This window comes from Arachis hypogaea, chromosome 19 (assembly GCF_003086295.3).
Source record: "Arachis hypogaea cultivar Tifrunner chromosome 19, arahy.Tifrunner.gnm2.J5K5, whole genome shotgun sequence".
In the NCBI taxonomy this organism is placed as follows: domain Eukaryota; kingdom Viridiplantae; phylum Streptophyta; class Magnoliopsida; order Fabales; family Fabaceae; genus Arachis; species Arachis hypogaea.
Genome location: NC_092054.1, coordinates 59,840,410 through 59,912,498, shown reverse-complemented (window position 1 = coordinate 59,912,498; position 72,089 = coordinate 59,840,410). Strand labels below are relative to the sequence as shown.

Here is a 72,089-nt window from a genome sequence, read left to right as displayed (position 1 = left end):
CAGGATCAAGGGGTTGAAGAAGGAGCTTGAGGCGAAGGTGGCGAAGCTGGAAAGAAAGTTGGAGGGTGAGAAGATTTGAGCTACTGCTGCGGTGGCTTCTGCGAAGTTGGCTGAGGATATGGCGCTGAAGCATAAGGAGAGCTATGTCTTGATTTATGGTGAGATGATAGAGCTTAAGGAGAGTTTAGAATCTACCCGAGCTGACTATGCCGAGTTTCAGGGCCATCTCGTGGGCAGTGTGACTGCTGCTTATGAGAACTTGAAGGATCAGGTCCGAGTTCTTACTCCCGAGCTCGACCTTTCTCTCTTCAGCTTAGATAATATTGTGGAAAATGGAAAGATTGTCCCTGCCCCGGATGAAGATGATGATGATGTCGATCCACCCCATGTGCCATCCATCAAGACTTCTATTGTCCCGACTTCTTCCAAGCCTACAGCTGAGATCGAACACCTTGATTCGGATCCTGAGGTTCAGATCCTAAATCGGGCGGATGGGACTGGCGACGCTGTCCCCCTCCAGACTCGTCCTCCTTCACCCCGAGATGCTGCCACTGGAGAGTCTTTGAATCCTTTATAATTTTCTTTTATGTATTGTGGACAGCCCGGTCTGTGGGCTTTTAAACTCTTATTTCTGTAGTTGGTGGTCTATTTTGACTTCGGATATTTTAGTTGTTTTCTTTTAGCAACAAAGTAGTTTTTTAAGCTTCTTGGGGTTGACTTCAGGCGGCCTCTTGAGTCTGCTATTATAGCAACTTTCTTTCTTTTGTGATATGCTTGTCTGCATCTTTTTTATACTTTTCTGGAATCTTGAGAGTGTTGGAATCTTGCTGTCCGACCTCTTTTGATTGCCTTTGTGCTTTATTTCCTGCTTTAGTAGAAGCTAGCTTTGTTCAACTAGTCTTCTTCACATTCTTTGATATAATACTTGTAGATTGATTTTATTGAGGTCATGGCTTTCTAGGTTCGACTTGAATCTCTTATAGCGCATGCCTTCTGTCGGTCGATTTCTTCATCTCGGTCTATTCGAGGTTATTTCTAGTAATCTATTTTTTTGGGACCTTTGACAGGTATCTTTTATGGATTACTTTATAACTTTTTGTAGTTTGTCGGGCCGACTTCATCATGTCGGTCCCTTCTGAGTTATTTCTAGTAATCCATTTTATTTGGACCTTTGTCAGGTCTCTTTTATGGATTACTTTTTATAACTTTTGTAGTTTTGTCGGGCCGACTTTATCATGTCGGTCCCTTCTAAGTTATTTCTAGTAATCCTCTTTTTTAGGGCTGGCCAGGCCTCTTTCTAGGGATTACTTTTTATAACTTTTGTTGTAGTCGACTGGTCCGACTTCTTTATGTCGGTCCATCTTTAAGTTATTTCTAGCAATCTATTTTTTATTGAGGCCTCGTCAGGTCTCTTCCTATGGATTACTTTTTGATAACTTCTTGCATTATTCTGTTTTTGCCGCTTTTCATCTTGCCAATTATGTAGAAATTGAGTTTGATCCTCTCTTGGTCGACCTTTGATGAATTCGGTTTTCATCTTTGTTGATCTTTATCGTGATCGAGCAGTGTTCCGAGGGTTACCTGAAACTGTAGGTCGATCTCGGATGAGATCTTCTGTGATGATCGGAGATGATGTATCCGGCTGGGAGTGGAGGCCGTTGCTGTCGTATCCGACTTGTTGAACTTGGCTGCACTGCTGATCCTTCACCACCGAAGGGTGGGGGGTACCGCCCTTATCTCTATAGGCTTGGGCCGCCTTTGGATTTGGGTCGTGTTCCTCTATTCGGGCCCTTTATTAGGCTTTCTAGTCAATTTGGCCGAGCTCTTCAGGAAGAGGTCGGATAGTCTGACCTGAAGAGGTCGGTCGCTTTGTCGCTAAACATTCCGGGTCGGTCAACTCGACCCAGGGTATGAACAGTGCCCCTGCTCGAGCTCGGTCTTTCTGTTGAGGTCGATTCTTAGTTTTAGGACTTCGATCCTTCTCTAGTGAAGCCGAACTCGAGCATTTTGTCGACTTCTTCTTTGTAGAGTTCTCCTTTGAATGTGGAACGTTTTCTTTTGAATTTTATTCTTTTGAAAATGCGCGCCTCCTTGATTTGGGAATGCGCGAGGGTTTAATAACCTCATTAATTCATGTAATGCTCCGTTTCTTCGTTCATTTTGAACTTTTCACAAAAACGGTTTCTCTTCTCTGTGTTTTTGCTATAACTTCCCCCTTTCTTTCTCACTTTCTGGTTTCGTCTGAAATTTGCCTTTTCGCGTTTCTCCTTGTGACGTCGCTTGGTGATTGTTGTTGCTTTCTTTGTTCTGAAAGGCGATTCCGGATTCTATCTTTCCGTCCTCGATCTGCTTCGAAGCTTTCTCCTTTTTCCAGGTTGATTCTTCTTTCTGCTTTTTTATTTCTTTTGCTTTGCCTTCGGTTCTTGGTAAAGTTTTGGTTTTGCTTGAATGCATGTTTTGGAAAGCTTTAATCTTTTTGCGTCGTCGTGCTCGCTTGTCACTGTGCTGCATGTTTTTTTGGTTTTTATGAACCTGTTTACTTTACCCAAAAGGTTGCTCCTTTTGATGATTTTCGCTATGTTGATGATTTTACTGAAGAACCTTTGTAGAAAGTAACGATTTCTTCTAGTGGCTCGTTTTGATTTTCTTCGTAAACTTTGTTTGTTTGGGGTGTTTATTTTCTGAAAAAGGTGGCGTCTTTGGTGGCTTCTTCTTGATACTTTTGTTGCTTGGTAGTCCCGTCTGCGACTGTAAATTTTGGGAGGTAGTTATTTTGATGACTTTATTTGATTTGTAGCTCGTGGCTTTCTTCTCAGAGTGTTATCTTCCTGTTAGGACGTGTAGAGATGTAGACTTGTAGCTTTCCCTGAGTCCTTGTTCCATAACTTGCCTCCAAAAGGTGCCCCTGGATCTTTAGTGTAGGTCCTGGGGTTTCCTTTTGTTGCTTGTATTGCTCTGTGTCATGCTTGTCCAAGCTGTTCTGATATGGTTTGTTTTTGACTTTATCCGAGATGTTTGGGTTAGTAATCTATTTTCTTCTTTTCTTGCTGTAGGACTAGTTGACCTCATGTCTTCTCACAAGAACATTGTTGAGACATCTTCCCAAGTCCTTGAGGGCATGGCTGATTGGGTGGATTCAATAGTTCTTTTGTGTGTTTCTTTGGTTGATTCCGAATTTTGTCAGCAGCTTAGGCAATTTCATAAAGTCTGTAGCAGTGGTAGAGAGGAAAAGAATTATGAGCTTGTACCCCCCACTCCTGAAGAGAGAGTTTGTTTTTCTACTCGAGTTGCTGGAGACCGTCCTTTTTTCTATGCATACGATTTCTTTTTTGGCCAGATGAATATCACCATTCCTTTTACTCCTTTTGAGACCAACCTATTGTGGTCTTGCAATGTAGCTCCATCCCAACTTCACCCCAATTCTTGGGGTTTTATAAAGACCTTTCAATTGCTGTGTCGTGAATTTGACGTCCCTGCTTTACAATCCCTTTTCTTTTATTTGTTTGTCTTGACAAAACCTAGGGTAGTGAAGAAAAAGGCTGCCTGGGTTTCTTTCCGAGCTTCACAAGGGAAGAAAGTTTTTTCTATGTATGACGAGTCGTTTCGTGATTTTAAGAACTATTTCTTCAAGGTCCGAGCTGTTGAAGGAGCTCGTCCCTTTTTTCTGGATGAGAATGATGAGCCCACTTTTCTTTTAAAGTGGCAAAAGAACGTTGTTGTGTCGAAGTATTCCTGGGAGATGTTGGATGAGGTCGAGCAGGCCTTTGTGACTGTGTTGGAGGAGAATTGGGGGAAGCCTCCCTATCTTGATACCAAGAAATTCTTAGGGGACCCCTCACTCCTCCGAGATGAGCTGGGTAGTGTTCAATTTTCGCTTTCCTTGTTTTGTCGAGTTTACTTCTTTACGAGCTCTTTTTTATTTGTAACTTGGTTTCCTGCTGTGATGTTTTGTTTGGCAGAGATGATTAAGAATAATGAATCTATGAAGGCTTTCAAAAGGGCAAGAAAAGCTACTGCAGCCCAAAATGTCTCGGCCAAGGCGGCCGGGGAGGAATCGTCCCAGGTTCAGTCGAAGTCGGCCTTACCGAGCTCACCGGGGGCGAGAAAGGTAATCCCTACTCCCCGGGCTCATTTGGCTGATCCTCCTCAAGCTTCTATTGCTACTTCTGGTGCTCCTCCAAACAAAAAACAAAAAACAATTGAGCCTTTCAACCTTGATGTCCCTGACTTTGACGCGATTGAGTTTGTAGATCAGTAGATTGGTCCTTATGGTACCATCCCTACCGACGATGTCTCTCTCCTTCGCCACCTGGATTTTATTACTCGGAGTAGCGTTAGGATGGCACATATAGGAGCTGCCCTGTACCGCATGGCCCAAGACCTCCCTCTTCATGCTACCAAAGCTTTTATGGAGGAGGCTAAGCGGGAGTTTGACAGGATGAAAGGTTTAAAAGAGGAGCTTCAAGTGAAGGTGACCAAGCTAGAGAAGGAGCTAGAGGGCGAAAAGGCTAGTTCTATTGCCTTGGCGACTTCAGTGAGATTGGCTAAGGATACAGCATTGAGGCATAAGGAGAGCTATGTCACATCCTATCGTGAGGTAATGCGTCTTAGGGAGGAACTGGAATCGGCCCGGGCTGATTATGCCGAGCTCCAGGGTTACCTTGTAGGCAGCGTTAATGCTGCTTATGAGAACTTGAAGGAGCAGGTTCGAGTTCTTGCACCCGAGGTCGACCTTACTTCCTTCAGTCTGGACAATGTTGTAAAGGATGGCAAGATTGTCCCTGACGACCCTGATGACGATGATGTTGAACCTCCCTCTGTGCCTGCTCCCAAAGCCTCTGTGGTGTCGACTTATGCAGTTCCTTCAGCTGAGGTCGGTCATCCCGTGTCAGATCCTGACTGTCAAATCTTGAATCGGGATGATGGGACCGTGGATGTTGTGTCCATTCAGACTTGCCCTCCTTCACCTCGTGCTGATGCTACCGAGAAGCCTTCTGATGTTAACTGAATTTTCTAACTGCTTGTGTAGATTGCCCGACTTGTGGGCTTTTTTAAACTTTTTTATTTTGTAAGTGATGTTGCTGACTGTTGACACTTTTTCAGTTGCTTGTTTAGCAACTACGTTTTGAAAAACAAAAAATAGCTTCCAAGTTCTTGGGGCTGATTTGGGTAGCCTCTTTGAAAAAATAGTTTTTATTATAACTTCATGTTTTTAACATCATATCGGTCTTTATCTTTCTTGGTACCTTTTTTGGGTTTTTGATAGTGCTGGAGCCTTGTTGCTCGACCTCTTTGGATTGCATTTGTACTTGTGGCTTTGATTCATTTGAGGCTTCTGAAGATATTTCTAGTAATCCTGTTTTGTTTGGACCTTTTATGAGGTCTCTGCCAGATGTTACTTTTTTTTTATAACTTTAGCATTTTATGTGGACCGACTTCATCATGTCGGGTCCTTCTAGGTTATTTTGTAATCCTCTTTCTTGGACTTTGTTCAGGTCTCTTTCAGGGAATACTTATAACTTTACGTTTTGGGCCGACTTTGTCATGTCGGGCCTTTCTAAGTTATTTTCGTAATCCTCTTTCTTGGACCTTGTGCAAGTCTCTTTCAGGGATTACTTCTATAACTTTATGTTTGGGGCCGACTTCGTCATGTCGGGCCCTTCTAAGTTATTTTTTGTAATCCTCTTTCTTGGACCTTGTGCAGGTCTCTTTTAGGGATTACTTCTATAACTTTACGTTCTGGGCCGACTTCGTCATGTCGGGCCCTTCTAAGTTATTTTTGTAATCCTCTTTCTTGAACTTTGTTCAGGTCTCTTTCAGGGAATACTTATAACTTTATGTTTTGGGCTGACTTCGTCATGTCGGGCCTTTCTAAGTTATTTTCGTAATCCTCTTTCTTGGACCTTGTGCAGGTCTCTTTCAGGGATTACTTCTATAACTTTATGTTTTCGGCCGACTTCATCATGTCGGGCCCTTCTAAGTTATTTTTTGTAATCCTCTTTCTTGGACCTTGTGCAGGTCTCTTTCAGGAATTACTTCTATAACTTTACGTTCTGGGCCGACTTCATCATGTCGTGCCCTTCTAAGTTATTTTTGTAATCCTCTTTCTTGAACTTTGTTCAGGCCTCTTTCAGGGAATACTTATAACTTTATGTTTTGGGCCGACTTCGTCATGTCGGGCCTTTCTAAGTTATTTTCGTAATCCTCTTTCTTGAACTTTGTGCAGGTCTCTTTCAGGGATTACTTCTATAACTTTATATTTTTGGGCCGACTTCGTCATGTCGGGCCCTTATAAGTTATTTTTTGTAATCCTCTTTCTTGGACCTTGTGCAGGTCTCTTTCAGGGATTACTTCTATAACTTTACGTTCTGGGCCGACTTCGTCATGTCGGGCCCTTCTAAGTTATTTTTGTAATCCTCTTTCTTGAACCTTATGCAGGTCTCTTTCAGGGATTACTTCTATAACTTTATGTTTTGGGCCGACTTCGTCATGTCGGGCCCTTCGAAGTTATTTTTGTAATCCTCTTTCTTGGACCTTGTGCAGGTCTCTTTCAGGGATTACTTATATAACTTTATGTTTTGGGCCGACTTCGTCGTGTCATGCCCTTCTAAGTTATAGTAATCCTCTTTTATATGGTTGGCCAGACCTCTTTCCAGGGTTTACTTATAACTTTGGTCGACTGGTCCGACTTCTTAATGTCGGCCAGTCTTTAAGTTATTATTTAGCAATCCATCTTATCAAGACCTCGTTAGGTCCTTTCTCCGGATCACTTTCGATAACTTCTTGCATTATTCTGTTTTCATCTTTGCCGATTTGTAGAAGTTGGGTTCAATCCTTGTTTAGTCGACATTTAAATGAATTTGGTTTTCATTTTTGTTAGTCATTATCGTGATCGTGCAGTGAATTTATTTTTCACTTTCTGCCGATCTGTTGCTTTATAATCGGACGATGAATATTTTAGATTAATGCATCTTGAAAACTTGTAGAACATCTAATATATTTTATTTAAAAGAAAATGTAAATATGTACATGCGGAGTTTTATCCTTTTAATTCGGATAATTTGTGGATCTCAGCTTGGTGCCTCATTAAAAAATCTTTTCAGGAAAAAGAGCGCATGTTATGCTGAGGTCCTTTACCATCCCTAGCTATAGTACCTTCTTAGGTTGCAGGTGTGCCACGACCTAGGAAGCTCTCGTCTATCGAGTTCGGACAGTCTGTAATAGCCCTTCCCAAGTACTTCTATGACTCGGTAGGGTCCTTTCCAATTTGCTGTCAGCTTTTCTTCTCCAGGTCGAGTTGTTCCGCAATTGGTTCGCGAAACCGACGCGCACACGCCATGCACGCGTGTGCGCGCATGGGCAAAATTAGTAACGACGCGGACGCGCACGGTGCGCGCATGCGTGAAGTAGCAAAATGTGAGGGTGCACGCGAGCTCCAGGTGCGCATGCGCGTGCATATGTGTTGTGCCCTCAGCACAGGTTGGGCACAACTCTCGCCCAACTCTCGGGAAAAAGTACCAGAAAGTAAAATTTGTTGAGCAATGCGGACGCGCACGGTGCGCTGACGTGTCGATTGGCATTATGGCGAGGTATGCGTGCGCGCCAGGTGTGCCTACGCGTGAGTTGATCTGGGCCAGTAGCATGAAATTGGCCCAACCAGGGCACAACTTTTTGGACGATGGCCCAGGGTTGCAAAATGCAGTAGTGATGCGTACGCGGCTAGTGCGCGCACGCGTGTTTTTGCGTGAATTGACATGGACGCGTACGCGTCTCGTGCGCGCATGCGTGATATTGGTTATGCCCAGGGCCCAAAGCTGGCCCAGAATTTGCACCCCCCCTTTTTTGAATGAATAGAAAAAATGCCTAATTATCATGTATTTACTGGCCAAACAAGCCAAGAAAGTCAAAAACACCTAAAATCAATGCAAAATCTAAAGAGAAGTGTGCTTCTACCACACAATCAAGTCATTCATGGAAAAAATCAATGCAAGTCTTTATGAAAAAGTTATCCGAGGTAGGCAGAAGCAATGCTAATCAAGCAAAAGTATAGCTAAACAATTACAAAACAATGAAGAATTCAAAAAAAAGAAAAAAATGGTACACAAAGGAGGGAAAAGATAGATCTCACCATGGTGGGGTGTCTCCCACCTAGCACTTTTGTTTAATGTCCTTAAGTTGGACTTTCACTTGTTCATTGCTCTTTTCCAAGAGGTGCGTCTTCCAAAATGAATACCTCAACCTCTTTGTTGCTCTTCATTTGCTTACCATGATACAACTTGAGACGGTGTTCATTGACCTTGAAGATATCCGACCTTGAGGGATGGCACAAATGGTAAACCCATAGGGTTTCGCCTTCACTACTTGATATGGGCCTTCCCATTTTGACCTTAGTTTACCGGGCAACAATCTTAATCTAGAATTGTAAAGAAAGACTAGATCACCGGCTTTAAATTCTTTGCCTCTTATGTTCCTATCATGCACGGCTTTCATCTTTTCCTAGTAAAGTCTAGAGTTCTCATAAGCTTCAAGCCTCAAACATTCTAACTCCGCTAATTGTATCTTCCTCTCCATTCCGGCTCCACCTAAACTTGGATTACCCTCTTTGATGGCCCAATACGCCTTGTGCTCTATTTCCATCGGTAAATGGCAAGCTTTGCCATACACCAACCGAAAGGGGCTCATGCCAATTGGCATTTTGTATGCCGTACGGTAGGCCCATAATACATCGGTGAGCTTGGCACTCCAATCTTTCCTATTGGGTTTCACAATCCTTTCCAAGATGCGTTTAATCTCCCGATTGGAAACCTCGGCTTGGCCGTTTGTTTGTGGGTGGTAGGTCATGGCTACTTTATGCATGATGCTGTACTTCTTCATGAGTCCTTCCATTCTTCTGTTGCAAAAGTGTGAACCTTGGTCGCTCACGATTGCTCGTGGCAACCTAAATCTACAAATGATATTATTTCTCACAAAAGAAAGGACTACGTTAGCATCATCTGTCCGGGTGGGTATCGCTTCCACCCATTTGGACACATAATCAACGGCGAGTAGAATGTAGAGAAAACCATTAGAATTTAGGAATGGTCCATGAAGTCAATTCCCCACACGTCGAAAATCTCACAAAATAGCATGGTTTGTTGAGGAATTTCATCCTTCTTAGAGATATTACCAAATCTAATGCATTGAGAACAAGATTTACAAAAATGAGAAGTGTCCTTGAAAAGAGTTGGCCACCAAAAGCCACAATCTAGGATTTTCCTTGCCGTTCTTTGAGGTCCAAAATGGCCTTCTCCTTTGGAGGAGTGGCAAGTTTCCAAGATTGAGTGGAATTTGGTTTGTAGAATGCACCTTCGAATTACTTGATCTGCCCCACATCTCCAAAGGTATGGGTCATCCCACACATAGTATTTGGATTTACTTTTTAGCTTATCCCTTTGGTGCTTGGAGAGATTAGGAGGGAAGGAGCGAGATACTAAGTAATTGGCGATGGATGCATACCAAGGAATGGCTTCCGAGATTGCATACAAGCCCTCAAAGGGAAAAGAATCATTGATAGGAGTAGTATCGCCTTTTGTGTGTTCAAGGCGACTTAGATGGTCCGCCACTAGGTTTTGCGTACCACTCCTATCCTTGATTTCCATGTCAAACTCTTGCAACAATAAAACCCATCTAATCAATCTCGGTTTGGATTCCTTCTTAGCCAATAAATACTTTAATGCCGCATGATCCGAGTACACTACCACCCTTGAACCGAGAAGATATGCTCGGAACTTGTCCAAGGCAAAAACAATGGCTAAAAGTTCTTTTTCGGTAGTAGTATAGTTGGATTGGGCTCCATCTAATGTTTTTGATGCATAGGCTATGACATATGGATTCTTACCCTCGCGTTGTGCTAACGCGGCTCCCACGGCAAAATTTGAAGCATCACACATTATTTCAAATGGCCTACTCCAATCCGGCCCTCGCACAATGGGAGCTTGGGTCAATGCTACCTTGAGCTTGTCGAAAGCCTTCATGCATTCCTTGCTTAAATCAAACTCAATATCCTTTTGTAACAACCTTGAGAGAGGCAATGCTACCTTGCTAAAATTCTTGATGAATCTCCGATAAAATCCTGCATGTCCAAGAAAAGAGCGGACCTCCCTCTCGGAAGAGGGGTAAGGCAAACTAGATATAACATTAATTTTAGCCGGATCTATGGAGATACCATCTTTGGAAACAATATGTCCTAAAACAATGCCTTGTTTGACCATGAAATGACATTTCTCAAAATTTAAGACAAGGTTGGTTTTAGTACATCTTTCCAAAACTTTTTCAAGACTATCTAAGCAATGATCAAAAGAATCACCATATACCGTGAAGTCATCCATGAATACCTGCATGCATTACTCTAGAAAATCCGCAAAGATGCTCATCATGCACCTTTCGAAAGTTGCCGGTGCATTGCATAAGCCGAATGGCATACGTTTGTAGGCATAAGTTCCAAAAGGGCAAGTAAATGTTGTTTTTTCTTGGTTCTCTAGAGCAATGTGTATTTAGAAGTATCCCGAATAGCCATCTAGGAAGCAATAATGAGACTTACCGGATAATCAATCGAGCATTTGATCGATAAACGGAAGTGGAAAGTGATCTTTTCTAGTGGCCGCATTCAACCTTCGATAGTCTATGCATACTCACCAAGAGTTTTGCACCCGTGTTGCTATGAGCTCCCCGCTTTCATTCTTAATTGTGGTTACCCCGAACTTCTTAGGTACAACTTGAACGGGACTTATCCATTCACTATCCGAAATAGGTAGATGATGTCCGCCTCAAGTAACCTTGTTACCTCTTTCTTGACAACCTCCAAAATAGTTGGATTTAATCGCCTTTGAGGTTGTCTCACAGGTCTAGCTCCCTCTTCCAAAAAGATACGGTGCTCACACACTTGGGGACTTATCCCCACTAGATCCGCCAAACTCCACCCTATTGCCCTTTTGTTCTTCCTCAAAACGCATAGCAACTTCTCTTCTTGTTGAGGATTGAGTTCCCTTGCTATAATCACCGAAAACTTGTGAGCTTCATCAAGGTATGAATACTTTAAGTGGGGTGGTAATGGCTTCAATTCTAGCTTTTGCTCTTGGCTTGCCGCTTGAATTTCTTCACTTTGATCTTCACTATTTTCTTCAACATATTTTTCTCTTCTAGCTTTGCACAATGCACTTCCGCCACAATGTTGTTAATTAAATCACATCGGAATACGGAATGGTTCTCCGGTGGGTGCCTCATTGCTTCTTCTAAACTAAAACTTACAACTCTCCCATCTATCTCGAATGAGTAAGTTCCCGAATGGGCATCCAACTTGAATCTAGAGATCCTCAAAAATGGCCTCCCAAGTAGGATAGATGATGTCCTCTCGGATTCGCTTGGTGGCATCTCAATGATATGGAAATCAATTGGGAATATCAAACCCTTTATGTCGACCAACACATCTTCCACAATACCCGACACGGTTATTATGGTCTTGTCCGCCAAGACAAACCTAGCCGCCGACCGCTTCAACGGTGGGAGCTTCAATAGATGATAAATGGAAAGAGGCATAATACTAATGCATGCACCAAGGTCGCACATACAATCAATGAATTGGATTCCATCAATGACACAAGAAACTAGGCAAGGACCCGGATCAACACACTTTTCCGGAATGGATCCCATTAAAGCCGAAATGGAACTACCTAATAGAATGGTTTCCAACTCATGAATTCTATCTTTGTTCATACACAAGTCCTTAAGAAATTTTTGCATATTTAGGCACTTGGTGTATAGCATCAAAGAGGGGGATAGTTACCTCCACTTTTTGAACATCTTTACCATTGTTGGGTCAAGCTCCACACGTTTCTTAGCCTTTCTTGCCAATGTAGGAAATGGGATTGGTTGAGCCACTTCCTCTAAAATTTGCTCCTTTCTATGGACTTCACTCCTTGGTTGTGGTTCTTCATCTTCAACTATTACATGTGACTCCTCCTCCTCTTCAATTTTCTCTATCTCAATTCCATCTTCTTCTTGAGAAACTTTTATTGGGTTAGGTGCCGTTGAATTTCTTTCCTTCAATTACGTTCCGGACCTCAAGGTTACAGTGTTAATGCCACCTTTGGGGTTGGGCAAAGGTTTAGAGGGTATGGCACTAGAGGTTGAGGCCTGAAGAGTGGGAATAGAAGGTGGCTCCATGCGAGCAATGAGAGCTTGGAGAGTAGAAGTGAGGCCATTAAGACTTGAGTTAAGGGTGTTTTGGAGTTCCTTTTATCCTTAGAGTATGGATCGGAGTGTGTCATCTTGATTTGGAAATGTAGAAGGGTAGGTAATTTGTGGTGCTTGGGGTTGATTGGGTGGAAGTGGTTGTCTATGAGGTGGTATGTAGGTTTGATAGTTCCTTCCTTGATTTGGTCATTGGTTTGGAGGGTTTTGTGAATAATGGTTTTGTGAAGTGTTGTTGTTCCATCTTTGGTTGCCTCCGTTGTCCCTTCCTCCTTGTCGATAATTGTCCCTTCAACTTTGATTGGAGCTATCCCTCCATCCTTGATTGGAATTGCTACTCCCTTGGCTATAGTTGCCTCCTTGTTAGGGGTACCCTTGGTTATAATTGCTCCCTTAGTTATGGTATCCTTGATTGGAACGTTCATAGTAGGGGCGATCATAAAAGTTGTGGGTAGCCGCTAGAGTGTTATCTTCTTGGAGACTTGGACATTCGTCCGTGTAGTAGGAGTAGCATGAGCAAATGCTACACACTCTTTGAAGGACCAATTATTGACATTGTTAGTTTTGAGGAGGAGGTTGTTGTTGAGATGGAGGTGGTTGTTGATTCACTTGGAGTTGCTTTAGAAGGCTTGTCATTTCACACAAAATCTTGGTAAGGGTAGCGGTCTCACCACTAGAGGAAACTTCATTTACGGCCTTTGGACGGTTGACTCTTCGTCTAGCATGTTGAGTGGACTCGGCCAAGTCGGTAATGAGTAGCCATGCCTCCTCCGCCGTCCGATACTTTGACAAAGAACCGTTGCTTGAAGCATCCAATAAATTCTTATCTTGCTCCCTCATGCCTTGGCACACATAGCTAAGCAAGACTTGAGTGTCAATCATATGGTTGGGACATGAATCAAGAAGTTTGCGAAACCATTTCCAATATTCATACAAAGTTTTCATCTCGCCTTGTACAATACATGAGATCTCCTTCCTTAACTTGTCCGTCATTTCCACGGGCATGAACTTATCAAGGAATTCTCTCCTAAGCAAATCCCAATCGGACACAACATCACTAGGCTAGGTATAGAACCACTCCTTGGCTCTTCCCTCAAGAGAGAAGGGAAAGGCAAACAACCATATAGCCACTTCATCGGATCCTTCCCGCCTAGTAGTCGAGCATACACCATGAAAGTCCTTGAGGTGTCTAATTGGATCTTGTGCAGAAAGTCCATGGAATTGTGGTAAGAGATTGATGAGAGCGGTCTTGAGTTCAAAGTTTGCATTCAAGTTGAGATGAAGCACATGTAGAGGTTGGAGAACAAAATCCGGTGCACCCGCTTCCTTGAGAGTAACTCTTCTTGGAGTGGTCATGTTGTCAAAACCTAGATCAAAAGAAAAACTATTAGTAGTATCAATAGAAGAGTAATTGGTACCTTCGTTGGATGACGATATATGGTTGGTGAATTGGTGAGAACCTTTTCACCTTCCTCAAAGACCAACCGCCTCCGAGCTTGCCTAATATGAAGCAAGGTTCTTTCAATTTCCGAATCAAATGGTGTTAAGCTTGGATTTGGTAGTGAACGGTCATACAATGAAGGAGATAAGAAATTCATGACATCAATTGGCATATAAACAAAGAATAATCCTAACTAATAATCAAACAAGCAAACAATCAATTAAGAGAGAAATGCAAGTATTCACATATCAACATATTCACACTAACCAATAGAATGGCACACATAAGCAATTCCCCGGCAACGGTGCCATTTTGATGAACGTAAATATTCTTATGCCGATTAGAAACTAGTGATAAATCCGATCGTGAGTATAGTCAAACCAACATACGAATACCGCATCAAACAATTCTAAAATCTATGACCAAGAGTATTGATCCCGAGTCGTTCTCCCTAGGAATTGCTTTAGAATGTGCATCATTGATTAGAAAAGCTTTTATGATTTTGAGAGTTGGTGCAAGAATTCAAACTAGCAAGCAATCAACAATTAATGGAAATAAAAGCCTTGGCCAAGGGTAAGCATTGGAAGTTCCATCATTATAGTTTCCTTCAATTATGATAAGAGTTGATTATTGCTTCACTTAGTTAACCCCCTAACAATGGAGGAAAATCAAGTGAGAGTAACTAACTTGTGTCACAAGTCCTAGTCTCACCCTAGGGGAGTCTAGCTTTAGTGCACTCCAAGCTAATTAGCAATTCTCAATTCATAATCTACAATTGATATCCACTATTCAAGTGTCTCCAATAACTCAACCCCTAAGCCAAGTGAGAGAAATCTACTCCATAGCTAAGGTTGTCATTATCACAAACAATTGGTAGGCAATTATGAAAAACATGAGGTAATTGAGAGAAGAGAATCGAATTAAAGCTATCTATTCCAAACAATCATCAACAATCACACAATTGAATAAAACCTCAATTCATTAATCCACATTCAAAGTAACAAAGTGAACCAAATCTAGATCTAAGAAATTGAACCAAAAGAACATCAATTAAGAGTAGAAGAAGAGTAGATCTACACTTGTAGCAAAACAAAAAGTCAATTAGCAATAGATCTCACCAAGAATTCAAAGGAAACTTGCAATGGAGGATGCAAACCTAGAGAGAAGTTGGAGTTTCTCTCTCTAAAAACAAAATGTAACTAACTTCCTAAAAATATCTAGAATTATTATTCCCCCTCCTAACACCCCTAAGCTTTGGTCTTCTTAAGCTTTTCCCTCCAAAATCTACTCTAAAATAGGGCCTGAAAACCCCTTGAAATCGCTGGGCACGTGTTTCATTTAAAAAATCATGTGAGCATATCGACGCGTACGCGTACTGCACGCGTACGCGTACTGCACGCGTACGCGTCCTTGGGCTCTTTTGCGATCTGCGCGCAGGTGTACGGTGCGCGCGAGCGTCATAAGAGATATGGCCTAGCCATATAAGCGCGCCGGCTCCTCGTTCGGCTCCACTGCGCTGGCTCTGGATGAGCGCATCCACACGTACGCGCACGGTGCGCGTGCGCGCGCATGTCCAAACTTCAATTCTTTGATTTGTTTCATGCTCCTTCCATTCATGCATGCTTCCTCCATTCCCCTTGGCAATTTTTGCCCTATAACTTCTGAAATCACTTAACAAACGGATCAAGGCATCTAATGGTAATAGAGGAGGATTACAATATGTCAATTTTGATGCAAATGAAGCATATTCTCATCTATGAGGTAAAATGGGAAAGAGACACGAAATCATGCAGTTTTATATGAATAAGTGTGGAAGATCATTGATAAAACCCTTAGATTCTATGCATGATAAACCCTAAAAACGGGGTTTATCATGTGCCATGCCACGAACTTAAGTGGCACGCCCCAATGCTTCGCTCTGAATGACACTGGCGTGCCATGCCTGGTTTCTCAAGTAGCACGCCTAAATGAAGAATGATGAATGGCGTGCCACGCCTTCGATATCAAGTGGCACGCCCCATGTAATTGACCTCCTTCATCCTCTCTAGAAACTTATACCAGCGTGTCACGCCTAAAGGCTGGCGTGCCATGCCCATGATCTTGTCTTGGTTCCAGTAGTTAGCGTGCTACGCCTCGGTCTTCAAGTGGCACGCCATAGTGAAATGCTAAGGTTGGTGTGTCACACCTTCGATACCAAGTGACACGCCCAGTCCTTGCTTTTGGTCCTTTGTGCATTGGCGTGCCATGCCTAGTTGCTCAAGTGGCACGCCCAGTCTTCAATTGCCTTCAGCCCCTTCTCTGGATTGTTGTACCAACGTGCCATGCCATGCTGCTCAAGTGGCACGCTCATGGATTTGTGAACTCTTCAAGCTTGGCGTGCCACACCTGGGTTCTCAAGTGGCACTCCCAAGTGACTTCTTGGGGCTGGCGTGCCACGCCTTCGACACCAAGTGGCACGCCATAGTGAAGGTTCTTCTTGGAATGGTGAGTTGGCGTGCCACGCCCCTTTGCTCAAGTGGCACGCCCATAGTAATTGATGGGCCAGGCGTGCCACATCCAGCTTGGCGTGCCACGCCCCTTTTTTGTCCTCCATTGTAGCTCTCTGGAATTTTGTACTAGCGTGCCACACCCAGTCTCTGGCATGCCACGCCCACATGCATGCTTGGACTTCTTCTCTGGACTTTAGTACTGGCGTGCCACGCCCAGCTTCTTGTTTGTCTTCTACCCAATTTTTTATGTTTTTCTCACCTGAAATTTGGCACAACTCATCTCAAAGTAGTGTACCATAATATTCATCAAATAATGCATGAATTGTACTGATCAAATGAGATTTATGCTCTTTTATGGTCTTCTTTATGCAAGAAATAAGGGTAGATGATGCAAGTCATCACAACACCAAACTTAAGTTTTGCTTGTCCCAAGCAAATCAATGTGAGTAAACCTTTATAACTTGAGGCCTTGGCTTTGAGTGATTGCAATACAACTAAGAGTAAGACTAAGTGTTCATCACATGTATGAATGTTTTAATGTCATGGGAAGCTCTTGGATCCTTGAGGGTTCTTTCAGGTATAGGCCTTAGGGGTCCTTTCTATTGATTGTCACCTTGAAGTAGTAAGGGTTGTTTTGCTTTCTTGACCACGACTCTAAGTGTTTTGTCTTAAGACAACCCTTTATTTAAGCTTTCAATTAGCACTCCCAAACTAGTTGGTTTTAGGGTACTAGGTGTTGAGACACCCTAAGAATTTACTTGCCCAGGTCTCTTCTTGACACATCTTCACCACAAGCATCTACTAAGATCTTTAATTCTTTTTGAGCTTTTTAATGTTTCTTTTTCTATCCCAGTAGTTAATGCTCAGAGCCTTGGATCTTTATTGCTTACTACCTCTTGGTTCTATGGATATTCAAGGAACACCCTTTGGCCTTCCCTGGTTATACCTTCTAGGACTAGTTGCTCTTCCATGACTCATTTTCTTTTTAGTTCATCCAAGGTTCTACACTTACTTTCTTATTTCTTAGTTTGTTTGATAATCCATCTTGGCCTTGGTCTCTCTCATTGTTTTTGAACAACTCACAGTGACTCTTATGAGGATAAACTCTACTTTTATTTATGTTGAAATGAAGACTTGAAATACATGGCATTTTCTTTCTTGAAAAAAAACTTATAAAGATTTCAAACAGGAATTAAAACTAAGCATAAAGCATAAACTATCCTAGCATGACTATTTATTCAAAAAGTAAATAAAGCAAAAACTTAAACAAGATTTCAGAAGTTGGAAAGTGTCAACCATGGGACTCAACAGCCTTGAGCAGCTTCATCTTTAGTTCATTGGCCCCTTCCCTTTGTCCTTCTTCTTGGAGGGGGAAGAGCCACCTTCATCTGGCTTGGAGGAACCTTCTTGTACTTTGGCATCCTTGGGCTTCCAAAATCCTGCTCTCCTCATATAATTCCTTTCATCCTCCTTATGTTTGGCTAGGATTTCCTCTTGTCTTGCACTTAGCTCTTCCATTCCTTGCATGAAGGTTGGGCATCCTGGGTTTAGAGCGGCTATGGCATTACACAAGTGATTCAGCTTCACTTGTGTGTTGATGTCATACTGCCTCCTGGATATGGTTCGGGCATCATAGAGATGTCTGAATTCGGCCAAGTTCCTCTGTTGCCATTTTCCTTGCTCTACTATTTTATCCAGTGCACTTCGCACCTCTCTCCAGTCAAATTGTTCTTGCTGCTCCTTACTCATATGCTCCCAATTCTCTTGGAGTTGTTGAATGTTTTGGTTGACTTGGCTCCATTATTGTTGTTGAGTTTCCTTGAGTTGATTGACATCTTCCCTCAAGTGGTGTAGATCTCCCTTCATTTGGTGTACATCTCCTTACAGTTGCTCCCAGTTGAATCCCTCTGGAAATTACTGATATTGGTATTGTGGTGGTGGTTAAAGTGCCAGGAACTGAGGTTGCTCTTCTGCCTCTTCTTCTTCTTGTTGTTGTTGTGGTTCATGGGCATGAGCTCTTCGTTCTCTGGCCCTGTTGAGTGGGTGAACAGCTACCACCTTGGCCATCTTTTTGGCAATTGTGAACTTGTCTTGCTTCACAAGCACTTCATCAATGATATTTTCAACTCCAGCCTCATCACATAGCCTCTGTATAATGCTGAGGAATGCCAACCTTGTGTTGTCACTAGTGCTTTTTAGCACTTTGTTGATGTTATTGGCAATCATCTCCCCCACGTTGATGTTCTCTCTTTTCATGTTGCTGTAGATGAGTACAGCTCTCTCCTTGGTCACCTCTAAAGTGTTGGACGTGGGGATTAGGGACCTCCTCACAAATTCTAGCCACCCTCTAGCTTGGGGGCTCAAATCTTTTCTCCTCAATTGATTGGTATCCCATCCTTGTCATTGATCCAACGCACATCCATCACACAAATCTCATTCAGGATCTCATCAAACCCAGGGTCTTGCTGCTTCATTCTTTCTTCATAGCTCTGAGTAGAGCTTGTCCTCTTCACCATTAGCATTCTTTCTATGCTAGAGGGACTATAGTCAATGGACTTCCCCCTTACATAGCTAATGTAGCCATAGTGTTGCCCTGGTTGAGGTACTGCGTTGGCATAAAATTCTCTCACGAAGCTCTCTACCACTTTCCTTGGTGGGTTGCATAGAAGTGACCAACCTCTATTGTTGATCTCAATGTTCATTTCAATGTGTTTGTTCCTCCCTAATTGGAACCCAACTTCAGGAATGATCTCCCTCTCACTCACCCAACCATAGAATTGATTTTGGTTGAATGCGGAAAGGAACTTGTAGTCATTGAAGGAACTTGAGGATCCAGAGGTTGGTTCCTTGATTTTTTTTTCTTTGAGGCTGAGCTTTTTGGTGGTGCCATGAGGTTGAGAGAGTGTGTTTGAGAGTGAAATGGGGGTTGCAAGAAAGAGCATGCAAAACAAGGTTTTTCTCCAACACCAAACTTAGGACTTGATTGTCCCAATCAAGAAAAAAAGAAAGAAAGAAAGTATGGAAAGAGATGGTAAAAGATGAACAGAGAGGGCTATATGCTCTTCGTGTGTGATTGGGGTTTTTGAAGTGGAATAAGAGATGGTAAAGTGAGGATTTTATAATGGGTGAATGTTGTGGTGGGAAGGGTGGGAAATAAAAAGGGTTAAATGTTTTCCCACTTGGGGAGTGGCGCCTAGCGTGGGAAGAGGCGTCAACTCTTTTCTCACTGTGTCTTCTGCATGTGTTGAGTTCCAAAGTGTAAGTACAATTTGACTTCCTTGCTTTGTGAGTTGATTACTATGTGGGCCTCATCTTCTCTCCTGAAATGAAGCTGAACCCATTAGTAATGACAAAAGACCCCTTTCACATTCCTTCTCATCAAGAGTGAATTGGATTGCAACTGATGGGTGTCCCTTGGGACACCAAACTTAATTCTTTGGCATCTTAATAAATTGGTTTCATCATTGTGTATTTAATGTGTTCATAAGAGTGGAATAACATCAATCTTTTCATTTTCTTTTGATTCCAATTCCTCTGAACTCATTAAACCATATTCATGTTCTTACCCAAAGCATTAAGTGCTTTCAAATTGGGTGACTTAGCCTACTAGATGATTCTTGGTGGTGGCCACACCAAACTTAATCCTTGGGCTTACTCTTTAAATCAAGATATAAATTGTTTGTACACCTAGATTAAGTTGGTGAGAGGCCACACCAAACTTAGCAATTTAGCTAGTCCTCAGCCCATTCACTCATCATGATCTATGCCTTCATCAAGTTGTAATTCCGGAAAAAAAATGTAAAGAAAATCTAGCTACCAAAGCTAAAATCAACTTTCTAATATGCAATTGTAAACTAATCCTAATATGGTAATGTAAGATAAATGGGAGACTAAAAAGTAACTACTTCTAAGAAAAGTAACTTAATCAAAAAGGATAAAGTGTTGGGGTGCCTCCCAACTAGCGCTTCTTTATTGTCATTAGTTTGACATTCCTTCATCTTCAGCTGAGCTTGTAGCTCACTCCTTGCTCCTCTAAGGAGCCTTCCAAGTAGTGCTTGAGTCTATGGCCATTGACAGTAAAAGTTCTCTGAGTCTTATCCTCCATGAGCTCCACATGACCATAGGGAAACACCTTGAGTATGGTGAAAGGTCCTGACCATCTAGATTTCAGTTTTCCAGGGAAGAACTTGAGTCTTGAGTTATAGAGTAACACCTTCTGTCCTTCAGTGAACTCCCTTCTTGCTATCTTTTGGTCATGCCACCTTTTCGTGTTCTCTTTGTAGATTTTTGCATTCTCATATGCTTGATTCCTAAACTCCTCCACCTCATTGAGTTGCATTAATCTCTTTTCTCCAGCAGCTTGCTCATCATAGTTTAACATTTTTAGACCCCAAAATACTCTATGTTCGAGTTCAACTAGCAAGTGACAAGCCTTGCCATATACCAGTTGGTATGGAGACATCCCAATGGGAGTCTTATAAGCTGTCTTGTAGACCCATAGTGCATCATCCAGCTTCTTAGACCAATCCTTTCTTGGGCTTCCAACATTTTTTTCAAGGATTCTTTTTTACTCTCTGAAGAACGAAACTCTCGCGCGATCTAGAATTTCCACAAATAAGTTCCCGTTGTAAGTATAGCTTCTAGACCGACAAGAATTCCTTTCTTACAAAAGTTTTGGTTGTCACAAGTAACAAACCCCTTTGAAATTGATAACCGAAGTATTTAACCTCGGGTCATCTTCTCAAGGAACTGCAGGGAGGTGTTCTTATTATTGGTTATGAGTTTTGTAAATTAGGGGTTTTGAAAGTAAGGGACAAGTAATTTAAATGACAAATAAAATAAAAAAAATAACTGTAAAATAAACTTTTGGCAAGGTATGAAAATTCGGAAGTCCTATCCTAGTTACTCCTATGAGAATGGAAGTTAATCCCACTTAGTTAACCCTTATGAAGGCAAGGGAAAGTCAAGTGAACTAATTAGTTAGATCCCCAAGTCCTAGCCAACTCCTAAGGAAAGACTAGAGTTAGTGGAATTTCAGTCAATTTAGCCGACATAACAACCAATCACGGATAGTCGATAACTCAAGAGCTTCCAGTTAATCAATTAAAGCCAATAATATAAAAAGCTAAATAAGAATCATAAACTGAAATACCTCAAATTATATTAAATAGAATATTCAAATCTAACATGGAAAAATTCATAAATTAAATTGGAAAAATAAATAAAAGGCACATTGAACCTGAGAAGAAGTTGAAGTAATAAGTTGAAATAATAAAGTTGAAATAATAATACATCCTAATTCCTTTAAGAGGAATCCTAATCCTAAATCTTAAGAGAGAGGAGAGAACCTCTCCCTCTAAAAACTACATCTAAATTATGAAAAGTGAATTATGAGCTGATGATTATGAATGAATGGATTTCCCTACTTTATAGCCTCTAATCTGTGTTTTATGGGCCGAAAACTGGGTCGAAAACAGCCCAGAAATCGCTGGAGAAGAAATCTGCCACGCTGATTTTCGTCACTGCGACGCATCCGCATAGAGCACGCATTCGCGTCGCATAGCTTTAGGGAAACTATGACATATTATATATCAAATCGAAGCCCTGGACGTTATCTTTTCAACGCAACTAGAACCGCATAATTTGGACTTCTGTAGCTAAAGTTATAGCTGTTTGAGTGCGAAGAGGTCAGGCTGGACAGCTTAGCAATTTCTCCAACTTCTTGTATTCCTTCCACTTTTTCATGCTTCCTTTCCATCCTCTGAGCCATTTCTGCCCTGTAATATCTGAAACCACTTAACACACATATCAAGGCATCTAATGGTAATAAGAGAGGATTAAACATAGGGAACTTAAGCCCAAAGAAGCATATTTTCAATCAAAGCACATAATTAGGAAGGCAAATGTAAAACCATGCAAATTGTATGAATAAGTGGGTAAAGAGTTGATAAAAATCACTCAATTGAGCACAAGATAAACCCTGAAATAGTGGTTTATCAACCTCCCCACACTTAAACATTAGCATGTCCTCATGCTAAGCTCAAGAGAAGCTATAATAGAGTGAAGCGGAATGATAGAAAGTATGCAATGCAACCTATCTATGTGAATGCAACTACATGCAAAATGTTTCTACCTACTTGGTTAAAAGTAAATAAGTCCTCCAAGACAAATATGAATCAAATTCCACTGATTCAAATTACACAATAAAAGACAAGTAAACTTGTAAGAAGATAGCTCATGAAAGCAGGGAACATAGAATTAAGCACTGAACCCTTACTGGTAGTGTATATCACTCTAACTCTCAAGTGTCTAGGGTCAATCACTCTACTCTTCCCTAGTCATGCTTTCTCAACCTTGTTCTTTATCTAACCAATCAACAAATATTTAGTATACCAATGCAAACATCATGAGGTCTTTTCAGGATTGTAATGGGGCTGATGTAAAGGTAAGGATATATATATATATATATATATATATATAAGGCTAAGTGAGCTAACAAAGTGAATCCTTGATTAGTCTAAGATCTCACCTAACATATACAAAATTTATATAATTTAAAATGCTTTACCTAGCTACCCAAATTTTTTTTCACTTTTGTATTACATGCTCATGTATCAAACTTATTTTTGAATTTTGTCCCATGTGCATTGATTCTTTTTATTTTGCATTTGGGGTAATATATATATATATATATATATATATATATATATATATATTTGTATCCCCTTATTTAATTAAAAAAATTATTTTTTTAATTATTTTTTTATTTTTTATTTTTTAATTATTATTTTTTTTTCAATGCACATGGTAATTTAATTATTTTGATTTCACATGAGCATGCTTCCCAAATTTTCAAATAACTTATTCAATTTAATTCCCCCCCCCTTTTTTTTATCATCCCATGTTCCCATAAAATTCCCCATACTTAAATTATACACAATATCTATCTTAAGCTAACCAAGGATTCAACTTTGAGATTTTTAATTTGTTTTTCTGCTTAAGGCTAGTAATGTGGTTATAAAACAGAAGGGATTAAAAAGTTCAAAGTGGCTAACAAGGGTGACATAAAAGGGTAGGCTTATTTGGGATAAGTGAACAAAAACAAGTAATGGCCTCAATCATATGCAAGCATGTAAATACACTAAATAATGGACATATAGAATGGAACAAAGCAAAGATTGCAATTATAGAGAAGAAAACACACAAGAATAAAAATTTATGGTTAAATAATGTAACCATATAAATAAGCTCAAAATCTCACAGGTTGTGTGTTCTTTGGCTCAAACAAGTTTAACACAAATTTTTCAATTTAAATTAGTGAAATACTATAAAAATTTCTTGAAAAAGAAGATATTACTTCAACCAAGTAGTAACTAAATTCATAAAATCAAATAAATATGCAATCAAATATGCAAATGCAACAATGAACAAACAAAGAAAATAGAGTATTGGTGTTGGAAAGAAGGTAACTAACCCCTGGAAGTCGGTATCGACCTCCCACACTTAAAGATTGCACCATCCTCGGTGCATGCTAAGATGTGCAAGTGGATGGGGGTTGTGGTTCCTCAGCTGGTGCTCTTTTTGTTCCTTTCCTTGCCGGTGGTTTGGGAGTAGCTTTCTCTTTACCCTTCTTGGTGGCCATCCTGAAAAGGGAAAAAGAAAGTAACTTTTTTAAAGCTAAGGGTTAGAGCAAGGAAGAGAGCGGGAAAGGTGGTAATCAATGCACAATAAAGAAGAATGACGTTAACACATGGTCATGACTACATGTGAAAAGTTCATCAATGGAAATATAGCAAGTGTATGTAATGACAATTAAATGCAAGATTTTTATTGGCATGCTGGCAAAGGCATGAGTAGCATAGATCAAGCATTCAATGTCCAAGTTAGATTACCAAGCCTTTCAAACTAATAACCTGTTTGTGATAACAATTATATTTAAATAATATAATATAAAAAGGGTTTTGTGAAAAGCAAGCATTTAGAGTAGTAGATTAAAAGAAATATTAAAAATAGTGCACAATACCATACGGGCGTTTTCACAAACACATAGCATGCATGGTAAATAAGTTATTGAATGTATTAAATTGAACATGCAAGCAACCCTTTAAAAAGTAATATATAATTGTCAAACAATTCCTTTAATAATCCACAAGCAAAATATAGAAAATAATGACCCAAATAAATTTCTAACACCAATGAAAATAATGCAATGAATGAAAGTATGCAAATAAAATTAAATGAAATAGAATGGAAGTGAAGAGGGATGAGAAGTTAAAGAGATGAAGAAGAAGAAAGTAAAAGGAAGAAGAAAGAAGAAAAGATAGAAGAAATTAGGATTAGAAAAGAAAAGATAAGATAATTGGCGATGATCTGGATAAGTTGTGCGGCGCAGGCGACGCGGACGCATGGGTTACGCGTTCGCGTGGATAGCACTTCTATGAAGTGACGCAGACACGTGGGGCACGCGGACGCGTGACTCGAGTTGTGCTAGTGGCGCGAGAGCAGCCTCGCGTATGCACAACTCTCTGTTTAAATGCATTTTTGTCAAAAATCTGAGGTGACACGGACGCATGGGTCACGCGTTCGCGTGGTAATGCTTGTGCTTCTAGCACTGTTCCAGCCCCATTCCATCCTAACTTGCTGCCATACACCCGTTTACATCAATTTTACATAACCACGCGTTCACGTGGGTGACGCGGACGCGTGGGAGGCATTTTTCCCACATGACGCGGATGCGTCAGCGACGCGGTCGCGTGGATCAATTTGTACCAAAGGCACGCCTCCTGCAACGCTCTCGCGTGACTCGCTGTTCAATTCTCTTTTCTTCAAAATGCACTGGTGACGCAGACGCGTCAGCGACACTGCTGCGTCACGTGCGTATTTTTTTTTTAATGCAAAATGCAGAATCCAGTATGCAGATGCTGATGCAGATGTTATGAATAATTTCAAGTTCAATAAAATAAAATAAAACTAAAAAACAAACAAAACTAAATAAGATTGAAAATGGAACGATCATACCACGGTGGGTTGTCTCCCACCTAGCACTTTTAGTTAAAGTCCTTAAGTTGGACATTTGGTGAGCTCTTTGTTATGGTGGCTTGTGCTTGTATTCATCCAAAAATCTCCACCAATGCTTGGACTTCTAATAAGCTCTATCAATACCAAGTAAATTCCTCAAGCTTTGATGGAGTTCTTCACAAGCTTTGAGCTCCCAAAATTTATCCTCATATATTCCTGGATCCCAAATCTTGTTTCTACACCCGTCTTCAAGTTGATTATCATGATTCCATCCGGGTGGTTCAGCCTTAGAATTCTTACTGAAGCGGCCAAACAACTTCCTAGACCCATTTAGTTGAGCTTTACACCAACCTTTGCGTTTAAACTTAAAGCTTCCAACCATAATGAACCTTGCAGGACAATTCTTACCACTGACCATCTTTCTCTTACTCTTAATGCCACAAAGAGCTCTAAGTTGACCATCCGTCTCCAGTAGCTCATATTCAAGTGGGAAGGTAAAGGTCAAGGATAAGAATTTTACCCACTTGAACGTTGTGTTGGACGGTAATGGACTTGGGAGAGGTGTTTCTAATGAACTTGCAAGCTCCACTCCCTTGTGCTCTTTTCTGACAACTTCCACCTCCTTGTAAGCTTCTTCAATTTCAACCTCTTCCTCTTGGTAGCTTTCTTCCAATTCAATCTCCTCTTCACTGCTTTCCAAGGGCATGGGAGGAAGTGCTTCTTCTTCTTGAATCTCCATCTCTTGATCGACCTCTTCCAAGTCCTTAACCATGACATGCCTTGGAGGTTGTACACCCTCCTCAACATCAAATGCAACCGTCTTGGAAGGAGGCTCTATGTCTTGACTTTCCCATGGAGGTTCAGCATCTCGCAAGTCTTCAACCACTTCTTTCTCTTCAATAATTACTGCTTTGTCTAGTAGTTTTAATATAAAATCGTACTCATCCTTGATGATTTTCTTTCCATGACAACTCCTTTCAACTATTCTTTCATCTTCAAGGGTCTCACCTATCTCCACATTTTGGGCCTCCTCTTGCTCTAAGACAAAATCAGACTCCTCCTTGATGTCTTCCTTCACTAATTCTTCAACCACTCCTTCGACTTCAAGGGTCTTTACTACCTTCACCTTTAGGGCCTCCTCTAGCTCCTTATGAAGTATGGATTCGCGAAGATGGTCCATTCTCTCTTGTTCCATGTCAATAGCATCATTGGGATCATGTTGCTTTTGGATTGATGGATGTGGGTGCTCTTCCATGGATGGTGGTGATGGGATGGAGATATCATTCTGTGGTTGAAAAGAAAGTGCACTAGAGCTTGAGGGTTGATTGTTGAAGGTATTTGGTGGTCCGATTTGGGCGACGAGAGCTTGTATAGTAGAGTTTAGATCGGTAAGTGCTTTCTCCATGGAGGTTTGGGGTGGATAGGAGGGTTCATTTGTTGGGAAAAAGGGTTCATGGTAGGAAGGTGGTTCATCTTGATAATGATAAGGAGATGGTGTATATTGATGTGGTGGTTCATGAGAGTAGTTGTGTTGGAATGGGGGTGGTTCTGTGTATGGTTCATTTGGCACATAAGGTGGTTGGTATGGTGGATACGGGTTAGGGTCATGTGGAGGTGAATGGTGGAAAGGGGCTTGTGAGTATGGTAGTCCAAAGCTATTTTGAGGAGGTGGTTCATTGGCATATGATGGAGCTTGCTGGTAACTACAAGGGGGTCCACCATATCTATTGTCTTGGCATGCATTGTAGAATGGTCGTTGTCCATGGTAACTTGGAAGGTGATGTTGCCGAAAGGGTTTATCAGATCCTCGTGGCTCCTTTCATCTCTGATTGTTTTGACCTTGATGCATGTTCCTGTTATAATTTCCATTCCTTGCAACAGCATTGGGACCAAACTCAAAGCGATGGGGGTGAGAACTCATAATAGAAAATAAAAACAAATTTAAATTAAAAGGTTATTGAAATTTAAATTTTGAATTTGAAAATTAAATTTTGAATTTTGAATTTTAAATTTTGAAATTTAAATTTTGAATTTTGAATTTTGAAATTTGAAAATTTTTAAATTTGAATTTTTTAAATTTTGAAATTTGATTTTTGAAATAAGATAAGATAAGATTTTGAAAAAGATATAAATTTTTTTTTTGTGATTTTCGAAAAAAATCAATTAAAATAAAGAGCAATAACCTCTTAATTTACGAAAAAGCAAAAATAAAAAATAAAAACAAAAATAAAAACAAATAAACAAGAAAAAAGTAAATATTTACAATAACCAATAATAAGGCACAAGTCTGCAATTTCCCGGCAACGGCGACATTTTGAGGAACGAAACTCTCGCGCAATCTAAAATTTCCACAAATAAGTTTCCGTTGTAAGTATAGCTTCTAGACCGACAAGAATTTCTTTCTTACAAAAGTTTTGGTTGTCACAAGTAACAAACTCCTTTGAAATTGATAACCGAAGTATTTAACCTTGGGTCGTCTTCTCAAGGAACTGCAGGGAGGTGTTCTTATTATTGGTTATGAGTTTTGAAAATTGGGGGTTTTGAAAGTAAGGGACAAGTAATTTAAATGACAAATAAAATAAAAACATAACTGTAAAATAAACTTTTGGCAAGGTATGAAAATTCGGAAGTCCTATCCTAGTTACTCCTATGAGATTGGAAGTTAATCCCACTTAGTTAACCCTTATGAAGGCAAAGGAAAGTCAAGTGAACTAATTAGTTAGATCCCCAAGTCCTAGCCAACTCCTAAGGAAAGACTAGAGTTAGTGGAATTCCAGTCAATTTAGCCGACATAACAACCAATCACGGATAGTCGATAACTCAAGAGCTTCCAGTTAATCAATTAAAGCCAATAATATAAAAAGCTAAATAAGAATCATAAACTGAAATACCTCAAATTATATTAAATAGAATATTCAAATCTAACATGAAAAAATTCATAAATTAAATTGGAAAAATAAATAAAAGGAACATTGAACCTGAGAAGAAGTTGAAGTAATAAGTTGAAATAATAAAGTTGAAATAATAATACATCCTAATTCCTTTAAGAGGAATCCTAATCCTAAATCCTAAGAGAGAGGAGAGAACCTCTCCCTCTAAAAACTACATCTAAATTATGAAAAGTGAATTATGAGCTAATGATTATGAATGAATAGATTTCCCCACTTTATAGCCTCTAATCTGTGTTTTATGGGCCGAAAACTGGGTCGAAAACAGCCCAGAAATCGCTGGAGAAGAAATCTGCCACGCTGATTTTTGTCACTGCGACGCGTCTGCGTGGAGCACGCGTTCTCGTCGCCTAGCATCAGGGAAACTTTGACATATTATATATCAAATCGAAGCCCCAGATATTAGCTTTCCAACGCAACTGAAAACGCATCATTTGGACCTCTGTAGCTAAAGTTATAGCCGTTTGAGTGCGAAGAGGTCAGGCTGGACAGCTTAGCAATTTCTCCAACTTCTTGTATTCTTTCCACTTTTGTATGCTTCCTTTCCATCCTCTGAGCCATTCCTGTCCTGTAATCTCTGAAATAACTTAACACACATATCAAGGCATCTAATGGTAATAAGAGAGGATTAAACATAGGGAATTTAAGGCCAAAGAAGCATGTTTTCAATCAAAGCACATAATTAGGAAGGCAAATGTAAAACCATGCAAATAGTATGAATAAGTGGGTAAAAAGTTGATAAAAACCACTCAATTGAGCATAAGATAAACCATGAAATAGTGGTTTATCTCTCTCTGTTGGAAATTTCAGCTTGCCTATTGGTCTGTGGGTGGTATGGAGTTGCCACTTTGTGCTTTACTCCATATCTGAGAAGGAGTGTCTCGAGTTATTTGTTGCAGAAGTGTGTCCCTCCATCACTAATGAGAGCTCTGGGTACTCCAAATCTGCTGAAGATGTTCCTTCTCAAGAAGCTTATCACAACCTTGTTGTCATTTGTTGCAGTGGCTATGGCTTCTAACCATCTTGAGACAAAATCAACAGCCACCAATATGTAGCTATTAGAGTAGAAGGTTGGGAAAGGTCCCATGAAATTAATCCCCCATACATCAAATAGCTCCAACTCTAGTATGAATTGTTGTGGCATCTCATTTCTCTTGGTTTGATTACCAGCTCTTTGGCATTCGTCACACCTTGACACCATTTCCTTGGCATCCTTAAACATTGTTGGCCAGTAAAATCCGGATTGAAGCACTTTTGCTGCTGTCCTTTTTCCACTGAAGTGACCTCCATATGCAGACCCATGGAACTGTCATAATACTTCCTGCCCTTCCTCATGGGGTATACACCTTCTTAGGATTCCATCAGCACACTTCTTGAACAAATAAGGATCGTCCCAAATGTAGTGTTTAGCATCCTTAATTAGCTTCCTCCTCATGTGCCTATTGATGTTGGTTGGTAGTTCCCAATAGCCTTGAAGTTGGCTATGTCTGTAAACCAAGGAGCTACTCGAATCATCATCAATTGTTCATCAGGGAAGCTTTCATTGACTGCTACTTGCTGCATCTCTTCTTCTTGTGGGATCTTTGAGAGGTGGTCAGCTACCTTGTTCTCTGCTCCGCTCCTATCTTTAATCTCAATATCAAATTCTTGGAGCAGCAAAATCCACCTTATTAGTCTGGGCTTAGATTCTTGTTTGGTAAGCAAGTATTTGAGTGCTGCATGATCAGTGAACACAATTACTTTTGAGCCAATAAGATATGATCTAAACTTGTCAAAAGCAAAAACTATGGCTAAAAGTTCTTTCTCCGTGGTGGTATAGTTCCTTTAATTCTCATTAAGAACCTTGCTAGCATAGTAAATAACATGTACTAGCTTGTCTTTCCTCTGTCCTACAGCACCAACAGCAAAATCAGATGAATCACACATTAGTTCAAAGGAAAAATCCCAGCTTGGTGGTGCTATAATAGGTGCAGAGGAGAGTTTCTTCTTAAGTTCATCAAAGGCTACCATGCACTCTCTATCAAAAACAAAGGGAGTATTTGAGACAAGTAGGTTGCTAAGGGGTTTTGAAATCTTTGAAAAATCTTTGATAAACCTCCTATAGAACCCAGCATGTCCCAAAAAATTTCTGATTGCTTTGACATTGCAAGGTGGAGGTAATTTTTCAATTACTTCCACTTTTGCCTTGTCCACTTCTATGCCATCTTTTGAAATCTTGTGACCAAGAACCACCCCTTCAGTCACCATAAAATGGCACTTCTCCCAGTTTAAAACTAGGTTAGTTTCTTGACACCTTTTTAGCACAAGAGCAAGATGGTATAGGCAATCAGAATATGAGTTCCCAAATACAGAGAAGTCATCCATGAATACTTCTATGAACTTCTCAATCATGTCTGAAAAAATGGAGAGCATGCACCTTTGGAATGTTGCAGGTGCATTGCACAATCCAAAGGGCATTCTCCTATAAGCAAAGACACCATATGGACAAGTAAATAAAGTTTTTTCCTGATCCTTGGGGTCTACAACAATTTGATTGTAGCCCGAATACCCATCTAGGAAGCAATAGTACTCATGTCCTGCTAATCTTTCAAGCATCTGGTCCATGGGAGTCAATGCACATACGCCATCCGGTCACTGTTCTTGTGGGTATCAATTCATTCTTCTCATTTGCCACAACAGTGATCCCTCCTTTCTTAGGGACTACTTGCACCGGGCTTACCCAAGGGCTGTCTGAGATGGGGTAGATCACCCCTGCTTGCCACAATTTCAACACTTCTTTCTGAACCACTTCATTCATAGTTGGGTTCAACCTCCTTTGTTGTTGTCTTGAAGGTTTGGCATCTTCTTCAAGTAAGATCTTATGCATACACATTGAAGGACTGATCCCTTTTAAATCTGCAAATGTCCAGCCTATGGCATCCTTGTGTTGTCTCAGCACTTGGATAAGCTCCTCTTCTTGTTCCTTACTCAGACTTGAATTTATGATCACTGGTTGGGTGTTGTTGGCACCTAGATATGCATATTTCAAGCTGGGTGGTAATGCTTTCAGCTCTAATTTTGGTGACTCTGCATCTTTGTTGCTTGTAATGGTTGGCATGATTGAGTTTCCCATGGTTGCTTGTGGTGATTCTCCATCTGATGCTTGTTCCAGCTCAATGGTTCCTCCACATTGTTCTTCTTCCAAGACTTCTTGAACTATTTGTTCCATGGTGTCTACCAGCATGCATTCTCCTATGGATTCCTTGGGGTAACTCATTGCTTTGAAGACATTGAAGACCATTTTCTCTTCATGCAACCTCAAGACTAGTTCCCCTTTTTGCACATCGATGATGGCTTCAGCAGTAGCTAGGAATGGTCTTCCTAAGATAATTGACGTGTTGGCCTCTTCTTCCATGTCCAGCACAACGAAATCAGCAGGAAAGATGAACTCTCCTACTTTCACTAGCAAGTCTTCCACCACCCCATGTGGAAACTTAAATATTCTGTCAGCCAATTGGAGTGCCATTCTTGTTGGATTGGCTTCCTCAATCTTCATCCTTCTCATCATGGTCAGGGACATAAGATTTATGCTAGCTCCCAAATCACACAAAGCTTTCTCAATGGTGATGTCTCCTATGATGCAGGGAATTTGGAAACTCCCTGGGTCTTTCAGCTTTTGAGGCAGCTTCTTCTGTATGATGGCGCTGCATTCTTCAGTCAAGATTATGGTTTCTTTTGCTTCCCAGTTCCTCTTTTTGGTTATAAGCTCCTTCAGAAATTTAGCATAGAGTGGCATTTGTTCTAATGCCTCAGCAAATGGTAGGTTGATTTGGAGCCTCTTGAAGATCTCTAGGAACTTAGAAAACTAGCCATCCTTTCCATCTTTTCTCAGTCTTTGTGGGTATGGTGCCCTTGGCACATAAGGCTTCAAGACTGGTTTTGGTGGAGGTGGAGCAGGGATTTCTTCTTCATCCTTGTTCTCATGTTTTGCTGCAACTTCTTCATGCTTGTCTTTGCTTGGGGTTCCTTCTTCTACAACCTTCCCACTTCTTAGAGTAATGCCTTTGCATTCTCCTCTTGGGTTAGCCATGGTATCACTAGGAAATGTGTGTGTGGGAAGTGGGATTTGCTTGGACAAAATCCCCCACTTGTGCTTCCAACTTTGAGATTGCTGCGCCTTGATTTTTCAGATTTGACCTGTATTCCTCTTGATTAGCATCTATCCTTCTGTCAGTTTGTGCTTGTTTGTCCATGAGGGTGGAGACTGCTCCTGTAATTTGTGAGGACAGTTGTGCTATTGCAGTTTCCATCCACTCAAAGTTGCTCTTGATCTCACATGGTTGCATAGTTGAGGATGGTGTATCTTGATTGAGGTTGTTGTGTGTGGGTTGGTTACTATGGTATGATGTGTTTTGTGAGTTGTGGTAAGGTCTATGGTTTCCTGTTTGATGGTTGGGGTTGTGGTTGAAATGCCGATTTGATGAATAAGGCTTGTTGTGGTCTTGGCTGTGGTTTTGTTGATTTCCCCACCCAAAGTTTGGGTGGTTCTTCCAACCTGGGTTGTATGTCTTAGAGTGTGGGTCATATGGTGGTCTGGATGAATTGTTCACATAATTGGCTTGTTCCCAGTCACCTTCAGATTCTGGTGCATTCCCTTCTTGTTGAGGAGTTTGGTCTTGAATGACTGAGGCTTGGTTGGCCTCCATCCTTTTGGTTAGAGCTGCTATTTGAGCTGCAATTGCTTTGTTCTGAGCTAACAAAGCATCTACAGAGTTGAGCTTTAGCACTCCCTTCTTCTGAGTCCTCTCTGAAGCATAGAAATACTCATTTTCAGCTACAGTCTCAATGACATCTATGGCCTCTTCAATGATTTTCTTCTTGTTGAGTGAGCCTCCTGAAGAATGATCCACAGCCTTCTTTGCTTCATAGGATAGTCCCTCATAAAAGATGTGTAGTTGTACCCATTCATTGAATATTTCTGGTGGGCATCTTCTTGTCAGATCTTTGAATCTCTTCCAGGCCTCATAAAGTGTTTCTCCATCTTGTTGTCTGAAAGTTTACACCTCATCTCTCAGCCTATTGATTCTTTGTGGGGGGTAAAATCTTGCAAGGAATCTGTTCACGACCTCCTCCCATGTAGTTAGGCTATCCTTGGGGAATGATTCCAACCACTTTGCTGCCTTATCTCTAAGTGAGAAAGGGAACAAGAGTAGTTTGTAGATGTCGGAGTGTACCCCGTTGGACTTTACAGTATCACATATCCTCAAGAATGTGCTGAGATGTTGATTAGGATCTTCTTGGGCACTTCCTCCATATGAGCAATTATTCTGAAAAAGTGTGATGAGCTAAGGTTTCAGCTCAAAATTATTGGCATGAATTGTTGGCTTTAGGATGTTGCTGCCACAATTTCCTGGGTTTGGGCTGATGTAGGAGCCTAAGACTCTCCTTTCTTGCCCATCATGATTTACTGGGCCTTCTCTAGCATTGTGAGCTTCTTCTTCATGGTGGTTCTCCATGTTCTCCTCCATGTTTGTTTCAAAATACTCTTTCTCTCCCTCAGGTTCAGAATCAAAGGAAGTTGAAGCACTGCTTCTTCTACCTGTCATACAACCAACAAGGCAAAAAGCAAGAAAAAAAATGAATGAAGAAATTACTCTTATTAGAGTGGTTGTTAGTGTGAGTGGTGCAATTAATCGAACAGTTAGAGGAGTGGAAATATGTAAAAAAAAAATACTCAAAGAAGAAAGAAATAGAACTCCAAATAAAAGAAAATAAAAGGTGCTAAATAAAATAAAATAACAAGGAATTTAAATTGCTTAATTTAGCTCTCCAATTGATTTAATCACTGTCAAATTTAAGCCAATCCCCAGCAACGGCGCCATAAAACTTGATGACCGGAATTCACACCCCATTCAAAATTGGTGAATTAGTCCTTTTGGCAAGTGCACCAAAATTATCGTCAAGTAATAACCCACAGTAGAGTGGGATCGTATCCACAGAGATTGGCAAATTCGAGTAGTTTTAATCAATTGATGAATTAGTCAAGCAGATCAATAGGATTGTAGGGTGCAGAATTGTAAATGACATAAATGTAAATGACTAGAATATAAAGAAAAGCAATAAAGTGCAGAAATATAAATGGTAGAAAGTAAAGGGCAGAATCATAAATGACTTGAATGTAAATGGGAATGGGGAATTGCTGAATGTAAAAATAAACTGTAAAGAAATGGATAGATAAGAATGGGAAAATTCATTGAGATTGGGAGATGTTGTCTCTTTAGATCGAATCTAGCTTATATCCCCTTCAATCATGCAACTCATTGACCTCTTGGCAATCATGATTGATTGAGCCCCAATCCCTTGGTGACTCAATCTCTCAGATCTTGATCAATAGCCAATTCCTTGGTCTAATTGCTCATGAAGAGAGATATGCTTGGTCCCTGATTATACCACACACCATTATAGGTCCAAGTAGAGGGAGGATTATATGTCACATATCCAAACACCAAAACCCAGATTCTACTCTAGTGTGAGAAGGGATTTCAAGCATGGTTTCATGTTTCCTTTCCCAAGGTTCCCATGAAACCCAATTGCATTCAATCTCTTTCCTAAGATAATTGAATACTAAGCATTAAGAACGAAATTCCTTCTAGCAAATCAAAGAGAAGATGAAGAGAAGAAGGATTTCACTATCATCAATCCATCAAGTACAACAGAGCTCCCTCTCTCAATGAGAGGGAAGTTAGCTACTCATAGCTCAAAAAGTACTCAAAAATAAAGTGTAAAAGTGGATCTAAAACTGACTGCTTAACCCCCTTCTTCAGTACACCTTGGGGGTATTTATACTACTCCTAGTAAAATAAAAGAATTACAAAAGTGAAAAAGGAAAATTACATTTTGGAGAGAAAAGAAAACACTCAATAAGCATGACTTCTCAGCTGGCGTGTGGCTGGCGCTTTTCTGGCATGTCACGTGCCCTTCATTTCCAACTTGGCGTGCCACGCCTAATCCTTCAAGTGGCACGCTCATCCCTCTCTCAACCTTGGCGTGCCACGCCTTCGAACTCAAGTGGCACGCCATAGTGGATTTCTTGTGTTGGCGTGCCACGCCTTCGAACTCAAGTGGCACGCCCCTTGCCTTTCTCACTTTTCTTTGCCTCTGGAAACTTGTACTGGCGTGCCACGCCCTTGCTTCATGCTTGGCTAGGCTTCTTTGGAAAGTTGAACTAGCGTGGCACGCCCAGGGTCTGGCGTGCCACGCCCCTTTTGTGAGTGAGTGGTTCCTCTGTTTGGCGTGCCACGCCACGAACTTAAGTGGCACGCCCCAATGCTTCGTTATGAATGACACTGGCGTGCCACGCCTGGTTGCTCAAGTGGCACGCCTAAATGAAGAATGGTGAATGGCGTGCCACACCTTCGATATCAAGTGGCACGCCCCATGTAATTGGCCTCCTTCATCCTCTCTGGAAACTTATACCAGCGTGTCATGCCTAAAGGCTGGCGTGCCATGCCCATGATCTTGTCTTGGTTCCAGTAGTTGGCGTGTCACGCCTCAGTCTTCAAGTGGCACGCCATAGTAAAATGCTAAGGTTAGCGTGCCACGCCTTCGATACCAAGTGGCACACCCGGTCCTTGCTTTTGGTCCTTTGTGCATTGGCGTGCCACGCCTGGTTGCTCAAGTAGCACGCCCAGTCTTCAATTACCTTCAGCCCCTTCTCTGGATTGTTGTACCAGCGTGCCACGCCATGCTGCTCAAGTGGAACGCTCATGGATTTGTGAACTCTTTAAGCTTGGTGTGCCACGCTTGGGTTCTCAAGTGGCACGCCCAAGTGACTTCTTGGGGCTGGCGTGCCACACCTTCGACACCAAGTGGCACGCCATAGTGAAGGTTCTTCTTGGAATGGTGAGTTGGCGTGCCACGCCCCTTTGCTCAAGTGGCACGTCCATAGTAATTGATGGGCCAAGCGTGCCACGCCCAACTTGGTGTGCCACGCCCCTTTTTTGTCCTCCATTGTAACTCTCTGGAATTTTGTATTAGTGTGCCACGCCCAGTCTTTGGCGTGCCATGCCCACATGCATGCTTGGACTTCTTCTCTGGAGTTTAGTACTGGCGTGGTGTTTGCTTCAAGTGACACGCTAGTTCCACACGCCCAACTTTTTGTTTGTCTTCTACCCAATTTTTTATGCTTTTCTCACCTGAAATTCAGCACAACTCATCTCAAAGTAGTGTACCATAATATTCATCAAATAATGCATAAATTGTACTGATCAAATGAGATTTATGCTCTTTTATGGTCTTCTTTATGCAAGAAAGAAGGGTAGATGATATAAGTCATCAAGGCTCCTCTTCTTCTTCGGTACTTTTTACTTTTCAGAATTTTAAGATTTTCTCTGAAGACATGAACAACTAATTTCCTTGGTTTACGTTAGGAGCTCTGTTGATTCATATGGACTGATATTCTAGCTTTTCTACCCTTGATTAATGTATTGATATCTTCTTAAGAAAAAGTTTTCGTTCTTCATCTAAAAGATTTAAATGTGTTGGGAAGATTTTAGCGATTAATTAAGTTAAAGAGAAATTGAATTACCAAGGGATTGGGGTTTAATTATTAATGATTTGCCATGGATGTATCTTTCCATGATCAAGGTGAAAAGTGAAAAGTATTGATCCAGAAGACTCAACATCTCAAAAATCTTAATTCTTTTAATCATATTAAACACTTACTGTTGCCTTTGTTTAGTTCATTGTTTATGTTACCGAAAAATATTAATCAATTCAATTGTCTTTACAATAGTGTGTATAAGGACACAAAATTACGAGATTTATAAATCAAATAATAAAATGTGAGATTTTACTTAGTAACAATGATGCTCATATTGTTTTAACTCCAAAAATAAATATAATATCAACCAAATGAAATTATCCTATTAAATTTTAATAAATTGATAATTTTCATAATAGTATTTTTGGCTATTACAATAAATAGGTTTTAAAGATAAATTTTATCTCATGTTGAATTATATTTGTCAAAATTAATTTTTATATATAGCAAACTATATGTAACACATTCAAGAATTAAAAATCAGAATTATTTAAAAGTTTTATTCATGAATTATGAGAGAATGTCAATAAATTAAATTATCAATGTTATTTGTAGAAAAATATTTAAAAAGATAAAATTTTAATATAAATATTTTAAGTTCATACTACATAGCATTATCAATGAGTCATTCTTTATTTTAAACTTTAAAAACACAAAAAAAGTTTGCTTATTATTTTCAATGTTTTTAAATATTAAAAATAATTGAACTTTAGATTTAGTTATAATTTTATAAAGTTTATATAGTATTTTTTTATTTTTTTAATTAAAAAAAGTGTATTTTATATATTTTATAAAATATATTATTTATATATTAAAAATAATTACTAAAATTAATTATTATTTATTTATGTAAAAATATATATATTTTTAATTTATTTTTGGTATATATTTTATATTATAATATATATTTTATATTAATGATTATTTTTGTGATTGATTTTGGAGCTCATTTTTTTTTATAATGGAACCTTTTTTATGTGTTATGCTGTTATGCAGCACTATCGAATGGTAGATGTATTTTCTATCACTATAAAAAAGATTTTTTAATTAAAAAAACAAATCGAAGGTTTCAATTTGACTTTTTTACATCTATATAGAAATATGAGAGTCATATTTGTTAGGAAAAGAAAAAAATTTTGAAGATTTAATTTGGATGAGGTACATAAATCTGAGAATTAAATTGGTACATTAAAAATTTTAAAAAATTGAAATACAAAAATTTAAAGATCAAATTTATGTTTTAAGTGACAAATTTAATAATTCGATTTGTATTTTTCATATTCTGATTAAATATATCATACTCTATCGACGCTGTAAAACACGTCTTTCCTCCAATATCAAAAATAGAGAGTTAGTTTGGTGTGTACTGGTAATAATTGCATTTTATATATTATCTTATACAAAATAGTGAAAAACAGGTACATACACCAGTTTACTACGCAGTCTGAAAGGCCAAAGCAAGTTATCAGGGTTTAAGGCTTAAGGGTTTGGGGTCGAGTGAGGGCTTGGTTCTCTCTCACCTATTCGTCACACCAACAACGAAACGATGCCGCTTTACCGCCTCCTCCTCCGCTCCCTCCGCCGTTTGTCGACGCTCCAAGATGTTGCCGTTTGTGATTCTCGCCCTTTCCCTTTCACTGCACAGAGTCGTTCATTCGCGTTCTCCTCCGCCGAAGAAGCCGCCGCAGAGCGCCGCCGCCGCAAGCGCCGCCTTCGCATCGAGCCTCCCCTGAATGCGATTCGTCCTCCTCCTCATCAATCCGCCGCCTCCCGTGACCCCAACGCTCCACGCCTCCCGGATTCCACCTCCGCCCTCGTCGGCCCACGCCTTAGCCTCCACAACCGCGTCCAGTCTCTAATCCGCGCCGGCGACCTCGACGCCGCCTCTGCCGTGGCCCGTCACTCTGTGTTCTCCGTCACCCGCCCCACCGTCTTCACCTGCAACGCCATCATCGCCGCCATGTACCGCGCCAAGAGGTACCAAGAGGCCATCGCTCTCTTTCACTTTTTCTTCAACCAGTCAAATATTGTTCCCAATATCGTTTCCTATAATAACCTAATCAACACCCACTGTGATGAGGGGAACGTTGACGTGGCGATCCAAATCTATCGCCATGTCATTGCCAATGCCCCTTTCAGCCCTTCCCCTGTGTCCTATCGCCATCTCACTAAGGGTCTCATCGACGCCGGCCGCATTGGCGAGGCCGTCGATCTCTTGCGTGAGATGCTGACTAAAGGCCACGGTGCCGACTCTCTGGTGTACAATAATCTGATTTCTGGTTTCCTTAACTTGGGGAATCTTGACAAGGCCAATGAACTATTTGATGAGTTGAAAGAGAGGTGTTTGGTGTATGATGGGGTTGTCAACGCTACTTACATGGAGTGGTACTTCAAGCAGGGTAGAGATAAGGAGGCAATGGAGTCTTACAAATCCTTATTGGATCGCGAGTTTAGAATGACGCCCGCTACTTGCAATCTCTTGTTGGAGGTCTTGTTCAAGTACGGCAAGAGCACGGAGGCGTGGGCTTTGTTTCATCAGATGTTGGATAATCATACTCCTCCGAATTTTCAAGCTGTGAACTCGGATACCTTCAATATAATGGTCAACGAGTGTTTTAAGCTGGGGAAGTTTGGAGAAGCACTTGCCACTTTTAAGAAGGTTGGGACGAGGGCAAATTCGAAGCCTTTCGCTATGGACGTTGCAGGATACAATAATATTATTGCTAGGTTTTGTGAGAATGGAATGCTGTCTGAAGCGGAAACTCTATTTGAAGAGCTGTGCTCGAAATCTTTGAGCCCTGATGTTCCAACTCATAGGACTTTGATTGAGGCATACTTGAAGATGGAGAGGATTGATGACACTTTGAGGGTGTTCCATAGAATGGTGGATGCCGGTCTAAGGGTGGTTGCAAGCTTTGGTAATAGGGTGTTTGATGAATTGATTAAGAATGGGAAAGCCATTGACTGTGCTCAAATTTTGAGTAAGATGGGAGAAAAAGATCCCAAACCTGATCCTACTTGCTATGAGGTTGTGATCAAGGGTCTATGCAGTAATGGTTTGCTGGATAAAAGCCAAGAGTTGCTTAATGAGGTTATAAGGTATGGCGTCGGCCTTACTTCTCCCTTGCAGACATATTTGATGGAGACTTTCCAGAAGGCTGGGAGGGAGGAGGAGATTCCGAGACTGCTAAACATGAACAGATTTGGATACCGTCCACCAACACCACCACCAAGATCCCCGCCTCAAACGGCAGGAGGGCATAGTCCGCCTTCTGGCCCTCCACCACGAATAGCAGGACATCAACCTTATGGAACACCATACGGACATCGGCAAATGGCGGGGCATTATTCACCTTCTTCAGGAGGACAATATCAGCCTCTGTCAGGGTCAGGAGCAACTCCTCAGATTTCCAGATCCACTCCTCCATCATATGGAGCTGCAAATCAAATGTCGCCCCATTACTATACAGCCCCTGGACCATATTTGCAGACAACTGAACCTCATCATCCATCATCAGGAGCCCCTTCTCACATTGAGTCACATCAACATCAACAGCATCTAGAAGTCATGAACAAGTAGCTGCTTGATTTTTGGAGCTAAAGTAAATTCTTAGTGATTCTGGTTCTCTTTTGAATTGAAAGAAGAGGTGATTTATCATTACGGTATCTTTTTGTGTCTACTGATGCTGAGTTATGGTCTTCAGAATTACTAGGCACTTGTGAGTTTATAGATGATGATACAAGGATCTATTTTGATATATTAGTCCATGATAATTCATGAGATATGGGCATGTTTTAATTTATTCTTGTAGCTCAACCTTTAATTTAATGTCTGTCATAGATTATGTTGTATTGATGTTATAATTTTGCTGAAATGATCTAAGATATTACCTTGAGAGCCTATTTTTATATGATGCACTGGATATTACTTATAATGTTTATGACACCAATCCAGTCAGATTATGTAGGGTCAAATGTCTAACTTGAAGTAATAAAGTAAGGAATTTTCACTTGACAAACACTACTTGTTAAAGTATAGTAACAGTGGGAGGGGCGGTAAACATTTTTTGAATGGCTATGTAGTTTATTTTGTACCATATTAATCTAATTTTTCAGGTTTCGAAATGTCTTATACAATTATATTAGAATAGGAGAAAATATACTACTAAAAATTTAGTTAGGCTTCAGATAGTATGATCCTAGGAGGAAAAAAGTAAGGAAATAAATTGGCACTTATAATTAGGGATGGATATTTTCTAATGACTCCTTTTATCAGGTTAAAAAATACTGTGGAGCGTGGACAACCTAAAAAATGAGAATAATATTTGAGACGACTTATTTCATTATTAGAATCATGGTAATTCTAATGGTTATAGCAGTTAAATTTTATTATAAATTCTCTATTATCTTGACATGATTAAGAGTCACTTTGGATTGACTTTTAAAAAAAATACTTATTTTTTCATCTTCTCAAAAAGGATTTTTCTTTTTAACAGTAAAAAAATTTTCAAGTATTAAAAACATTTTTTGTTTATGCTTTTTTTTTTCAAAGTAAGGTATTGTTAGATTTTAAAAAAAAATAATTTGTTTATTTTAATAAAAATAATTTTTTTTTAAAAGACGTATTCAAAAAAATTTTAAATTGAATAAAAATATTTTATTTTTTAGAAAAAGCATTTTACTCAAAAAAGCCAATTTAAACCAACACTAAGAGTCAGTTTCGATTGGCTTTTGAAAAAAAATATTTATTTTTTCATCTTTTTAAAAAACTTTTTTAACCAACAAAAATTATTTTACATTTGATAGTTTTTTAAAGAGTTTTCAAGTATTAAAAACGTTTTTTGTTTTTATTTTTTTTAATAAAAATAATTTTTTTAAAAGATGTATCTAAATAGATTTTAAATTAAATAAAAAAAATTTTTTAAGATAAATACTTTTTCACTCAAAAAAAACTAATTCAAATTAACACATAATAATTCTACGATCTAAAACTAGAAGTACAAGTAAATTCTTTATATATATATAATTATATTTTTAACTTGTAAAACAGACCACTATAAAATTTGTATCGTGTTAATTTAACTTCATCCACCCTTTCTTTTCCCAATTAAAAATCTTCGTATTTGTGGATACCATTATGTTGATTAAAAAATTATCTTCAATAGTAATGATAAATTTGGGTAGTTTTTTAAAATAGAGAAACGCATAACGCAGAAACGAAATCACCAATATGCAAGCGAATTGGGAATAAGTGCTACTTTTAATGGATTTCTACCTTCTAAAAGCAAGGTCCTGATAATATTCATCGTGAAAAGAGTATAAGTGATTAAAATTCTTCACGCTCGCACAACCCCAACATTGCCTTTGTATATACGTAGGTTTAAGTGTCTAACCAGTCTATAAGGGGAGAAGGAAAAAAAAAAAAAAAAAAGGAAGAGCGTGATGAATGATTTAATCTTTAGACATGACAACTTTGGAGATATGAGGTACAGCAATTTACATATACTACCGAGTTTGGGTTCCTCGGACATGCTAATACATACAAAATGGCACTGCAGTAGTTTTGGCTGCAGCAACAATTGATACAATTCTAAACACAAATATTTGCCGTTACAAGTTTTGATATAATCTTTTTTCCTTTTCTTTTTTAATCTTTCTTTTCTTTGGCTCTTATTGTTCTCTTGTTCCATTTGATAACTTTATACTCACATACGTAAACTACGAAGATAGCCTAGTTATTGACACTTGAGAAAGTGAGACATTTCAGGGGGTAGAATTTACAGAAATCTCCTGCGGCAAAGGTGATGCTACCTGGTCTTGATGAGATGGGATAACTAGACGCTGAAGGGATTTTAGTGCCACTGTGAGCTGTGCAAAAGAGGGACGCAAATTTGGATCCCTGAGGAAAAAAGGGGAGCAGAAAATTTTCATCACAGGAAAAATAGTTTAGTTAGTGATTATACAGGAAACTGAATAATCAAACTACAAAGTTAAACATGCTTACTGTTGCCAACATTCCCAGATTATTCTTGCAACTAAAGGATCAACTTCCTTGGGAATATCAAGTCTACGGTTCTGGAAACCTACAGCACCAACAACTTGCATAGGATTCATTCCACTCCATGGCAACCTTAGAGTCGCAAGCTCCCATAGGATGACCCCAAAACTGTAAACATCACACCTGTACATTTGAAATATAATTAGTGATGCACTTGGTAGACACAGCTGCAGTTTATAAAAGCACAAAGAGACTTCACCAGTAGAACACAGCACCTAAGTATGGAATCACTATAAACGTTCAATATGAAGACACTTTTCTTTAGGTTTACATATGGAAATATTACCAATTACAAATTTGTTTAAAAGCCTACTAACAAACCATTTCTGCTTTAAGGTGATTTTCATATAGCAAAAGACTGTCAGCTAGGATTAGCAGAAATCATTTTACTAAATAGTGAATACTGATAAATTATGAGATAAATTTGGTTATATTAGGGGCATAAAGGCAGCTGTACTCAGTGTCATCTCGAAACTCTGAAGGGACACTACAAATCCATAAAAGCTAAAAAATCGATTGAAGACAACTCACTTCTCATTTGAGGGTTCATTGCGGAGAACTTCAGGAGCCATCCATTCAGGCTAACATGTCCATAGAAAATAATGTCAGGGTTGAATACAGAAATGGCAGGCAAGGCACATGCACGTTGCAGCATGTGAATAAAAATGAGCTCCAAAATAATCCATAGATTTATCTAGTTCTCACCGTTCCAGCAGTTGACTTGGATGATAGAAATGTGTTGTGCTTCAGGCGTGATAAACCAAAATCACATACCTGTGAAAATAGCATATTTCCAGAATCAACCTACCAACTCCACTATACAAACACATAAATTGAATGTTAAGAAAAGGAATTTAGGAGGAGGTACAAATCAGAGATGGAAAGCACCGCATGTGTAGATCAAACTTTTGAACCACTCACCTTAACATTCCAGTTCTTATCAACCAAAAGATTTGGGGACTTTAGATCACGATGAACAATAGTTGGTGTGCTAGTGTGTAAGCAATTCATTCCCCTGGCCTATAAATTGGAGTGTTCTTATTTCTTAATTCAAAAGATCACTGGTGTTAATGGTTATTGAAAGGAAAGAAGGGCAATAACTTACCACATCCAGAGCCATTTTTATCCTTCGTTTCTCATCAATCTGACAATTAGGCCGGTGAAGAATTCGGTACAAGCTTCCTCTGAGATGTTACATATAAAACATCAGCATAACAAATAAGAGAAACATGCAACAGAGATAAAATTGCAAAGAACAAGTTGCTGATCAGCCAGTACCACTATTTGTCCAACAATTATGATGAAAGGAAAAAATAAAAAGGAATCTACCTTGGAAGAAACTCTGAAATAATTGAAAGATTGGGGGGACGGGTAACAGCACCCATAAAAAGAACAACATTTGGATGACGCAGTCTACGCATTATCCGTACCTTGCATCAAAAGGAAAAGCAGGTAAGTTTTTGGCCTTCAAGAAAACAACGATGGTGGATCCTTGCCCACTTAATCACTGCCCTTCATTTTATTGCTTCACTTTCCACACCTCATCCACTTGTCAATTTTATTCTTTTCATTGACTGGTTTGTCCACCAAATATTCCCAATAGTTTAAGCAACATAATGGTTTTTGTTGATATTAAAGTTTTCTCTATTTCTTTTGCACAAAGAATAATAATTATATGAACAAAAGCTAAATTATTACTTACTTCTCTTTTGAATTCGGACAAGGCAGCACCTGAAAAATCCTGGTCCAAAAATTTCTTCACAGCAACTTCCTGATATTATAACAGTAGATCATCAGTCAGAATAGAGGCTACAAAAGTAACCTTATGGGTTGGCTAAAAAACAATTGAACTTAACCATATCATGAAACGATTTGAACATTTATTACTATAGTAATAGAACATTAGCTATTCATGTTTGTTTTTCTTGCCTTCCTATTCTTCACAATGGAACTTAGAAGATAGTGCGAGAATAAATTCTCCAATCTCTCTTACTAGTAGCACAAGAATTGAATGAAATAATTATAAGGGGGAAAGTATGCCCTTTGTCCTTAACACTTTCAAAGTTCTTCAAAATTACCCCTAACATTTAATTTGATTTAATTTTATCCTCAACACTTGAAGCAAGTTCTAATTTTACCCCTAATGTTGATTTTTTGACAATCAACACTTAGTCAACTTTATTTTTATAATTTTACTCCTATTATCATCATCCTGACACCTGCCACATCCACTTTCCCCCACCACCCCTCACACACACTAACACCCTACCCCACCCTCGCCACCACTGCACGGCCACCAAATCATTGCCACAACCCCACCACACCCCCCCCCCCTTCACCCGAACCAAGCCTCAGCCTCCATCCACTACCGCCACCATCTCACCCCAACCCCACCCAAACCAACCTGACCACACAGCCACCACATCAATGCCACCGCCCCTCACTCATCACCACGAAGCCACCCTACCCCAACCCCCCTCAACCAACCCCCAATTCCACTAGAATATCATCATCCCACTTTTCACAATCCACCACCAACTAAACCCTAAACCATTCACAAAAAGAAACAGATCAATTTCAGAAATTAAAAAAATATATATATTAAGAAACATGCAAATTCAAGACAAGAAGCAAGAAGACAAGAGTCAGATGATGAACATGAAGGCAGAAGCAGAAACAGAGTCGAAGGAGGAGCTTGAAGACAACAACGGAGCAGAAGTGGGCAGAGACAGAGAAGGAGGGCTCAACAGTGGCAGGGTCAGATCCATCAGCTGCTGTCGAGCTCGAGGTGAAGAGTGGAAGCAGAGGCAAACTTAGAGGCGGTGGCGCATGGAGGAGGAGGCAGAGGTGATGGCAGTGGCGGCGAAGGCAGTAGCGCCAACCACATGCTTGGGGGGGGGGGGGGAGTGATGGCAATGGCATTGCCGTTGTTGATTTGGGAGAGAAAAAGGCAGGCTTTGGCAGAAGGGGAAGGTTTTTTGGTTTTTTTTTTTTGGTTGTTTTCCGGGAGAGGGGGGGTGTTAAAATTTGGAAATTTTGTCTTATTGTTGATTGTCAAAATATTAACAACAGGGATAAAATTGAAACTTATTTCAAAAGCTAGAAACAAAATTAAATCAAATCAAACATACAAAAAAAAAACATTAGGAACAAAAAAAGGCATACTTTACCCTAATTATAATTTATCTAGGCACAGGCCCCAACAAAAGCATATCATCCATCAGCATTAAAGGATTAAATAATGGATAGAAGGAATAAAAAGGGACTTTGATGCATTCTCAATTTTCATATAAGTAACAAATCAAGTACTTAAGGGCAAGATAGGGTACAAGGCAATATAAATGACAAGGAAAAGCTATCTACTTCTATACTCAGCTCTTGGGCAACTTCAATTAACCATGACAAATCAAATTTTATATTGCTTTTATCAGTTATTTTCTAAAAGAGGGGTGCTATAACTACACTTGTGAATGCACGCAGAGGGAAGAATAGATTAACATGTAACAATTCATGAGATGGGTCTCCAAATTATCTTATCACACACAGAGGGAAGAATAGATTTATTAATATAATAATTTACCCAATCAAGTATATAAAGGAATTATAGTACTCACTGTGCCATTCCAGTCTGCATGGTATACCTCGCCATATGAACCTATTTAAAGCAAGCATGAATTAAAAATAAAAAATAAAGTAACACTTAAGAAACATATCAGTAGAGATGTAAAGCTTAGACACAAGAAGAGCCATCATAGAAAATATCCTTTTGAAACTCTGAATGGCATGTCATGTATAAATATAATTTTGTAAGTCACAGTCTCACAGATGCCAATAGCCATCAGAACATGCTTTGCACAAATAGAGAAAAGGGGAGTAAAAAAGGTAATTTGACAATATATATAAAGGTAGATCTCGGTAATTGATGGTTGATTGCCATCTGTGCTTAAATCCACTAAAAGAAATTATTCAATTCCACATCATCTTTACTGTGAAAACCAATCACATTTTTACAAATAATAATAATAATAACAATAAAAATAATAATAACAGAAACAAGAGAAGCAAAGACAAATGATGCACATTACCTAGACCAATTCTTTCTCCAATAACCAGATCCTCCCATGGAATCTCGCATTCACCAACATCTACATCATCCAACATTGGTGGATTTGGATCAACCCTGGGCCTGTTTGAAATAGAATCAACTGATGAACTAGGACTCTCTGGTTCCTTTAGTTTTAAATTGCTTCCCATGAATCTGTCATGTGTGCACGCCCTCCAATCAATATCTCTGATTTCACTGTTTTCATGTTCTTTAAAAGCCTCTGACATGACATTCTGAGAATGCTCCACATGTCCCCCATTGTGATCAGCATTAAGATCCTGAATCCAGTTCTGTTCAATTGCTGCAGGTGCTATCATGGAACCAGTAACTTGCGGTGGAGTTTGAACATTTATGTTATTATTTACATTTGAACTGTATGGTGATTTTCTACCACTGAGATTAACCTTTTCAGACACGGAAGAATTATTAGAAACTAATAATGTAGGACTGTAGTCATTAGGATTACGATTATTTTTCCTGGAAACTTCATTGTAAGCATAACAATTCTTCCATGGTACAGGGGGTTGCCCAGGAACAGTATTTTTTCTTGTACTCTGGAGCTCAGGAGCTTTATTTTCAACAGGTATATTATGCACAGATGTCTTCCCAGTTCCTTTTATCTGAAATGGATTAAGATCTGCAAAAAGGCTATGAGAATCATTGGGGTTGTTCTGAGCATATGGTACAACATTTACATTTAATCTCGTCCCATCACCAACTGCATTCATTCCAAGAGTCCCTTTGTACAGAGAAGCACCAGAGTATGGTGGTGAAATTTCCGTATTTCTTTTATTAGGTATCTTAGAAGGACCAACACCAACGTCTTTGCTGAAACCCAAGCTAGGTCGTGCATACTCAGGCTTTTCAAAATATAATTTTTCATTCCATGGTGGTGAATGATTTCTTATTACAGAATTTTGACTACTACCTTCATCAGCAGGAATAGGTGTTGAATAAGAAGACCCAATTTCATTAGAGGAAGGTAAACTTGGCACAACCTTTGGATTGTAAGATTTAAAGGCAGTATCTTTTGTACTTGAAATATCAGCTGGTATAAGGGTTCCAGGAGCAGCCATGAGATCAACCAAAAACTCCCTGACAGCAGTACAGGAGATATCAGGAGTCAGGACAAAAAAAAAAAAAACCCAACAGCCAACTGGAGATGCATATGGGGACCTAAAATTTCATCATCAAGTTCCAACACACAAAAGAGGATAAACAAGAGTGAACAACCACAGAACAGGCAGAAATATGAGATCAATCCTTCATTAAATACTTTTCCTCACCCTGAAGGGGTGGGACCCCCAAGCAGGCTGTGCACATCCACAGCATGCGTCTGGGGTTGCCCTCCTCCTTTTGTGTGTTTTAAAACAATTAAATTAATCCCAAAAGAGAACAAAGAGAATGAGAAAACCTAACGGACATGCAGAGAACAACAAATACACAAGAAGCATACAAAGGTATTAAAAACTTTAACCTTTCATCCTCTAACTTTATAATGTTGACAGCATCATCCTCAACACCAGTATAATGACTACCTTTTACCAGCCTACAAGGCATCTTAATATTGTCGGCCAATACCTACATCCAGAAAAAACAAAATAACATATTACAGATCCAGTAATTGGTATGCAGAAATTTCAAAAATCTAAATAAAAATTCTTACTACTTATATGATAACCTTAAATACATTGAAACAAATGTCTCTCAATTAATCCAAATGACTTAAACTCAATATGCAAACAATACTTCGCAATTATACACATCTACAAGTCCATTGGTTAGAAGGATCAAATAGTATTAGAAGTATTGATGACTAGATTCAGCCAAAAGATTGATATCCTACTCCATTTAGTATAATTTTGTCTCCCGCCCTTTACTGCATGCTATGACTAGACTATCTTAACATAAAGGTATGGCCTACAAGACTCTAATCACCAAAAAAGCAACAATTCTAACCTTGAAAAGCAACGCACGATGTCTAGAGAGCCCAATATTTAAGGACCCAATAGGCAATAAACTTGTTGAAAGTGATGTCCTTAATTCCGTACTCCTTTCCGTCCATCTCGCCAACATAATACTAGCATCCTTTACAGGACCACCCATATGGCTTGTAACAAGTTCAGCAAGCCTTTGTACCAAAATACCAACCTCGGTGACAGGGCAGTCTAATGCAATACAATGTGCAATTTGCACTAGCTCTTCCAAGGCAGGATCAACTGTTCGATTAACTATGACCACTTCATAGCTAGAATCCCCAGGATCTGTTTCGAGGTCTCTTAGGGATGGCATCTTTCCTTGCATTGCAGAATCAGCAGAAAGCCCAAAAACATCATAAAAACCATCTACCACTTTTTCCTCATAGTCAAGCACATTGTAATCCTAGTAAGTGAAATAGAGAATAAGAAATGTAAGACAATCAAAACACAAACCATTCAAGAAACAAGAATTAAATGGAAAGGTGCCAGCAATTCACGTTCAATCATTCATCAAATACAATTTACAAACTTGATTATCTTATCTTGGTGCTCCACTGACAGCCAATAAATTACAGAACAATGGTATATGTATTGCAGTTCAAATAAAAATGTGCATGGCTGTTAAAGATTCAAACCAAATATGGTATAAGTCCCATATTAGCAATATAATTGTTAAGTCCATATTAGCAAGTTTACATGGCTTTTGGGAGCTTCCAAACCAAATATGGTATAAGGCACAATTCTCATAAGAATAATTATTATTATGTAAATAAGCAGTAAGATGATAAAGCTTACAGGCTGCACTGATAAATTAGAGATACAAACTCTAGAAACCCAGAAATGCAATGATAACATCCACACAGAAAGTTGAAAGCATAAAGCACAGAGACAATGCCCGCGACCTAACCAACTCAACATGTGGCAGACGATTAAGCTTATTATCCAGCAGAAATGTTAACCATGGTAATAATTGTGAGCCCACAGAGCAGTTCCGTAAGAATCTCAATCATTGCCATCCTATACCTTTCTTCTAATGTCAAGCTCACCAATAAACTCCCCATGGTTCCAAAAATAGCGATCTACATTTCCAAGGGACACAATGCACTTCCAAAGAACAAACAATTAAATATTACATTCGACTAGCTTTGAACACACCGCACATTCAATCAGTCCAGAGACCATAGCAAAAAAGATATCACATAAGTCAAAATTCCAAATCCTTGAAAGTTACGCAGTTCACCCAATTGCTAGTCCTAAGCTCCAAACACGCAATCGAGTTCACTCAGCAAAACAAAACAAAAAATATCAATCAAAGCCTAAAACGAGTAAAATTACAAAATAATAGCAAAAGAAGAAAACCACTAACCAACCATAAAGCCTAATTCGCAGACGAGAATTGACCAAATGAGCTTACCCAGTACTGCCTCGACAGCGCCTCGGCAACCTCATCCTTGCTCCTCGCCGAATCAATTCGGTGTCCTCCAAGACTCAGCAGCGTCGCCGCGTGGATCTGATCCTTCTCGCGATCGCCACCGAAATCCGAGTTCGAAGCGCTGATTGCTAGGGCCAACTGCACCTGAAACTCCTCTTCCGACGAGAAGAAGTCCTGCCGGTTGACGATCGCAGCGGCGGCGCCGCCGACACCAGACGGAGCGACAGACGGCGCCGCAGAGGGAGAGGACGACGGCGACGGGCTCGCCGGAGATACGCCGGTATTCTGTGATGCTACAGCAGCACGGTGATCAGCGGCGCACGACGGCGAGGGGACAGTTGGCTGAATCTCATTGGATCGGTTAGGATCGTGGCTACTGCTCCCTATGTGAAGCTTCTTGAAAATGTTTTTCATTCTCTCCTTTTTCTCCGTTTGCTTCTCCTTTTTCCCTCTTTCACTCATTCAGCTCAGAGACGGAAAGCTAGATCACGGAAAATTTTCGATTTCTAACACTGATTTCTCGAATTGGAGCCTCAGTTCGGTCGAGTTTCCTTCCTTTTGTTTTCCTTTTCTTTGTTTCTCTCCCAGTTTCGGGTGGCCCCTTTGTTTCTTTGTGGTCTTTGTGGGATGGTCAAGGGGTGAAGGGACTAGAGAGGAAAGTGTTGGTTGGGAGGGAAAACTTCGGGGAGTGGAAGAAGTGTTGGGGCGACGCTGAAGAATTAAGGAAAGTGGGCTGCGAATTGATCAGAATTACGAAAATGCCACGCAGTGTTAGCGAAATGAAACGCGCCAATTGGGTGTTGACATGGCTACCAATTTGTCCTATGAATAGTCTTGCGTGGAGGTCGCCATCGCATCATGGCTACTCTCGTTTTCTTTACCTTATCCATTTAATTTAATTTTTTTTGTGTCTAAACAAAACAAAAAGACCAAAACAAATATTTATCCTAAATCAAAATTGATAATTTACTCGAGAATATCACTAGATTCTGATTGGAATTATTTTTTACTTTATATCTAATCATCTAATTTGTCATTTTATTTGCTTTTCTAGTTATTCAATCGACTTAACACATATTAAGATGTTGATAAAAAGCTCTTAAATTTTATAAATTAGATTAATAACTTTAGACGTGTACTCACTACTAGAATCATATAAAAAGTGCAGAACATCCAAACAATTCATTTCACACACAATGTCTCTTAAATTGTAGTTTCTAACTATGACAAGACCCCTTCAAACTACAAAAAATTCACATCCGGTGATAGACCAAAAAGAAGAACTACCAGAACAGCCCAAGATCCAACTTCCATTAGAGTCTCTAATAATACACCGTCAAAACCAGCAAAACTCAAATTAGGAAATAAACTTGCATCACAATTAACTTTAAAGTTATTACCTACAGGAGGTTTCCAACACTTGTGAATCTTGAAGGTGCTGAAAAAAGAACACTAATGCATATAAAGTCTCAGGTCCATGAAAGTGCTTCTGATAAGGACAATCACTGTGTGATCCATCCAAAGATTTCTAACATTGAGAACATCATTACATCTATGTCTCCACAACCACCACACTTCGACCCTAAAAAGAACCTCATTACAAGGCACGACCTTTCTAAACCAAGTCTCAATAAAGGTGCCTTCAAACAAACCAATAAAGCGAGGGTCTAACATTTGCCAAAGACTCTTGGATTTAACACAGTTTTTAAGGCAATGTTCAATTGTCTCCTGAGCCACATTGCATCTCTGACGACTGAATCGAAAAGCCTCCATCGGGAGAGCGTTATGAAGTCCAAGCCACATAATGAATTTGATCTTTTCCAAAATATTTAAGTGCCAAAGCCAGCTCCAATCACTATTTCCATTCCAATTCATTTTATGCTTCAACAATCAACTATAACATTCTCTTGCAGTATACCGTTTTGTCCTTGTAGACCACCAACTCCTGGATCCAGGTCCGCCAAATTTAGGTAGGGAAGGCAGCAAATGAATTACTTAACTGCAAGAGAAATTGTCGTAGCAAGCGTATCTACCACCCAAGATCCATCATGCCACAAATCAGCCACTACGAATTCCGACTCAGATATGTGAACATAGAGAACAAGATTACAAAGTCTTCTAAATGGGTCCATTCATCATACCACACGGATTGCTATACATCCCCTACATTCCACCTAAACCCGTATTTAAGAGCCTCATATGTTTTAAGAATATTTTTTCAAGTGGCTGACGCATTCTGTCCATGACTAACACAAAAACAATTCGAATTTCGAAGGTATTTTTGCATCACAATCTGCACCCGCAATTTATTTCTATTATTGAAGCAATCCCAAGCTAACTTGCCAAGAAGCGCCAGATTAGCACAGTATGTATCTCTTACACCTAAACCACCCGCCTTTTTAGGAGTAATAACTACTTCTCACTTAACCAATGACAACCCTCTCCTATTATTATGGCCTCTCCATAAGAATTGTCGCATCAGTGAATCAATCTTTTCACATGCATACTTTGGAAGGAGAGTAACCTGCATGTTGTAGACTTGAATAGAAGTCATTACTGACTTAACCAAATAAAGCCTTCCTGCCTTATTCAACAGACACCCCTTCTAACTAGCAAGCTTGTTCTGAATTTTCTCAATGACTTCTAGAGTCGTCCTCTTAGAAAAACTTTTATGCCCAATATTAACCCCTATGAACCTTCCCAAGTCCTGATAAAAACAAATAATGGAGACTCTTGAGAACATCTCCTTCCTTCTTCCAAAAATATTCTTTGAACATTGAGCCCTAGACTTACTAAGATTTACCCGCAGGCATGATGCTTTGGAGAATAAGTCCACGCACTTCATAACTTCCTTTACATGAGCTTTCGTAGCTTTACAAAATAGCAGTAAATCATCAGCAAATATCAAATGGGATATTTTTGGGCCATGTTTGAAAACTGAAACCGATATCTACAAGCTTTGAGAGACTCTGTAAGACCCCGAATTTAAAAAAAAAAATTAAATAAGAAATTTATTTATAATTTATTATATTTAATTGAGATATATTTTTAAGAGATGTTATATATCAATTAAGCAACTTCTTATATATGATTTAAAGTTTTAGTAATTGAATGATAATAAGAATTTTATATGTTTTAATTTGAATAATTAAATTTTTTAGCTCTATTTTATAATTTAAAGAAAACTAATTTGATTATCTCCAAATATTAAATTAAAGTATTGAATTGAAAATAATTTGTAAATTGATGATTAAATGATAATTTTATAGATATTATTATTGGATTCAAAACTAGTTTTTAATTACTATATTACCCTTTAATTTTATTAAAATTACTAAATTACCCTAAATTTTCAATAAGAAACCCTAATTTCACTAACTCTAACCCTTCTCACCCAAATAACACACGCAACCCCCTCCACACGGCCACACCTGTTTATCCCTCAGTGAGCCACGCTCACATTCTTCTTGTCACTCACTCACCCACCGCTATCTACCCTTTTCCTAACACTCATAGCACACAACACAACCAAAACAAAAGCACACACACAGAAAGAAACGAAAGAAAGGGAACGGGGAGCTCGAGTGGGAAACAGAAGGGAAGAAAGAAGGAAACGAAGAGCAGAGGAAGAAAGTGACGGAACAGAGGAAGAAGAAAGGAAAGACGATTGCCTTGCTGTGCCGCTTCCTGTGCTAGTTGCCATCGCTGTCGCCAGAGCTAGACAAGAGAGAGAGAACGCTCGTGAGGGAGAGGCATCGAGAGAGAGGCGCGATGAAGGTAAGAAGGAGGACCTGCCGTCACCACCGTCCCATCCATGGAGCCCAAACTCGCTTCGCCGTCTCTAAGCTTCGGCGCCGGCTTGGAGGAGAGTGGAGTAGTCACTGTCGCTGGAGAGAGGGAGAGCAAGAGAAGGAGCACGAGACTTGTGAGAAGGGTGGCGCACAGAGGAGGAACCGTTCCTTTGCCGCTGCTATCGCCGGAATTCCTGGTTGCCATCATCATTAATGTTGAGTCAGTTAAGCCCTAATCATGAGAACCACCATCTCTGAACCTTTATTTCTCTATAAAATACCCTGTATTTGCCTCTGATATTCTTGGCTATATTGTGTTTGTTGGAGTTTGTCTCAATTGGAGCCACTGGCGAAGGTGTTGCCGCTGCCGGAAGCCAACGTCGGGGTTGTTGCTGGTTCTGATTCTATTATTTTGGTACTGGTCTGATCTTTTCCTTGGGCCTAATCCATTTGCACATTCTGTTCTGTCATTGCTATTATTGTCATATTCTTGTTTTAATTCAATTTTAGTTTTTGCTTTGTCTTGAATTCCCAAGGCTGTTTCTGCCCTTGATCACATTAGATTCAAAATTCTTGTCATGCTGCAACCATTATCATCGCCCCATGAAATTAACGCTATTGCTGTTCCAGTTGATGCAGCTGCCACTATCCTTGGTTGCATTAGGATTGTCACTGCTGAAATTAGAAATGAAATGGGGGATGTCTTGTTCAAATTATGCGATTACGACATCGAGGTAGGGGGTTCGTTTTGAAATTAAAAGTTTTTAAAATTAAGAATGCCAAAAAGCTTACTGAATAATTACAAATGATTTATAATTGCTATGCATGACCAATTAATAAAAACTGATGAAGTTGGAAACTGTTAGTAAGTGTGAGTATGTTTGAGTACGCTAAAATTGAATTTTGGTATGTTTGATGACATTATAAAGAATTGGATTATTAAATAAGTGATGAATCCATATTTGACGATATATTTTGCTTTGATTTGAGTGGATTTCATCACATAAACCCATATTTACTCATCCAAATAGCTACTTTTGTGTTCTCTCCCTTAATTGAGCCTAATTGTGAAAACATGCTATTTTGTACTTATTTTAATCACTTTTATCCCATTCGATGCCTTGATGGTTTTGATGAGTGATTTCAGGTGTAATAGTTTGGAATGGCTTGATAAGAGTGGAAGAAAAGCATGCAAGAGGGAGAAAACATGAAGAAAACAAAGGAGAAGCACACATTGGAGTGTGTGTGCGCACAAATCATTGTGCGTACGCACAAGAACTACAAAGCTATGTGTGCGTATGCACAACAAGCTGTGTGTGCGCACAAGAAGAAAATCAGCATGTGTGTGCGTATGCACAAGCACGTGACTCACTCAATGCAAATCGCTGGGGCGATTTCTGGACCTCTAGAGCCCAGTTTTTGGAATTTCTGAAGCTGATTTTGCCTATATCAAAGAAGGCCTCACTCCATGTGAGGGGGTGGAGAAATTAGGGTTAGTTTAGCATTATGTAGGTTGTTTTCTAGAGAGAGAAGCTCCCCCTTCTCTCTAGAATTAGGGTTTCTTAGTTTAATTTTTTGTAATTTCTACTTTTAATTCTTGTTTTCATTTACTTTTCTTTGTCATTTATTGTTATTGCATCTTTGTTCTTTCCTTCTATTTGTTATTTCATTTCTTTTGTCACTTTTATGTATATGAGCACACTTTGTTATTTTAATTTACAATTAATGCAATTTATGTTTCATGTCATTTATTGCTTTATTGAGTTGCTCTCTTTATTTTTCTTGCTTGGTAGTTGTAGTATTTATTATTTCTTGTTATTTTATCATGCTTTCTTTTCATGCTCACCAAGTGTTTAATAAAATGCTTGGTTGGATTTTTGCTTAGTTTTTCACACTCTTGGTTGAGAAATTGGGTGATTGGGTGAACTTGAGTGGTGGATGTCCATTCCGCATTGTGTGAGGATTGTTAATTGGTTTGGTTTTCCTTGACTCTAAGTGACCCACTAGTGTTGACTAGGACTTAGGGATTGGAATTAATCATGCCCTTTTGACTTATCCTCGATGTAGGGTTGACTAATTGGGATTAATTCACATACAATTACCATGTTTGTGGTCCACAACTAGGATAGGAATCCTTAATTACACACTTCTTGCCAAGAGTCCCTTTTATCATTTAATTTCCATTTGCATTACTTTCAGTTGCTTCCATTTAACTCATTGCATGCCTATTTAGTTTTTTGCACTTTAAATTTCTTGCCAATTGCCACCATCCAACCCCCATTTTCCTATAGCCAATAATATGACATTTCATTGCAACTCCTAGGGAAGACGACCCGGGAGTTAAATACTCTCGATTTATGTATGGTTTGAACTGTGACAATCTTTTGAATTAAATTTGATTATTGGCCAATTGTTGGTTCAGAGCTATACTTGCAATAAAAATCTATTTGGAGAAAATCCTAACCTACAATTTGGTCTTTGTCAATAAGCTATATGTGTATTTGTCAATTGTGAGTTTCTTATTGATGATGATATGGTTATAGTTGTTACTGGTTGTATTGTGATTGTGAGTGATGAATGTGGCGTTGTTTGTTGAAATAGAAATATGAATTAATTCAGAACTGAGTACTGGGCTGGATTGAGATAAGTTGAGGTTATGATAGGTAAAAGAATAAGTGGTGATGTGGAGGTGAGAATAATATAGTGATGCGGAGGTATGTATAGTCAAGCGGTGACGCGGAGGTACGTTTAATAATATGGTGATGCGGAGGTATGAGTATGTAATTGGTGATGTGGAGGTATAATGAAAAGAAAGAAAATGAAAAGTCATGAGTGAAATAAATAATTGAAATAGATTATGATTCATGAGAATGAAATGTGAATGGGCCTTGCCAAACTGCTAATGCGAAAGTGCCCGCCTAATTGATAGCCTGAGATTGCTAATACGGAAATGTTTGCCTAACTGATAGCACTGTTTTTTACTGTGATACACATTAAAATGTTATTATGATCAGGCCTAACTGACACGGGTAACCGTGATGCCAAGGTGTCTAATTGACACAGTAAAGGAACTATATTAGGGGTTCGCTCTGAGTAACGTCGGGTTGCAGGTAGACAACCGATGCTTGAGCTCATGGCCTGCGCTAGGAACAGGCATGCATCATAAATTGTTTGCGCACTTGCATTTGATTGTGGTTATTTATTTTATTTTCCTGTGATTGTGTTGCTTGTTTGTGTTGTTTGCCCTGGTGACTTTCTTGTGTGCTTAATTAGTTATTTTGTTGCTGCGAACTTAGTGATGTGATTTAAAGAAAGGGCTTAAATGGCTTTAGATAAAACTTAGGAAGAATTTTAAGGATTTAATAAAGAAAATTATTTTTAGGATATGAGTTAACTATTTGTAGTTTATTCTGTATTTTTTTTACGGCATTCACTTTCCTACTAAGAACATGCGATGGCGACGTTTGATGTGGGCGGAAATTGGCGAGTTAAGAATTGTTATAAGATATGCATTGCGAGTCTAGTCCTCAACCAACCAGAAATCCGCTTATCAATTTAAAAAAAAGGGTGTCACAGAAATTAAAATTAAAATACTGGGAGTATGAATCCCAGGTCGTCTCCCAACGAGTTGCAGGAAAGTGTGCTATTTTATTAATCGGATGGTTTTCAAAAAGATTTGAGTTGAATAACAGGAAATTAAATCAGAGAATTAATGTGATTTAATTAAAAGCCTTGACTGGGAGTAGATTAGTTGGAAGCCCTATTCTTGTTGCAGTACTCTCAAGATTAATTGATAATTGAGGGTTGTTCTGTTTAGTTATCCCTTACTAGGTAAGGGAAAGTCAAACAAGTTGAAATGCTGTTTCTATTCCCAAGTCCCAGTCCGCTTACTTGGAAGGACTGGCATTAGTGATTAGAGGGCAATCCAATAATAAACCCAATTATAATTTCTCCTTTGAGCATTCCAACTCAAGGGTTCCTTTCAATCAACTCCCCATCAAGTTAGGAAACTACTCACTTATTGTGAATGTGGAACTCATAACATAGGAAAGGGAATTAAAGAAAGACATGATAAATAAAACTCAAAAGAATCAATTAAAAATAAAAATAACTCTTGTATTAATAAATTCTAAAATAATCCAATAGTAGAATTAAGTAAATTAAAGGACATGGAAGAGTAAAGCCAAGTAAAGAAAACGAACTAGAATGACGAAGTCTTGATGAGGTAATAACTCTTCTCAAAATCCCAATGCAAAAAGCAATAGAAAATAAGAATCCTAAAAACTATGAATGTGTAGAGAGAAAAAAAACCTACAGGAGAGGAAAACTAGATCTAAAAACTAAAACTATGCGGAATGAATGTTGTTGTTGATTTCTGCATGTTCCCTGGCTCTAGTCTACTTTTCTGGGCCGAAAACTGGGTCAAAATAGGGCCCGAAATCGCCCCCAGCGATTCTGCAGATTATGCAGATCGCGCACGTCACGCGATCGCGTCATTTATGCGGACGCGTCATTCGGAGTTTTGCTTCTCCACGCGGATGCGTCGTCCATGCCTCCGCGTCACTTATGCTATTCCAATCCGCGCGGTCGCGTGAGCCATGCGGCCGCGTCACTTCTCGCTGGTCATCTCCTTAATTTCTTGTGTTCCTTCCATTTTTGCAAGCTTCCTTTCCAATATCCAACTCATTCGTTCCCTATAAAGCCTGAAACACTTAACACACAGATCACGGCATCGCATGGAATAAAGGAGAATTAAAATACATAATTAAAAGTCTCTAGGAAGTAAGTTTTCAATCATGTAATAAATTTAGGAAGGAAATATAAATGCATGCTAATCATATGAATAAGTGGGTAAAGATCAAGATAAAGCCACACAATTAAACATAATATAAACTATAAAATAGTGGTTTATCAACCTCCACACACTTAAATATTAGCATGTCCTCATGCTTAGTTGAAGGAGATAAAATAAATGAGTAGGAACATGTGAAACTCATGCAATGCAATGCAACCTATATATGTAAATACAACTATATGATTCTTGTCCACTTGATCAAAAGTAAATAAGCTCTTCAAAACAATTACAAATCAAATTTCACTAATTCAATTCTTATACAGCAAGAACAGCTAAAAATGCAAGAAGACAACTCATGAAAGCAGGGAACATAAAATTTCAAGCATTGAACTCTCACTGAAGATGTATGTACACTCTAGTCTCTCTAGTGTATAGGGTAATTATTCTATCCTTCTCTAATCATGCTTTCTAAATTTTTGTTCTTCTCCTAACCAATCAACAACATTTAATATACCAATGCAAACATCATGAGGTCTTTTCAAGGTTGTAATGGGGCCAAGGTAAGGGTAAGGATATATATATATATATATATGGCTAAGTAAGCTTATAAATTGAATCTTTAATTAACCCAAGCTTTCGCCTAACCTCTATGTATATTCTATATAACTTTAGAATGCATACCTAGCTACCCAGAAATTCCTTTCACATTCCATACTCATGTTTCAACCTTTTATTTTAATTTTATCATACATGCATTGACCTTTGAATTCTTAACTTAACATTGGGATAATTTTGTCCCCTTATTTATTTATTGAATTTTTTTAATTAACATAAAAATAAACATAGCTTATCAATGCACATAGATTTTTAATTCTTATAGTTCCACATGAGTAGGTATCCGAATTCCCATTACATTATCATAACACATTCCCTTCTTATCTTTTGTTCCCACAATTTCCCATACTTGATTGACTCACACAATTCTATCTTAAGCTAACCAAAGATTCAATTTGGGATATATAATTATTTTTCCACTTAAGGCTAGTAATGTGGTAAAATATAGAACAAATGGGATTTAAAGGCTCAAAGTGGCTAACAAAGATAATTGAAAGGGGTAGGCTTAATTTGGATAAGTGGGCTAAACAAATAATGGCCTCAATCATATGCAAACATATAAATATAATAAAAATTTGACATATAGGATGAAACAAAATATAGATTACAATTATAGAGAAGTAAACACACAAGAATAAAATAGTTATGGTTAAATAATGTAACCATTCATAAAGGCTCAAATTTCACAGGTTGTATGTTCTTTAGCTCAAAAATTATGTTCCAAATACAACTTCAAGCAAATTTAACATAAAAATTTTGATTAAAATTAGTGAAATTTTGTTCCAAAGATAGGGTCTTCGAAGAAACCTATTGTCTTTTCAATCAAGCAGAACATGCATGCAACTAACCTATTACTATGCAATTTATCCTATTCTACAAAAGAAAAATCTAACTAAATATCCTCATTTATTGGTGTTTAGGAAATAGAAATTACCTCCAAAAGTCAGGTACTAACCGACCTCCCCACACTTAAGGCTTTGCACCGTCCTCGGTGCCATCTGTCAGGAACAAAGGTGGGTTGGTAGCAGTATCTCCATCGTCGGGGCCATCGTGGCTCCCTGTGCTGGTAAAGAAAGTGGAGTCCGGGGTGTCTGAGTCCTTGAATTTTCCCATAATCAGCTCCTTGAGGTATGTAAATCGGCGCTTGTTACGGCGCTCTTTCATCTTAGCTTTCTGTTCCTGCCGATTCAACCTTGCAAGTATCTGCTGGAGCAGTTGGTCAGTAGTGGGTGCTTGTGGTGTTGAAGAAGGAATATCTTCAACTAGTTTAGTAGGCTGGCTGATAGTGGCTGCTGGAAGTCTAAGGTACTTCCCGTTAGGAACATACTGATCATCCCGAGGAAGCATGGCTTTGGTGTCCCCAGCTCTGTAGGAGACTCCGGCGGCTGAGACAAGATCTGAGACCAGGGCGGGGAAAGGTAAGTTGCCCGCAATTTGTACGTGTCCCATGGCATTCCGGATATGTCTTGGTAGATTCAAAGGTTGGTCTGTAAGGATGCACCATAGTAGAACGGCCATGTCCGCAGTGAAAGAGGATTCATGAGTGCTCAGAAAGACGTAATGGGACATGATCTGTGCCCATACGCGAGCCTCCAAGGTAAGTGCTGAAGCCAAAATTCCCTTAGGGCGGGTACGATGGTATCCGTAGATCCATCGGCTGCCAGGTAGTGCGATGACTCTGAGAACGGTGTCCCAGTCGAATTGGTACAGCTGGCGCTTGAGTGCGGCTTCTTGAAAGGCATCCAATCCTTCTGGAACAGGGGGAAGACCTAGAGCTTGTTGAATGGCCTCTTCTGTAATGGGGACTTGCTTCTGACGGACGTAGACAAACTGTAGGGTTGGTAGGTGGAAGTTGGAGTAAAACTCGACTACCCAAGAAAGATTGACCTGCCTTGGCTGTCTCTGTAGGAAATCCCATTGTCTTCGTGTAATCTGCAGCTCAACAAATGTAGCAATATGGTTTGGGAGGAGAAGAAGGTATTCATTGTTGTAACTCCTTTCTGCCAGGATGGGGAACATCTGCTCACAGTAGCGATTGGAGAATCGCGCAGTGTCCTTTGCTGGGAAGGCTCTTTCTTTATCATCAACTTTTATAATCCTCTTAATTTTCTTTGTTGAGGGCTTAACTGCAGTTGAAGAGGGTTCTGCCACTAATGCTCTTTTCGTTCCTCTTCTTGCTGGTTGTTTGGGAGTGGCTTTCTCCTTTCCTTTCTTGGTGGCCATCCTGAAAAAGGGAAGAGAAAGAAAATTAAATTCAAAGAGATAGAGCAAGGAAGAGAACGAGAAAGGATGGTTATGAATGCACATTTAAAGGTAAATGATGTTAACACATGGTCATGACTACATGTGAAAAGTCATTAATGGAAGATAGCTAACGCATATGATGACAAGTAAATGCAAGGTGTTTATTGGCATGCTGGCAAAGGCATGAGTAGCATAGATCAAGCATTATTCGTAACAAACCATCACGTTTGTATTGACAATTAATTTCCAATTAATACAATAGTAAAGGGAATTTGTGAAAAGTAAGCATTGAATAGTAGGATAATGTAGAAAAATGCATAATGCCATATGGGCCTTTTCACAAACACATAGCATGCACGATAATTAAGTTATGGAAAGTATGAAAGTGAACATGCAATCATCCCTTGAAAAAGTAATATATATAATTGTCAAACAAATTTATAACAATCCACAAGGATAGAATGAGAATTAATGACTCACATAAATTTATAACTCCAAATAAAAAGGAAAAAGGAAGAAAAAGACAATATGAATAATGAAGGTAAAACGAAGAGAAAAGAAGATCACATATAAAAATAAGAAGAATAATAGAAAAGTAAGGAGGGAAGGAGAACAAGAAAAACCTTGTTAATGGGGGTGAGAGAGAGAAAGTGTAAAAAAAAAGTGAGAAAGAAGGAAGAAGGAAGGAAGGGAGGGAGAAAAAATAAGGAGGGAAAAGAGAAAATAGGATTTGGGGAGAAAAAGATAAGATAATTGGCAAATCAGAAAAACTGTGCGGCGCAAGCGACGAGGTCGCGTGAGGCACGCGGTCGCGCGACTTGCGTTGAAACTGATTGACGCGGTCGCGTGGCCCGTTTTAGGCTAATTGCGCGAGGGTAGCCTCGCACTCGCACAACTCTCTGTTCAAAATCATATTAGTGCCAAATTTTGGGTGACACGATCGCGTGGGGCATGCGATCGCGTGAGTGGGCTGGTAGAAGGATATGACGCGGTCGCGTCGCTCACGCGGCCGCGTGGAAAAGATTATGCGCTCAGCACCAATCCAGCACCACTCTAGCACAACTTTCGGTCGTGCACCCTTGTTACGTCGAAATCCAGGTCACGCGGCCGCGTGGGGCACGCGGTCGCGTGGGATAATTTATGCCACGGGCACACCTCCAACCACGCTCCTGCATGACTCTCTGTTTGTTTATTATTTTCTCCCATCTCCTTGCGACGCGGACGCGTCAATGATGCGGTCGCGTCGCGTAACATTTTTTTTAAATAAAAATATGCAGATGCAGATGCACGAAATGTACTAATAAAGAGAAGAGTTATTGAATAAGAAAATAAAAAATAAGGAAAAGAATGATCATACCATGGTGGGTTGTCTCCCACCTAGCACTTTGCTTTAACGTCCGTAAGTTGGACGCTCCACTAGTTCAGTCTTCGGCTATGTGGGGATCTTCCAAGAGGAAGATCTCGAGCTCCTTGTTTTTCTTTAGCTGCTCGCCATGGTACAGCTTTAAACGATGTCCATTAACTTTGATAAGTTCAGAGCTTGAAGGATGGCTTAGGTGATAAACTCCGTACGGTTCGGCCTTCTCTACTCTGTATGGACCTTCCCATCTTGATCTCAACTTGCCTGGCATGAGCCTCAGTCGAGATTTGTAAAGGAGGACTAAATCTCCAGGTTGGAACTCTTTCCTCTTGATGTGCTAATCATGTACAGCCTTCATCTTCTCCTTGTATAGTCTTGAGTTCTCATAAGCTTTCAGGCGAAGGCTTTCCAATTCTTGCAGTTGTAATCTCCTTTCAGCTCCGGCTTTTTCAATTCCCATGTTGCACTCCTTTACTGCCCAGAAGGCTTTGTGCTCTACTTCAATAGGGAGATGACAAGCTTTTCCATAAACTAAGCGGAAAGGACTCATCCTAATGGGTGTTTTGTATGCGGTTCTGTACGCCCAAAGTGCATCTTGTAGCCTGGTGCTCTAGTCTCTTCTATGAGGTTTGACTATCTTCTGCAAGATACGCTTTATTTCTCTGTTTGACACCTCGACTTGCCCATTAGTCTGAGGGTGGTATGCTGTTGCAACCTTATGAATTATCCCATGCTTCTTCATTAATCCGGTTAGTCTCCTGTTACAAAAATGGGTGCCTTGATCGCTCACGATTGCTCGTGGTGATCCAAAGCGACAAATAATATGGTTTCTCACAAAGGAAACAACAGTGTTAGCATCATCAGTGCGGGTAGGAATTGCTTCCACCCATTTGGAAACGTAATCTACAGCTAACAATATATATAAATAACCATTAGAATTTGGAAATGGACCCATGAAGTCAATGCCCCAAACATAAAAAATTTCACAGAAAAGCATAATTTGTTGAGGCATCTCATCCTTCCTGGATATATTACCAAATTTCTGGCATAGAAAACAAGATCTACAAAATTCAGCAGCGTCTCTAAAAAGAGTAGGCCACCAGAATCCACAGTCTAAGATTTTTCTAGCAGTCATTTGAGGGCCAAAATGTCCTCCACTCTCAGATGAGTGACAGGCCTCTAAGATGGACTGGAATTCTGATTGAGGCACACACCGTCTAATTACCTGGTCAGCGCCATATCTCCATAAATATGGGTCATCCCATATATAATATTTAGACTCGCTTTTCAGCTTGTCTCTTTGATGCTTAGAAAAGTTCGGAGGGAAGGTGCGGCTAACTAGATAATTAGCTACAGGTGCATACCAATGGGCTATCTCAGATACTGCTTGTAGGTTATCAAATGGAAAATTATCAGCTATACGAGTGGAGTCATCTGTAATATGTTCAAGGCGACTCAAGTGGTCTGCCACTAAATTCTGGTTACCACTCCTGTCCTTAATTTCCAAATCAAATTCTTGTAATAGCAGTATCCAACGTATAAGCCTTGGTTTGGACTCCTTTTTAGCTAATAAATACTTTAGAGCTGCATGGTCTGAATACACTACTACTTTAGTACCAAGTAAATAGGCTCGGAATTTATTCAGAGCAAAAACAATAGCAAGAAGCTCTTTCTCAGTAGTAGTGTAATTCGACTGAGCGGCATCTAAAGTTTTAGACGCGTAAGCAATAACAAAAGGATCCTTACCTTTACGCTGAGCCAGTGCTGCTCCTACGGCATGGTTGGAAGCATCACACATTATTTCAAATGGTTGGCTCCAATCTGGTCCTCTCACAATTGGAGCTTGAGTCAGGGTGGTTTTCAGCTTATCAAACGCTTGTTTGAAATTTTCACTGAACTCGAACTCAATATCTTTCTGCAGTAGCCTGGATAAGGGAAGTGCTACCTTACTGAAGTCCTTAATGAATCTCCTGTAAAAACCTGCATGGCCAAGGAGTGAACGGACTTCCCTCACAGAAGAGGGATAAGGTAAACTAGAAATAACATCCACCTTTGCTGGATCTACAGAAATGCTAGTATTAGACACAACATGTCCTAGTACAATCCCTTGTTTAACCATAAAGTGACATTTTTCAAAATTTAATACAAGGTGTGTACTGACACATCTATCTAATACTCTAGATAATCCATCTAAGCAAAGGCTAAAGGAATCGCCATAAACACTAAAATCATCCATAAAAACTTCCATGCAGTCCTCAATAAGATCAGAGAAAAGACTCATCATGCACCTCTGAAAAGTAGCTGGTGCATTGCACAGGCCAAAGGACATTCTCTTGTAAGCATAAGTCCCAAAAGGACATGTAAAAGTGGTCTTTTCTTGATCCTCAAGAGCTATATGAATATGGAAATAACCTGTGTAACCATCTAGAAAACAATAATGTGATTTACCTGACAGGCGATCCAGCATTTGATCAATGAATGGAAGAGGATAGTGATCTTTACGGGTGGCTTGGTTGAGGCGTCTATAGTCAATGCAGACCCTCCAGGCGTTCTGAACTCTGGTTACTATGAGCTCTCCATGCTCATTCTTCACTGTAGTGACTCCAGACTTCTTTGGCACTACTTGTACTGGGCTCACCCATTCACTGTCTGAGATGGGGTAGATGATGTCTGCCTCCAGTAGTCTGGTCACTTCCTTTTTGACAACCTCGAGGATAGTGGGGTTCAGTCTTCTCTGGGGTTGACAGACAGGTCTTGCTCCCTCTTCTAAAAATATTCTATGCTCACAGACTTGAGGGTTGATGCCTACTATGTCTGCCAAACTCCAACCAATTGCCTTTTTGTGTCTCCTCAGCACACCAAGTAACTGCTCTTCTTGTTGAGAAGTGAGCTCCCTTGCAATGATAACTGGAAACTTCTGCTTGTCTTCAAGGTAAGCATATTTGAGGTGTAGAGGAAGGGGTTTTAGCTCTAACTTCTAATCATGGTCAGGCTCTGGGTTGTCTGGAGCTGGTAACAATGGCAAAGCACTGTCATTGTCCTCTGAGAATGTCTCCACACTTGGACCTTGTCCTGTGTGCTTCTCTTCAAGTTCCTCCTGATGGACTTCAGCCATGGTTTCATCTATAATGTCACACTTGAGGATAGAGTGATCCTCCGTAGGATGCGTCATAACTCCATTCAGGTTGAAGATCACTATTCGACCATCTATTTCAAAAGAGTATGTTCCTGAAAAAGCATCTAATTTAAACTTTGAGGTCTTCAAGAATGGCCTTCCGAGTAGGATTGATGATGGCTTGTCTGAGTCATTTTGGGGCATTTCCAGGATATAAAAAGAAGTGGGGAACGTGAGTCCCTTAATGCCTACTAATACATCTTCAGCAACTCCAACCACTGTAATAATACTTTTATCTGCTAACACAAAACGAGCTGCCGACCTTTTTAAGGGAGGGAGCCTCAAAACATCATATATAGACAAAGGCATTATACTCACACATGCTCCTAAATCACACATGCAGTCAGAAATTATCACACCACCAATAGTACAATTAACTATACAAGGACCTGGGTCACTACACATTTTAGGTAAACCTCCCATTAAAGCAGATATGGAACTACCTAAAGGAATAGTTTCTAATTCATTAATTTTGTCTTTATGTATACATAAATCTTTTAGAAACTTTGCATACTTAGGTACCTGTTGAATAACATCAAATAGAGGAACAATTACCTCAACCTTTTTGAATATCTCTACCATTTTTGGATTAGGTTCCAGCTGCTTCCTGGGCTTCCTTGCAAGTTGTGGAAATGGAATAGGAATGGTGTCTTCTGCAGTGTCTGCGCCTTTTGATGCTTTCTCCTGTGGCCGAGCTTCTTCTTTTTCAGCTATGTCCTGTATGTCTTCTTCCTCTTCAACATCTTCTATTTCCACTACCTCTTCAGCTGAGGCGTGTTCTGGTGAGCTTGGCTCCTCCTGGTTCCTCTCCTGCAGTGTGGTTCCAGACCTTAGGGTGATGGCATTAATACCACCCTTGGGATTGGGTAATGGTTGAGAGGAAATTCCACTGGAGCTCAAAGGTTGATTATTGGAGTTATTCATTGAACCAATCTATGAGACAAGAGCTTGCAAAGTAGCGTTTAGACCATTCAGAGTGGCATTAATGTTATTTTCTATGGTCTGCTGTCTCCGATCAATTGATTGTAGTAAGTCATCATTAGTAGAAGAAGAAGGATAGGTAATTTGAGAGGTCTGCTGTTGGGTATTCTGTGGTCCTTGGGATTGCCTCAGGTGAGGTACTCTGTAAGGCTAGTACTGGTTCTGCTGCCTGTTGTTGTTGTTATTCCACCTATGATTCCCCTGATTATCTTTGCCTCCTCTGTTGTTGTTGTTGTTGTCCCTCCAATTTTGGTTAGAATTGTCCTGCCATCCATGGTTGTAATTGCCACTTTGATTGTACCCTTGGTTGGGGCGGTCATAGAAGTTATGAATGGCTGCCACGGTGTTGTCTTCCTGCTGGAGCTGCAGACATTCATCAGTATAATGGCTATAATCAGCACAGACTCCACAAACTCTCTATGGGACTAACTGTTGGTTTTGCTGTGGTGGAAAAGGTTGAGCTTGCTGAACTTGTTGTTGATTTAATTGCATCTGCTTCAGCAAGTTGGTCATTTCACAGATACTCTGAGTTAAAGCAGCAGTCTCTCTGCTAGAGGATACTTCTGCAATGGCTTTTGCACGGCCTTGTTTCTGCCTGTGATTCCTAGTAGATTCAGCTAAGTCGCTGATCAATTGCCATGCCTCATCAGTGGTCTTATACTTTTTCATAGACCCATTGCTAGCACTTTCCAATGTGGTCTTGTCTTGGGGCCTCATGCCTTGTGTGACGTAACCGAGTAACACTATCTTGTCAATCATATGGTGGGGGCAAGCTTCCAGAAGATTATTGAAGTGCTCCCAGTACTCATAGAGAGTTTCAGAATCATCCTGAACAATCATGGAAATATCTTTCCTCAGTTTATCAGTAACTTCAGCTGGAAAGAACTTTTCCAAGAATTCTCTTCTCAGTGTATCCCAGTTGGATACAATTGCTGCTGGTTGAGTGTAGTACCACTCTCTTGCCTTCCCCTCAAGAGAAAACGGGAAAGCTTTCAGCAAAATTGAAGTTTCATCTGCACAATCACGCCTGACAGTAGAACATGCTGCTTGAAAATCTCTCAGGTGCTTAATAGGCTCTTGAGCAGGCAAGCCATGAAACTTGGGCATCAAATTGAGCAGTGCGGTCTTTATTTCAAAGTCTGTAGTCACCGCTGGGTGATGCGCTTGAAATGGTTGCATTGTAAAATCAGGGGCTCCAGCCTCCTGGATAGTAACTCTCCTAGCTGCTGCCATGTTACCTGCACGTAAAACAACCAAATCAGTCGAACGGGGGCTGGTTTCTTTCTCAATTGACGTTTCAGATCCGCCCTCAGAGAGGACTAACCGACACCGAACTTGCCTTATTCGTGAAATGGTTCTTTCAATCTTAGGATCGAATACTAGCAAGCTTGGGTCAGGAAGCGAACGCGTCATCCAACGAAAGAAACAAGCAGCTCATAGTAGTAAAATAAAATAAAATGCAAATAAATAAAATTCAATCAATAACTTTAGCACTCTATTACAACTCCCCGGCAACGGCGCCAAAAATTGATGTGGGCGGAAATTGGCGAGTTAAGAATTGTTATAAGATATGCGTTGCGAGTATAGTCCTCAACCAACCAGAAATCCGCTTATCAATTTAAAAAAAGGGTGTTACAGAAATTAAAATTAAAATACTGGGAGTATAAATCCCAGGTCATCTCCCAACGAGTTGCAGGAAAGTGTGCTATTTTATTAATCGGATGGTTTTCAAAAAGATTTGAGTTGAATGACAGGAAATTAAATCAGAGAATTAATGTGATTTAATTAAAAGCCTTGATTGGGAGTAGATTAGTTGGAAGCCCTATTCTTGTTGCAGTACTCTCAAGATTAATTGATAATTAGGGGTTGTTCTATTTAGTTATCCCTTACTAGGTAAGGGAAAGTCAAACAAGTTGAAATGCTGTTTCTATTCACAAGTCCCAGTCCGCTTACTTGGAAGCACTGGCGTTAGTGATTAGAGGGCAATCCAATAATAAACCCAATTATAATTTCTCCTTTAAGCATTCCAACTCAAGGGTTCCTTTCAATCAACTTCCCATCAAGTTAGGGAACTACTCACTCATTGTGAATGTGGAACTCATAACATAGGAAAGGGAATTAAAGAAAGACATGATAAATAAAACTCAAAAGAATCAATTAAAAATAAAAATAACTCTTGTATTAATAAATTCTAAAACAATCCAATAGTAGAATTAAGTAAATTAAAGGACATGGAAGAGTAAAGCCAAGTAAAGAAAACGAACTAGAATGATGAAATCTTGATGAGGTAATAACTCTTCTCAAAATCCCAATGCAAAAAGCAATAGAAAATAAGAATCCTAAAAACTATGAATGTGTAGAGAGAAAAAAATCTACAGGAGAGGAAAACTAGATCTAAAAACTAAAACTATGCGGAATGAATGTTGTTGTTGGTTTCTGCATATTCCCTGGCTCTAGTCTACTTTTCTGGGCCGAAAACTGGGTCAAAATAGGGCCCGAAATTGCCCCCAGCGATTCTGCAGATTATGCAGATCGCGCACGTCATGCGATCGCGTCATTCATGCGGACGTGTCATTTGGCGTTTTGCTTCTCCACGCGGACGCGTCGTCCACGCCTCCGCGTCACTTATGCTATTCCAATCCGCGCGGTTGCGTGAGCCATGCGGCCGCGTCACTGCGATTTCCTCTCTTTCGCGCGGTCGTGGGAGCCATGCAGCCGCGTCACTTCTCACTGGTCATCTCCTTAATTTCTTGTGTTCCTTCTATTTTTGCAAGCTTCCTTTCCAATCTCCAACTCATTCGTGCCCTATAAAGCCTGAAACACTTAACACACAGATCACGACATCGCATGGAATAAAGGAGAATTAAAATACATAATTAAAAGTCTCTATGAAGCAAGTTTTCAATCATGTAATAAATTTAGGAAGGAAATATAAATGCATGCTAATCATATGAATAAGTGGGTAAAGATCATGATAAAACCACACAATTAAACACAATATAAACCATAAAATAGTGGTTTATCAACGTTCTTACCGCTACAGATCTTTTGTTTCAACGACAGGTTCAAGAAACCCTTGACAATGAGCCACGATCGGTCCACATAATTTTATATATATGTATTTCGTATTCTTCTGGAATTTAGTTTAATCTTAGATTTTATTTGTTCCCTCGTCATTTATTGTTTTGAAAATTTTCAGAGGGATAGGAATTGCATTTGAGAATCCTGATATAAGTCTATGTATATGATGTTATGTGAATGTATATGTATATCTTTGTGATTAAGTGGTTAAGAGTAAACTTTTCATTTTCATAATTAAAATTCTGGTTTGTATTCGCAAAGGCTCGATATTAAATAAAATAATATAAAATTAACAGGGTTGAGAGGTAAGTGACTCCTGAGCTTTTAGTACAATCATGAGGTTCTAAAAGTTAGGTTGTTACAAACTTGATGGACATTAAAATAAGCAAGACACTCCATACAAAAGCACAAAGAGATAATGGGACATGTGATCCTCTTGTCTCAAACCCTTCTAGGGGTTAAAGCTCTGGAGTTTATCACCGTTCCAAAAAATAGACAAAGAAAATGACATCATACAATCCATAATAAGATGAATAGTAGCCCTAAAAAAGCCAAACCGAACCAAAGAAGTTTCAAAAAATCTCCAGTTTATCCTATCATATGCCTTCTCCAAATCAATCTTAAAGGCTATAGTCCCTTTGCTAGACTTTGTACCTCTTTTGGGATAAAACCACCCTGAGGAGGGCCAATGATCTCCAAAAGAAAGGGTCTAACTCTGTTCACCAGCACTTTCGTAATGATTTTGTAAAGAACATTACATAAACAAATAGGGCAAAAATATCTTAAAGAAGTAGGAGCTTCAACTTTAGGAATAAAAACAATGCATGTCTCAAAAATTGTAGCATTTAGAATCTCTCCCTCAAAGGTTCTCTTAACTAACCCCCACATATCATCAAGGTTTTGAAAACCGAACCGATCATCGAACCGGTCTAGCTACTGGTTTACTGGTTCGTAGTTTTAACCGGTTCAACCGTAATTGAACCAAAAAATGTTTTATAATAAAATAATATATAAAATATAAACAAACACATTAAAACATAATTATAGTCTAATATAAACTTTAAAATATCATCTAAATTAAAAGTACTACATAAACCAGAATGTTACGATCTCATTCAAATACAAACTCAAAAGTCAAATAACAAAAACAACCAATCAAACATAAAATGCCAACATCCAACTGATCCAAGTTTGTTATCAATCATCAAAATCTGCCATAACTTGTTGCAGATTTGCTTCGTTGATATCATCACATTCATTTCCACTACTTGGATAAGAAAAATCAAGTGGTGCAGCATAAAATGTGCTACTACTACCACCACTTTGATCTAAATCAGCATCAATCTCATCTAACAAAATATATAACACATTATCAATAAATTAAAGATTAAAGCTATTGTAATAAATGATCAGACAATAAACTATAATACTCATGAAGCAAGTCTTCAATATTACTTGGAAGATCAGGCTCTTTTTTAACAACCTCTTCCATCACTCAAAAGTCAACCAAATCAATACTTTCAATACGATTGGATCATATTGCACCTTTTGCTTTCTTTTTTTGTCTTTCCGTCCTAATAAATTAAATACAATATATGATAAACCTAGTATATTAACTACACAAAATCTAATGATATGAAATGAAAGGATGAAATATATATTACCTGGATTTAAGACGCAAATTATATGTAACATACACAATATCACTTAGCCTATCATGCTCCAATCTATTCCTTCTTTTTGTATGAATTTGATCAAAAAGACTCCA

General features: G+C 39.4%; 2 protein-coding genes and 1 non-coding gene across 4 annotated transcripts; 2 read left to right on the top strand and 1 right to left on the bottom strand.

The window, feature by feature from the left end:
• The first annotated feature begins 38,065 nt into the window (after positions 1-38,065).
• On the top strand, positions 38,066-40,608 carry LOC112775491 (pentatricopeptide repeat-containing protein At1g10270). The gene has a single exon (XM_025819127.2). It carries the CDS (start codon positions 38,252-38,254, stop codon positions 40,283-40,285), a length of 2,034 nt encoding a protein of 677 aa, XP_025674912.1. The 5' UTR covers positions 38,066-38,251; the 3' UTR covers positions 40,286-40,608.
• Positions 40,609-42,145: 1,537 nt separating this feature from the next.
• Positions 42,146-51,147, bottom strand: LOC112779203 (serine/threonine-protein kinase EDR1). Of its 2 annotated transcripts, none has more exons than XR_003190603.2 (13): positions 50,262-51,147; positions 48,828-49,250; positions 48,346-48,449; positions 46,849-47,963; positions 46,378-46,418; positions 44,466-44,534; positions 44,093-44,193; positions 43,869-43,947; positions 43,685-43,783; positions 43,469-43,579; positions 43,295-43,344; positions 42,710-42,886; positions 42,146-42,604 (listed from the first exon to the last, which is right to left on the bottom strand). XR_003190603.2 is itself a non-coding variant. In XM_025823446.3 (13 exons), exons 1-13 carry the CDS (start codon positions 50,739-50,741, stop codon positions 42,469-42,471), a joined length of 2,943 nt encoding a protein of 980 aa, XP_025679231.1. In that variant the 5' UTR covers positions 50,742-51,147; the 3' UTR covers positions 42,146-42,468. The 2 variants fall into 2 exon arrangements, 1 of the variants encoding a protein (XP_025679231.1); XM_025823446.3 differs by having other exon boundaries at positions 43,469-43,537.
• A 16,846-nt stretch (positions 51,148-67,993) lies between these two features.
• LOC112781335 (small nucleolar RNA R71) lies at positions 67,994-68,101 on the top strand. The gene has a single exon (XR_003192118.1). It is a non-coding gene; the product is annotated as a small nucleolar RNA R71 (small nucleolar RNA).
• Positions 68,102-72,089: the final 3,988 nt, after the last annotated feature.

Coding starts and splice junctions, on each gene's coding strand:
- LOC112779203 (XM_025823446.3), bottom strand. CDS start 50,741: ATGAGTGAAAGAGGGAAAAAGGAGAAGCAAACGGAGAAAAAGGAGAGA. Junction 44,535..46,377: donor ATGCAGACTGGAATGGCACA/GTGAGTACTATA, acceptor TTATAATATCAG/GAAGTTGCTGTGAAGAAATT. Junction 43,948..44,092: donor ATTTCAGAGTTTCTTCCAAG/GTAGATTCCTTT, acceptor GTAACATCTCAG/AGGAAGCTTGTACCGAATTC.
- LOC112775491 (XM_025819127.2), top strand. CDS start 38,252: ATGCCGCTTTACCGCCTCCTCCTCCGCTCCCTCCGCCGTTTGTCGACG.